Source organism: Hemitrygon akajei, chromosome 3, assembly GCF_048418815.1.
Source record: "Hemitrygon akajei chromosome 3, sHemAka1.3, whole genome shotgun sequence".
NCBI classification, from domain to species: Eukaryota; Metazoa; Chordata; class Chondrichthyes; order Myliobatiformes; family Dasyatidae; genus Hemitrygon; species Hemitrygon akajei.
Genome location: NC_133126.1, coordinates 74,426,666 through 74,498,754, shown reverse-complemented (window position 1 = coordinate 74,498,754; position 72,089 = coordinate 74,426,666). Strand labels below are relative to the sequence as shown.

Below are 72,089 nucleotides of genomic sequence, written 5' to 3'. Positions count from 1 at the left end.
TGGTCTTTTAGCATGCATTTTGTATTTCCTGTTGTAAGTTGTACCCCATATCCTGGCTACTGCTCAGAGGCTATAGGATCATTTTACTTCTAGTTTCTTAACTCTACCCACAAAGATTCTACATTTTCTAATCCTATGTTACTTGTTTCTAAGAACTTGAATTTTTACTATCACTTTTTACCATCAGAGTCACCCAACCCTTCAGCCTACCTGCCTGTCCTTTCGATACAATGTGTATAATGTTAAGCTCTCAACTATGATCTTTCAGCCACAACTCAGTGATGCCCATTATGTCTTACCTGTCAATTTCTAACTGTGTTCCAAGATCATCTGCCTTATTCCATATACAGCATGCATTCAAATATAACATCCTCAGTCCATATTCATCATCCGTTTCAATTTTGCCCCCGTGTTACTGGAAGGTAAATTCTTACCCCCTTCTGAAGATTTTGTCTTTTTTACTTATTCTGGAGTCTTTTGAAAACTCTTCTGCACTTCTTCCATTTTACTCCTTCCTCACTTAACCAAACTATTGACTGGTTGAACCTACTATTTAGTTTAAAGACACACTTCGACATCCCACTAACACTAATTTTACCCTATCAGCTGCCTATCTTTCCTCACAGTCTAACTACACACTAATTCTACATGTATACCAACTGCTCCATTCTCTGTCTGATCAGTCCAGCTCCCATTCCTCTGCTAACTTAATTTAATTCCTCCCCAACAGCGCTAGCAAACCTGCCCCCTGAAGTGCAGGTGTAATCCATCTTTTTGTACAGGGTATACTTTCTCCTGAAGAGATCCCAATGATCCAGAAATCTAAAACCTTTCTCCCCGCACCAGTTCCTCAGCCAGGCAACCATCTGCCAGATTATCCTAATGCACGGCACAGGCAGAAACCCAGAGATTACTAATCTGGAGGTTCTGCTTTTCAGTTTCCTAAATAGTTTACTAAGTTCACTCTTCAGGACCTCATGCCTTTTCCTATCTATATTATTGGAATCAATATGTACCATGATTTCTCACTGCTCACCTTCCCCCTTTAGAATGCTGTTGACGCAATCTCTGACTCTGACATCTGTGAGACAACACAGCACCCAGTTATCTCTTTCACATCCACAGAACTTCCTGTCTGCTCCTCTAACAATTGAATTTATCATCACTGCCCTCATTTTCTCCCCCTTCCCTTCTGAACATCAGAGACGGACCCTTTGATGTTTTTGCTGGCAAAAATGTAACATGATTAGAAACCAAACCCAGCCTAGGCATTACTGTTGAGTCAAACTTGGTAATTCTATCGATGATAGAGAGTAGATTGAGTTAAAGTGATTTATTTTATTTGTAGACATGACATATCTGGGCAGATGTTGTATTTCTGGGTGAAAGGTAGTGCTGTAACTGTACTAGAACAATTTGGCTTGAAGTGCAGCTAGTTTTGGAGACTCCAGAAACTCCCATAGTCTTCAGTATATTTGGTCATCTTCCTCATCGTGACATCACACAGAGTATACACGTAAAGATGAGGTCAAGTATGTTTACTCCTAGTTTTGGTTCTTTGGCCATCTGACACAGATCCAGACAGAAGTTACATCCAGGATTCTGAAAGTGTAGTCCCTGTTGGTATTCCTAGAGCATGTTTGGTGATTCCTCTTCATGAACCTGTCCTAATTTCTTTTCAATGTTACAGTTGTATTTTCCTCCACCGCTTCCACTGGAAGTTCACTTCATATAACCACCACCCTCTGTAAGAAAAACCTTTTTTATTGGATCACCTTTAAATTTCTCCCCCTCATTTAAACCTTTAGTTTAGACTTCTACACCTTAGGACAAATGTTCTGACAATCTACCAAATTCTGCTGTCATGATTTTTATAAGGTCATCCTTCAGTCTCTTGCAATCCACTGAGAATAACTGTAGACTGAACAATCTCTCCTTAAATCTACAGCTCTCTATCCTAGGCAACATCTTGATGAATCTCTTTCTAATGCTATTGTATCCTTCCTGTACACAGCACTCCAAGTGCAACCTCACCAATATTTAGTCCAACTGCAACGTGACATCATAGCTCTTATACTCAGTGCATTGGCTTATGCAGGCAAGCATGCCAAATGCCTATCCATCTATGTCACCATTTACAGGAAACTATGAACCAGTATGCCTATTTCCCTTGACATATCAACACACCAAGGGAAATTGGCACACAGGTTCATAGCATGGTTATATTCATACAGTTTCATAGCTTGATTAAATTGATGGTTTTGCTGACAAGAACGTAACCAAAGAGTTTGGCTGTGTCTCATATGGAGCCAGTGATCATTAATGGAGAATGTGTGGAGCAGGTTAAGACCTACAAGTATCTGGGAGTACAGTTGGACGAGAAGCTAGACTGGACTGCCAACACAGATGCCTTGTGCAGGAAGGCACAGAGTCGACTGTACTTCCTTAGAAGGTTGGCGTCATTCAATGTCTGCAGTGAGATGCTGAAGATGTTCTATAGGTCAGTTGTTGAGAGCGCCCTCTTCTTTGTGGTGGCGTGTTGGGGAGGAAGCATTAAGAAGAAGGACGCCTCACGTCTTAATAAGCTGATAAGGAAGGCGGGCTCTGTCGTGGGCAAAGTACTGGAGAGTTTAACATCGGTAGCTGAGCGAAGGGCGCTGAGTAGGCTACGGTCAATTATGGAAAACCCTGAACATCCTCTACATAGCACCATCCAGAGACAGAGAAGCAGTTTCAGCGACAGGTTACTGTCGATGCAATGCTCCTCAGACAGGATGAAGAGGTCAATACTCCCCAATGCCATTAGGCTTTACAATTCAACTGCCAGGACTTAAGAACTTTTTTTTAAAGCTATTATTAATGCTTTTTGAGTTAGTGATTTAGATGCATATCATATTATTACTGAGTTAAGTATTGTATGTAATTAGTTTTTGCTACAACAAGTGTATGGGACATTGGAAAAAATGTTGAATTTCCCCATGGGGATGAATAAAGTATCTATCTATCTATCTATCTATCTATCTTGGGAGGAGGGAGAAAGGAGTGCCATGACGATACACTCAGTGATTAAAGGAGCAGAGAGGAGATGATGTGAATGTCACAGATAACAAGGTAACAACTTCAGTTTCAGAAACCTGCAATTCCTAAAATATGTTAATATCTGCTGTCCCAAAATGCATTACCTCACACTTACCTGATTAAATTCCATTTGCCCAAATTTCCAACGTATTCCAAGGGAATTATCATGAACTACATGCAGTTTTCTTAACAATGAAGAGGAATTAGTAGCACACATAAAAGAAACTGGCTCTATCTCATAATCGTTTCAATGACATGGCTGTAAAGTAAAACTTTTAGAAGGAGGTGAAGTATTAAAGAATGGGATAAAGACAGTTAAGACCAAGGACCTTGGCTCATGAAATTATGCTGCAGAATTGGAAAGATGGACTGATTGGTAGGTAAATTGCCTCTAGTTCAAATGGTTGGGGAGTTGATGGATGGGAGCAAAAATAGATCACAGAAGAATCATTGGTGGGGAGGGAGTGGAAATGAGACTGAAGGGATTTCTATGAAAGTTAGCAAATCCTTTATAGGCTTAATAACCTCCTTCATTGATGAAAGGAAGATATGAGAAATTATCTTTGTTCTAAAACATCAAATTAGTAGTCAAGTTTTTGGTCATCATGTAGTTAGAATTTGAATTCTTAAGAAAGGCAAGAAATCACTTGTGGAAAATAATATAAAGCCCCTAATGTGTGGAACAGAATGTAAATGGAGAAATAAAGGAGCTTGTCGATAAAGATACAGCAATATCAAGAAGTGCATTTAAAATGCACCAAGACCTAAATAAAATCACATGGGCAAATGTAACCAAGTGCAAAGTTTTATAGTGTGTTTTCAGAACAGTTCCTAAGAAAAACATGTCCTGGAAGCAACCAGAGAGTAAGTTATACTGGATTTTTTTTTATTAAACAAAATATACTTTATTCAAAAATAAAATTATGTACAATAAACCATTCAATGACTCTCAATCCTTTACAAATGTTTCCATTATGGTTTTTACATTTCCACACTCTTTGCCACCCAGGTGGCACTCTGTTATTCCATATTTACATACCCCTGTTGAGGGGTATACAATCCGCCCCCCCCCCCCCCCACACACCTCAACTCCTGCGGGGGAAGAACCCTAAGCTGTGGTCCTTCTCCACTGGGCTCTTGCAGTGACTGCACCGAGTTTGAGTGCGTCCCTCAGCACGTACTCCTGCAGCCGAGAATGTGCCAGTCGGCAGCATTCCCCCACGGACATCTCCGTGTGCTGGTAGACCATCAAGTTTCGGGCCGACCAAAGAGCGTCTTTCACTGAGTTGATGATCTGCCAGCAGCACCGGATGTTGGTCTCCAGGATTTGGTATTGTGAAATAATGCAATAAGATTAATGTCCTCATTGCCACAGCACTTCCGTGTAGCAGCCTTTGTGTCATGGAACCTTACTCTCATTTAGGGGAGAGAGAAATGAGTCTCAGACTAATATTGCAAAATTAAATACAGGGAATTATAGATAAAATGACTGACAAATTAGGTTAAAGTAATAATCAGTTGAGTTGCATTAGCAGACAATAAAGCTGTTCATTCAAAACACTCAGAATAAATACATTCCAATGTGAAAAGTTAAATCCAGAGACAGAACAGACCATTTGTATTTAACTGAAACTGTTAAATGTGGCATCAAAATATGTTTATAATTGCCCAAAGATGTAGCAGGTTAGAAAATGGTTAAAAACAGCAATGGATTACTGCAAATTTAAGAAAATGAACAAATCATCCAGTAAATGAATCTAGAGAACTAATAATGGAAAGGAAGAGATGGCAAATGAGCAAAGCAAATGTAATCCCTGGTTCACATTTTTACTGTTATGCTGTATGTATTTCCTTTTGGCACTTCTATACAAGCAGTCTGTTCTGTTTTCATGTTTGTCTGGGTTACTGTTGAAGATAACAAAGAGGAGAAATGTATGTCACCAATTAGGATGGTCGAATTGAAGAAGAGGTTTCTCTGGTGAGAGACAATAAGGTTGGGCTTGGAGCTTTTGTTTGAGAGGAACTGAAGAGACAAGATGTTGGGGAGAACCGGTCGTAACGTACGATCCGGTGGGTGACCCGTTTGTTTGAGATGGAATGCGCGCGACATTCGGAAGGAGGTGTGGGCTTTCACGTTGACCGAGGGCCCAGCGCGAGTGACAGAGAAGTTCAAGATGAGCTCCAACTTGTGCACTTTTGTCTGTTTAGTTAGAATGGGCCCTTTTCTTTTTTGTTGTTCTTTACTAATCCTTTAGCTAAGATGCATAAATATAATTCCTTTAATCATATGCAGTGTACTGTCTGTTATTTTGCAGCATTAAGTTGTAACAGGGTAGCAAATGACACAGCATCCACACAAACTGGGCTTCTGGGTGGAATCGAGCATGCCTGAATCTCATGAGTTTGATGAGGCCGGAGGTTGTCTTCCCTAGACTTATGCAGCCGAGGAAACCAGGGTGTTTCATTGTGGGAGTATTGTCTGGGATTGATTTCGTTGGATGCTGTGTGATTGCCCTGAGCACTGATCCAGTGGGTTGTGTGTTTAAGTCTGTGTAAAACTATTGTTTGGTAAATGATTACGATACGTGGTTATGGCTGCTGCAGGTGGCGGCGGGCAAAGACTTTTTTCTAGTTCAGACTAGCACTGACATAATGGCAGTAGAACTGTCTGGTACTCTGGGTCCTACGAGGGGGGGCTGTTGGCTGGCCATACTTTCCGGGAGGAGGGGAGTGAAGGCGGGCATGCCAAATTGGAAGCCGGGCTTCCCGTGGCTGGGGGCAGAGTCTTTAAAGACAAGTTGCTCTCATTTCTACAGAACGAGGGGAAGGAGTGGTTTGATGTAGAAGGTCTAATGAGTCCTGCAGTGAGGGCTGAGCATTCAGAGATGGTCGCAGCCCTTTACCTCCCTGGCAAGTATATGGCAAAATGCCTAGTTTCAGTCCCAGCTATTGTAGGCTCAGCCTGTTCTTAGGAATGAATCCCACCCCAAAGGGGAAGAGTAGGATGAGAAAATGGGGGTGTGGTATATGCCACCTTTTGCTAACTCTCCACTAATTGAGGAAGTGATTCCCAAGCCTTCTCATGCTGAGGCGAGTGAAATCGGGTGACTATCTGTGGACAGGCAGGTTTGCAGCTGGACCATGCTGGGCTCGAAAGTAACTGGGAATGAAGCTGAGCTCAGCCACGTGGCAGAGGGGCCTGAGTTGCTGGAAGGCACAAGCGATAGACAGGGGGGAGACCCGACACGTGAATCAGAAGTATCCCAAGGAATGTCTGAAACTGAAGACGTAGATGATGAGATATGGAGGTCTCAAAGAGTCAGGAGACCCCCAGATAGGCTGGCCTATGTAGAACTGGGGGAACAGAAGATTGCGACTATCCCCCAGTGAGATATGTCACTACTATTTACAAATGGATTGGATGTTTTGATATCACAAACTTCCTTTGAAAACGGTGTTAATAATGACGCGATGACAAATTATTTCAAAGTCATGAGGACATGGCTACTTCGGTGGAAGAAGAGTGTAATCCCTGGTTCACATTTTTACTGTTATGCTGTATGCATTTCATTTTGGCAGCTCTGTAAGACCAGCCTGTTCTGTTTTCATGTTTGTTTGGATTATTGTTGAAGATGAGAGATGGGAGAAATATGTGCCATCCAATTAGGATGGTCGAATTAAGGGGAGGTTGGTCTTGGAGCTTTTGTTCGAGAGGAGATGAAGAGAGAAGACATTAGGGAGAACCATTCATAACATACAATCCGGTGGGAGACCTGTTTGTTCAAGATGGATTATGAGTGACGTTTGGAAGGTGGCCCAGAATATGAGTGACAGAAAAGTTCAAAATGAGCTCCAACTTGTGCACATTTAACTGTTTAATTGGAATGGGCCCTTTTTGTTATTCTTTACTAACCTTTTAGTTGACATTCATAAATATAATTCCTTTAATCGTATGCAGTGTACTGTCTGTTATTTCGTAGCATAAAGTTGTAACAGGGTAGAACATGACACAGCATCCACACAAACCGGGCTTTGGGGTGGGATCGAGCGTGCCTCAATTTCACAAGTTTGCCGGGGCCAGTGGTTGTCTTCTCTAGACTTACACAGCCAAGGAAACCAGGGTGTTTCACAAATATTTTGCATTAATCTTCACTCGAGAGAGTGTAAGAAACATCCCAGAAATGGCTGGAAATCCAGAATTGAAATTGAGAGGAGATTTGATAGAGGTATACAAAATATTGAGGAGGTATTGATAGGTAAATGCAAGCATGTTTTTTCCACTGAGGGAGTGTGGGACTACAACCAGAGGTCATGGGTTAAGGGTGAAAGGTGAAAAATTTAAGTGGAACATGAGGGGAAACTTCTTCACTCAGAGGGTCGTGAGAGTGTGGAATTAGCTGCCAGCACAACACTTGATTTCAATGTTTAAGAGAAGTTTGGATAGGTACATGGATAGTAGGGATATGGAGAGCCATGGTCCTGATGCAGGATGGGAGTATGCAATTTAAATGTTTTTGACATGGGCTAGATGGGTTGAATGGTCTGTTTCTGTGCTGTATTTCTCTATGACTCTAACTGAAAGGGATTGAGAGGAACTTGGGGGAATTACCATCACCAGGGGAGTGGTGCAAAGTAAATTGTATTTAGAATTGTACTTGAGACGTATGAAGCTGTAGGGTGAGAAGTCTGGAGTCAGGTAGTTAACCTCTTTCTAAATCATAGGAGACATCTATTCCTCACCTATCACCCTACCAGCCTACAGATCCAACGCATAATCCTCCGTAACTTCTGCCACCTCCTACGTGATCCCACCACCAACCATATCTTCCCCTCCCCCCCACTCTCGGCTTTCCGCAGGGGGATTGCTCCCTACGCAACTCCCTTGTCCATTCATCCCCCCCATCCCTCCCCACGGACCTCCCTCCGGTAACTCACACCTGCCCCCACACTTCTTCCCTCACCACCATCCCAGGCCCCAGACAGTCATTTCAGGTGAGGCACCACTTCACCTGCGAGTCAACTGGGGTGATATACTGTATCCGGTGCTCCCGATGTGGCCATTTATACATTGGGGAGACCCGCCGCAGACTGGGAGACCGTTTCGCCGAACACTGGCACTCAGTCCTCCAGCAGTGGTGGGATCTCCCTGTGGCCACACACTTCAATTCCACAGACCACTCCCACTCCGACATGTCTGTCCATGGCCTCCTCTACCGTCAAGATGAGGCCACACGCAGGTCGATGGAGCAATACCTTATCTCCCGCCTAGGTAGCCTCCTATCTGCTGGCATGAACATTCAAATCACAGACCTCCGTTGATACCCCTGCCCCCCCCCCCCTTACCCCATCCCTATCTATTATTTTAGTCAGGATCTCTTTCTCTCTCTTTTTGCCCCCTCACTATAATCTCTCCCCCCAGCCTTACCTTTCTTTCTCTTTTATTTCCCATAATTCTCCACCTTCCCCCTAGCCCATTTCCCTCCAGCCTATCACTTCCCAGCTCTCTTCTTCATCCCTCCCCCCACTTCTTATCGCTCCTTGACCATCCCATGTTACTTCACTCCTGATGAAGGGTTTCGGCCTGAAACATCATTATTACCTCCTCCCATAGATGCTGTCTGGCCTGCTGAGTTCTGCCAGCATTTCGTGTTTTTTAAATTTTATTTCCAGCATCTGCAGATTCACTCGTGAGACATCTATTGAATGGTTTCTTGATCGAAACATATACAATACTGAGAGGTTTTGACTGGGTGGATATAGAGAGATGTTACCAATGAGCAGTATTCATTCAGGTTTATTGGTTATATCCCTTAGCTTCACAACTGGAATATCCCCTGGACCCTGAAGGGATCTGCTCTTTGTCTATTTACCCTTTTATTTCTCACATATGGTATTTAAAAATGTATTTGGGACTATCTTCAATCCTATTTGCCAATCATGTCATAGTACTTTTCTTATATTCTCTCTCCTCCATCCCCCATAAATCTCATATGGATATGGAAGGTCTTATCAAGGAAAGGTGGGAAGCACATGTCAGGTATAAGAAGTTACTATCAAATGAATCATTTGAGGTTTATTGGGGATAGAAGAGAAAATTTAAGAAGTCGGGACGTCAGAAAGGAGCCATGAAGTTGTATTAAGAAGGATTCTATAACCTTTCATAAAGGAAGTATACTTGAAAGAAGAAGTGAGGAAGGAATAGATCTTCTCAGGACCAGAGTGATAATCTATGCAAAGAGCCAGAGGATGTGAGCAAGATTCAAAATGATTACTGGTCATCAGTATTCACAAAGGAGAAGGATAGGGAGGCTGGAAAGTTAAGGGAGGGGTGTGCCGATATGCTGGATCTTATCTGTATTAGGAAGGTGGATGCATCATAAACATTGGTACATATTATAGAACAGAGAACATAGAATAGTACAGCACATTACAGGCCCTTCAGCCCACAATGTTGTGCCGACCCTCAAACCCTGCCTCCCATATAACCCCCCACCTTAAATTCCTCCATATACCTGTCTAGTAGTCTCTTAAACTTCACTAGTGTGTCTGCCTCCACCACTGACTCAGGCAGTGCATTCCATGCACCAATCATTCTCTGAGTGAAAAACCTTCCTCTAATATCCCCCTTGAAATTCCCTCCCTTTACCTTAAAGCCATGTCCTCTTGTACTGAGCAGTGGTGCCCTGGGGAAGAGGCGCTGGCTGTCCACTCTGTCTATTCCTCTTAATATCTTGTACACCTCTATCATGTTTCCTCTCATCCTCCTTCTCTCCAAAGAGTAAAGCCCTAGCTCCCTCAATCTCTGATCATAATCCATACTCTCTAAACCAGGCAGCATCCTAGCAAATCTCCTCTGTACCCTTTCCAATGCTTCCACTTCCTTCCGATACTGAGGTGACCAGAACTGGACACAGTACTCCAAGTGTGGCCTAAATAGAGTATTATAGAGCTGCATCATTATATCGCGTTTCTTAAACTTTATCCCTGGACTTATAAAAGCTAACACCCTATAAGCTTTCTTAACTACCCTATCTACCTGTGAGGCAACTTTCAGGGATCTGTGGACATGTACCCCCAGATCCCTCTGCTCCTCCACACTACCATGTATCCTGCCATTTGCTTTGTACTCTGCCTTGAAGTTTGTCCTTCCAAAGTGTACCACCTCACACTTCTCCGGGTTGTACTCCCATCTGCCACTTCTCAGCCTACTTCTGCATCCTGTCAATGTCTCTCTGCAATCTTCGACAATCTTCTGCACTATCTACAACACCACCAATCTTTGTGTCATCTGTAAACTTGCCAACCCACCCTTCTACCCCCACATCCAGGTCGTTAATAAAAATCAGAAAAAGTAGAGGTCCCAGAACAGATCCTTGTGGGACACCACTAGTCACAATCCTCCAATCTGAATGTACTCCCTCCACCACAACCCTCTGAAGCCAATTCTGAATCCACCTTGCCAAACTTCCCTGGATCCCATGCCTTCTGACTTTCTGAATAAGCCTACCATGTGGAGCCTTGTCAAATGCCTTACTAAAATCCATGTAGATCACATACACTGCACTACCCTCCTCTATATGCCTGGTCACCTCCTCAAAGAACTCTATCAGGCTTGTTAGACACGATCTGCCCTTCACAAAGCCATGCTGACTGTCCCTGATCAGACCATGATTCTCTAAATGCCCATAGATCCTATTTCTAAGAATCTTTTCCAACAGCTTTCCCACCACAGACGTAAGGCTCACTGGTCTATAATTACCTGGACTATCCCTACTACCTTTTTTGAACAAGGGGACAACATTCGCCTCCCTCCAATCCTCTGGTACCATTCCCGTGGACAACGAGGACATAAAGATCCTAGCCAGAGGTTCAGCAATCTCTTCCCTCGCTTCGTGGAGCAGTCTGGGGAATATTCCGTCAGGCCCCGGGGACTTATCCGTCCTAATGTATTTTAACAACTCCAACACCTCCTCTCCCTTAATATCAACATGCTCCAGAACATCAACCTCACTCATATTGTCCTCACCGTCATCAAGTTCCCTCTCAGTGGTGAATACTGAAGAGAAGTATTCATTGAGGACCTCGCTCACTTCCACAGCCTCCAGGCACATCTTCCCACTTTTATCTCTAATTGGTCCTACCTTCACTCCTGTCATCCTTTTGTTCTTCACATAATTGAAGAATGCCTTGGAGTTTTCCTTTACCCTACTCGCCAAGTCCTTCTCATGCCCCCTTCTTGCTCTTCTCAGCCCCTTCTTAAGCTCCTTTCTTGCTACTCTATATTCCTCAATAGACCCATCTGATCCTTGCTTCCTAAACCTCATGTATGCTGCCTTCTTCCACCTGACTAGATTTTCCACTTCACTTGTCGCCCATGGTTCCTTCACCCTACCATTCTTTATCTTCCTCACCGGGACAAATTTATCCCTAACATCCTGCAAGATATCCCTAAACATCGACCACATGTCCATAGTACATTTCCCTGCAAAAACATCATCCCAATCCACACCCACAAATTCTAGCCTTATAGCCTCATAATTTGCCCTTCCCCAATTAAAAATTTTTCTGTCCTCTCTGATTCTATCCTTTTCCATGATAATGCTAAAGGTCAGAGAGCGGTGATCACTGTCCCCCAGATGCTCACCCACTGACAGATCTGTGACCTGACCCGGTTCGTTACCTAATACTAGATCTAGTATGGCATTCCCCCTAGTCGGCCTGTCAACATGCTGTGACAGGAATCCATCCTGGACACACTTAACAAACTCTGCCCCATCTAAACCCTTGGAACTAATCAAGTACCAATCGATATTAGGGAAGTTAAAGTCACCCATGATAACAACCCTTTTATTTTTACACCTTTTCAAAATCTGCCTCCCAATCTGCTCCTCGGTATCTCTGCTGCTACCAGGGGGCCTATAGAATACCCACAGTAGAGTAACTGCTCCCTTCCTGTTCCTGACTTCCACCCATACTGACTCAGAAGAGGATCCTGCTACATTACCCACCCTTTCTGCAGCTGTAATAGCTGACCAGTAATGCCACCCCTCCTCCCCCCCCCCCCCCCATCCCTTTTAAAGCACTGAAATCCAGGAATATTGAGAATCCATTCCTGCCCTGGTGCCAGCCAAGTCTCCGTAATGGCCACTACATCATAATTCCATGAATGTATCCAAGCTCTCAGTTCATCACCTTTGTTCCTGATGCTTCTTGCATTGAAGTACACACACTTTAGCCCTTCTACCTTACTACCTTTATACCCTTTATTCTGCTGCTCTTTCCTCAAAGCCTCTCTATATGTTAGATCTGGCTTTCCTCCATGAACTGCTTTCACTGCCCTATCGCTCTGGGTCCCATCCCCCTTGGAAATTAGTTTAAACCCTCCCAAACTATGCTAGCAAACCTACCAGCAAGGATATTGCTCTCCCTCGAGTTCAGGTCCAACCCATCCAATCTGTACAGGTCCCACCTTCCCCAGAAGAGATCCCAATGGCCTGAGGGGGTCCATCCCAGGATGCTAAGAAAATCGTTGGAGCTCTGACAAAGATTTTCATACCTTCCTTTTTCACAGATGAGGTACAGAAAGAATGGAGGACTGCTCCTGTGTCTCCCTGCCCAGAAAAGGACAGCATGAATAAGCCTGAAAAGTGTAGGCCTGTGAGTGATATGACAGTGGTAGGGAACTTGTTGAAAAAGATTCAAAGGGGTAGAGTGATGTTCACTTGGAAACACAGTTTTGTGCTGATCTCTCACAAATGTGATTAAGTTGTTTTAGGAGATTAACAAGGCGATAGATAAAGACAGGGTAGTAGAAGCTATCTCTATCATCTTCAGCAAATCTTTTCACAAGATCTCACATGGTAAGGTGGGACAATTGTTATTTGTAATATACTGTACATATATATAAATGATGAGGAGGTGAAAACAGTAAATATAATGAGTAACTTTGCAGAAGACATGAAAATTGGTAGAGTCATAAAGAGCAAAGAAGGTTGTTTAGTTACACAGCTGGATAAGAATCAGCAGAAAGGTTGGATGAAGTGATAGCAGCTGAAATGTAATCATAAACAGAGAGAGGAAATGGACTTTGGGGGGTCAAATAGCAAAGATTTTGGAGTGCTGATGTACAGAGAAATGTTGAGAAATCCATCACTCTCTGAAAATGGTGACATGTGGTAAGTGGGTAGTGTAATTATAAAAGCATTTAATAGGTTTTCCTTCATATGCTGAGGCACAATGAGTATAAATTGTGTCATCATGTTGCAGTTGTACAAAACATTGGTCAGACTGTATTTAGGATATTGGGTACAGATTTGGTTGTCACACTTCAGGAGGAATGTGATAGCAATAGAGAGTGTTAAAGAGATTGTTGGGATTGAAGAACATGTTGGGATGCTGTCTGGGATGGAGGGCTGTCGTTACAAGGAGTATTTGAATAGGCCAAGCTTTTTCTACAAAACCATAAGACATAGGAGCAGAATTAGGCCAGTCGACCCACCACGTCTGCTCCACAATTCAATTATGACTAATTCATTTTCCCTCACAACCCCATTTCCCATAATTTTTAATATTCTAATTAATCAAGAACCTATCAAACTCTGCTTTAAATAACCTAATGACTTAACCTCCACAGCCATCTGTAGCAATGAATTCCACAAGTTATATTTGAAAAGGATATCGTTATTGTACTCTTTGGTCCTGGACCCTCCACTGGAAACACCCCATCCATGTCCACACTATCAATATTCAGTAGATTTCAGTAGTGCTAATGATCCCTGAGAACTGTTTCAACATTGTACAAAACATGTTTAAAATCTATGCTAGAATGGAATCATGCACTGATTGTTTCCTGTAAGGAAACTTACAGCTGCTGCTCATTGCCATCTTTGAATGGGAATTGGAATTGGTTTTGAGTCACATGCACTAAGGTACACGGAAATGCTTGTCTTGCATACCGCTTATATAGGTCAGATCATTACACGGTGCATTGAGGTAAAATAATGCAGAATAAAGTGTACAGCTACAAAGAAAATGCAGTGCAGTTAAGCAATAAGGTGCAAAATCATAACAAGGTAGATAATGAGATCAAAAGTGCTACTTATTGTACTGGGAGACTACTTAATAGTCTTATGAAAGCAGGGTAGAAACTGTCCTTAAGTCTGCACTAGACGCTTTCAGTTAGTGTTGAAAGAACTCAAACAGCTACAGAAAAAGCTGTATATAGGGGAGGGGACCCAATACTTTCCTCTGCATCTGGTCTGTGCCAAATCACTGAGGGATGTGAGCTCATCAAGGGGCCAGAGACTGCAGCACATACTTCAGAAATGCGATACATAAAGGGGCTTCGGTCAGTGAAGGGAGGATGGTTGAATCATTTACCCTAATGCTGACCGAAGGCTGGGACGCTGTGTGTAAATCACCAGTATCATAATGCGTACCTTTTAGTTGGCATCTCATTACTGATCCCTCTGTGAGGGCCTCCAGGTTTTCTGTGGATAATCAATTAACAATCAGTGTCTACCTGCAGCCAAGGAAAATGTTCGGTGCATGACTTGTATCTCTACAAGGCACTCACCAGACACTCCACAAGTGTCAAGAGAATGGAACGTAAAAGAATCCTGGCAAGCTCCTGATGAACACACATTTCACCCAGATGTGATTGCTGGTTATATATGATTTTCTCAGAATAAATACAAGCAAGTAGAACTGATTCCTAAACAAAAAGGTCATAAAGATGGATCAGATGCATAGTTCTGTGTATAGCACAAGCCCACACACATCCATGAGAAAATTATAACCCATTAATCTCACTTTTGTAATGATTTTGTTTGAAGGGATATATTGCTCAGCACATTGAGAGAGTTCACCCTGTATTCAACAAGTATCTGGCCTGGGGCTTCAGTTCGGAGGCTCACCCAGATCAGGCCATCTGACACCTTCAACGGTACTGAACTGCTGACAGTCCGCATCTTACACAGCCCTACAACAGTGCCTGAACCCAAGACCCTGTGGCCCAGTAGCAAGGCTGATGCCTAAGTGCAAACAAAACTAAATTCAAAGGTCACTGCAAAACCCTTGGAGGTAATTCCATGTTAAAGGTGGTAATTAGTGCAAAACATTGCTGCTCTCTGAACTCTTGAGTTCAGATACTAGTGACGGTTATCCATGATCAATAATTCACTAGATGAGGCTAAGTTGTGCCAGTAATAAATACCGCTTTCAGTAATGTGTGAATTTTGCGGAAAGTCATTCTGCAACATTCACAAGACAGCAACGTACAAATAGTTGCTTCTGTGTCTTCTGGGAATCTTTTGGGATTGAGTGTGACTTGCTTCTGAGGTGGTTCCTGCAACAAATGTAGGAGCATGGATTTTCCACAAATGGGGCAGTTTGGGAGGTTATACATTCCTTCCACCATTTATACCAGTTTGATCCTGACACACGAATTGTACATTCTCAATACCATTCTGAAAGCTTCTTTTTCAAGTGGAATAATCGCGGGCATGGAATTCCTGAGAAGCAGTGGGCATGCTGTATTTTTTCATGGTGGTTTTGACAGAAATCTTGAAACCTTTCCTCTGAACACCTGGTAATCTCTTGCTGTGACAGAAGTTGGAAAGCCTTTAGGTTGTTGTGCTTATTTTTTTTGCGGCAGGTGATTTTTATTAAACAGTGATGAAATGATGTAATTGGATCAAAAGATGGCGTTGTGAAGATGCAGTGATTAAGTTACTGAGTTACCAGAGGTTGTACTGACAGCCCGGAGACCTGAGTTCAAATTCCACGATGGCAGCTGTAAAATTAATTTAATAATCTGGAATTTAAATATAAACAGCTGGTCTTTGTAAGAGAGCAATGAAGTGACTGCAGAATTGTAAATACCCACCAGCCAGCCTCACCTATTCTAGTCTGCAAGTGTCTGCTGACCAACAGTGACACAACTGTTACTTCAAGTAGCTAAGCAAATCACTCTCTTCAGGACACTGAATCATGGGAAATAACTGTCAGTCTTACCAGCAGTGCCCACATCCTGAGAAATGGATATGTGAAAAAGCAACTCTAAAAATGATATCCCCATGTTTTTTTTCCAGTCTATTTCCTCTTGCTTATACCATTTTTATTTTGCAGATTGGAACATCCAGCTAAATCCAAATGGTTGCTGCAGGAGACATGATTTGTACGTTCTTATCCATTTGGAAGGTAAAGGGGATGCAAATATATTTCCATCTTATTTCTCCAGGCAGCAAGAAGAAGAGATGAGTTTGTATTGCTCAAAGTCTGGGGTCATTTAGAAAATACTTAACAATTGTGTTTTTTTTTCTTGTGTCAGAACTTTTGGCTGCCTATTCTGCTATGGAATGCATACATTGTAATGTGCAAAATCATTACCATAAGGCTCCTTGTGGCTGCCAAGAGATTTGTAAGTGTGGAACTGCTGTGCTGGCTTACCCTCATTTTGTCCATTAGCATTTATATACTTTGAAACATTGCTGCTGCTGTTGTCATTGCAAGGTAGTTTCAATTATTGTTCAGGGTGAGTACATGCACCTTGCTTTTGTCAATTCATTTTATATATCTTATACAGATAATTCATCTGCATCTCATTGCTTCTCATAATCTGAAACGTTTCGTTTTCTGTAGTTTTAGATCTGTTGGCAGTTGACTGTAATCTTGAACAAGCATATTTTCTGAATTTTTCTGAGAATATTAGTATTTGCTCCATGTTCTTTACTACTCTGTCTTCAGTTTAGTGCTGTAATTTGAAGACCTCATGCTCTGTCAAGGTAGTGCAGTGGTTTGACCTGCTGCCTGTCAGCTCCAGAAAGCCAGGTTGAAGTATGACCTCAACGTGCTGTCTGTGTGCAATTTGCACCGGTTTGCTCAGGGGGCTCCAGTTTCCTCCCATGTCCCGAATCTATGCTGTTGTGGTAACCAGCTGCTCTAAATTGCCCCTTTGTGATAAATGGTAAAAAGAATCAGAAGGAATGAGGGGTACAGGATGCAAGGTGTCAGAAGAATAAGACAACGGAGAATGGGACTTGTTGGGTTGCTTTGCTAAGAGATGGCATGTACTAAATCAACTAATAGGTTATTAAGATAAGTTCTGTGTTGTTATGAGCATGTTCAAAGGTAATTTGCACAGCATTCATAAATTTGTTCAGCCAGAAGATGATCCAACCCAGCTTTCACTTGAGATTTTTGTGGAAGTTAATCTTATATAATACAATAGATAGATAATTAGATCCCAAAGGAAATTACAGTGTCGCTGTAGCATTACAAATTCACAGATATACAAAGATACAAATATTAAAAGAATAACAAATAAGTTACCTTAAATAGTCTAACAGGAGGGGGTCATCACTTCCCTGGCTATAGGTTGACTCATTTTAGAGCCTAATAACCGAGGGAAAGAATGGCCTCGTATAGCGCTCTTTGGAGGAGTGCAGTTGTCTTAGTCTATGACTAAAAGTGCTCCTCCGTTCAGCCAAAGTGGCATGCAGAGGGGGAGAGACATTGTCCAGAATTGCCAGAATTTTCTTCAGGGTCCTGTGTTCTACCACAGTCTCCAGTGTGTTGGCTGTTTGCTCTTTTCCAGAGCCAGCCTTTCTAAACAGTTTATTATATGGAGACTGACTTGCACAATATTTCATGAAATGGCAGAGTGCAGAGAACATCTCACCTGTAGTATTGAAGATCTGTCTTCCAGAACTATAAGTATGATATAAGATATAGGAGCAGAATAAGGCCATTCAACCCATTGATTCTAATCCTTTCACGTTGTGACATCTGCTCCAATATAGTTTCAAATCTGTCATCGATCTGACGATGCGTAAAATTACCCGGTTATGTCCTGTTTACAACACACTAGACAAATCAAATCAGTCTCCTCATAATCAATCACATTAGGATGAAAGGTGCCATTGACACTACTTTCTGTGGCACTGATCAATAAACTGCTCAGCACTACCCAGCTTCGGCTTCATTAGGATGGTGTCGTTCCAAACTTCATCACAGCCTTGGTCCAAACATGAACTACAACATTGTTTTACAGAGATGAGCTAAGAGTGACTGCCCATGACACCAGGGCAGGATTTGGCTATGATTGACATTAAGGACTCCCATAGAATTGAAGTATCAATGGGAAAGCATTCCAGCTGTTGGAATTGTGGCTTACAAAGGAGTTGAAAGTGAATGCTGGAGATCAGTATTCTGGGTTGCATGTCATCACTGCAGCAGTTTCAAAGAGAAATGTCCTTGGCCCAAAAATCTTCATTACTCACCAGAAGTGAGGATTTTACTGATTATTGTACTACGTTCAATTCCATATGCAACTCCCTAACAAATGAAACAGTCCTTACCAGTCTGCAGCAAGATCTTGACATTATTAAGAGGAGCTGATTGAGGGGGAAGAGGAAAGGAGGAATAAAAAATAGTTAATTTTTCAGCAACATCCCCAAAGTGCAGAAGGAACTCAGCAAGCCAGGCAGCATCTATGGAAAAGAGTAAACAGTCAACATTTCGGGCCAAGACCATTCATCAGGTTATGGTCTCAGCCCAAAACGTCGGCTATTTACTCTTTTCCAGAGATGCTTCCTGGCCTGTTGAGTTCCTCCAGTATTTTGTGTGTTTTGCTTTCATTTCCAGCATCAGCACATTTTCTCAAGTTGAAATAATTTTTGATAGAAACTGAATCACCTACAATCCATTCTTAGGATGCTCATGTCACAGCACAGCCAACCTTCCTTATCCTTAGTTTCAGAAGATGACGTTGACTTGCCTGCTTCATGGAACATTGCAGTTTGAAGAGTGAAGGTTTCCCCACAGTTCCTTTGGGTAGAAGGTTTCTAGATTTTGGCCCAGCAATCTATGGAAAAGAGTAAACAGTTGATGTTTTGGGCCGAGACCCGGGGGGAGGGAAAGAGGCTGGCTGGAAGGTGATTGGAGAAGCCGGGTGGATGAGAAAAGTCATGGGCATGAGAAGAAAGAATCTGATAGGAGAGGAGAGAGGACAATAGGACAAAGGAGGGGAGCTGGGGGAGGGAATTGGCAGGTGAAAAGAAGTAAAAGGATAGAGTGGGAAATAGAGGAAGTGGGGGGGGGAGGGATTTTGTTCACCAGAAGGAGAAATCAATGTTCATAACATCAGGTTTGAGGGTTGCTCACAACATCAGATTGCTCCTTCACCCTGAGAGTGCCCTCATCTTGACACAAAAGGAGGCCTGGATCGACATGTAGGAACTGGAATGGGAACCTGATGTGGAAATGGTGTCGTTAGAGTAGATGCAATTAAAATGAAGAAAATGGAGATAGGCATTTGAAAGCTTACAAAGCTGAATTGGAAGGTTGTATAACTATGGTAACTACAGGAGAGAGAGGAAGATAGGTGTGACTTAATGTGGGAAAGAATGAAAAGGGCATAGTCAACGTTACAAAATTATTTCCAAATTAGAAAGTTAATTGAAGGGGCTAGAAGGAGTGTCCAAGAAGGGTAAATTCTGATGTGAAGTCCTTGACATAAGAGGATGGTGCTTGGTTAAGTAAGTGGAAACAAAGGACAAGGTGGTGAATATACTTTATGACTAGTCTGGAATTTGTAAAAGATGTAGAATTGACATATTTTCCTTAATCTGTTCAGTGGGCTTGCTTGCATCACTTACTGATGTAATTCACATTTTTACCAAGACTTCTAGATAAAATTTGCTTTAAAAGAAATGGAAACATTTAAACAAAAGGCCATGGCGAGCTTAGCTTAACAGAGCCTCGATGTTGCCCAGACATGTGTAACAAATCTTGTAAAGGATCCATAATTTTATAAATAAAAACATCAATTACAAAAGGAAGATTGTTATACTGAGCCTTCATTGAATTCACTGGTTAGATAGAATATTGTGCCAATTCTATTCACTACATTTCTGGAACAATGTCAAGGCCTTGGAAGAGGTACAGAAAAGATTTCCCAGTACGTAGTGAAGATGAGGGAGTTAAGCTACATGGTCAGACTAGAAAAGATGGATTTTTAAGGGGATATTCAGGAGAAATTTAATAAACATGTTTGGAATTGTTAAATGTTTTGATAGACTGCTTTCCCTGACATCAAGATTAATATCCAGAGGCCACAGGTTTAAAGGAAAACATGAAAAGAAGCAGAATGAATTAAGAATCTTTTTTATTGTGAGCTGTCATGACCTGGAATGCATGGTGAAAGAAGATTCAATTAAATCTTTCCAAGATGGATAAATATTTGGAAAAAAACATGTGAGATGAAGGAGAAAGGAATAAAGGAATGTGGAACTAATCAGATGACAATACCAATTGGTCAACACAGCCATGATAGGCTGAATAGTTTCCTTCGTGCTCTGTTGTTCTATGCTACTGTGAGGTTCAGTTTCTAAGTATGGGAAAAGACCAAGTATCCAAAACTGGGAACCTAGTTTGCTACAAATTCTGAGCAATGTAAAGACTGTAACACCACCTTATTTTAAAAGCTGATGTGTTTAGCTTTTGTGTTTAGGCAACAAGATTTGTTCCTGTTGTGTAGCACTTGATACTTTCAGTCACTTTTATTACATAATCATCAAAATAAGTGGGCAAATTATGTCAGCCTGAATTTAGGCATGTGGACAATGAGGAAGGCTGTCCTGGCTTGCAGAGGGATCTGGACCAGCTGGATAAATGGACTGAAAAATGGCAGATGGAATTAATGCGAGTTTCTGCACTTCGGTAGGATGAATCAGGATACAATGAATGCTAGGGCACAGAGGAGTATAATAGAAGAAAGGAATCTGGGAATACAGGTTCCTAATTCATTGAAAGTGGTGTCACGGGTAGATAGGGTCGTTACGGAAGCTATTGGCTCATTGGCCTTCATAAATCAAAGTATTGAGTACAGGAGTTGAGATGTTACATTGAAATTGTATAAGACATTGGTGAGGCCTAATTTTGAGTATTGTGTGCAGTTGTAGTCACCTACCTATGGGGAAGATGTAAATAAGGCTGAAAGAATACAGAGAATATTTACAAGGATGTTGCTGGGTCAGAAGGACTTGAGTTATAAAGAAATAATGAATAGATAAGAACTTTATTCCTTGGATCGTAGAAGACTGAGAGATTTAATAGAGTTAGTGCAGAGGAGGTTCACCAGGTTGATTCCAGGGATGAAGGGGTTAACCTATGAGGAGAAATTGAGTTGCCTGGGACTATACTCTCTGGAATTCAGAAGAATGAGAGGGGATCTTAAAGAAACATACTAAATTTTGAAAAGGATAGATAAGATAGAAGTAGGAATGTTGTTTCCATTGGTAGGTGAGAATAGAACTAGGGGACATTGCCTCAAGATTCAGGAGAAAAGATTTAGGACGGAGATGAGGAGAAACTGTTTTTTCCCAGAGAGTGGTGAATCCTTGAAATTCTCTGTCCAGGGAAGCAATTGAGGCTTCTTCACTAAATATATTTAAGATACAGTTAGATAGATTTTTACATATAGGGGAATTAAGGGTAGAAACATAGAAACATAGAAAATAGGTGCAGGAGTAGGCCATTCAGCCCTTCGAGCCTGCACCGCCATTCAGTATGATCATGGCTGATCATCCAACTCAAAAACCTGTACCTGCTTTCTCTCCATACCCCCTGATCCCTTTAGCCACAAGGGCCATATCTAACTTCCTCTTAAATATAGCTAATGAACCGGCCTCAACTGTTTCCTGTGGCAGAGAATTCCACAGATTCACCACTCTCTGTGTGAAGAAGTTTTTCCTCATCTTCCCCTTTATCCTTAAACTGTGACCCCGCGTTCTGGACTTCCCCAACATCGGAAACAATCTTCCTGCATCTAGCCTGTCCAATCCCTTTAGAATTTTATACGTTTCAATAAGATCCCCCTTCAATCTTCTAAATTCCAGTGAGTATAAGCCTAGTCAATCCAGTCTTTCTTCATATGAAAGTCCTGCCATCCCAGGAATCAATCTGGTGAACCTTCTCTGTACTCCCTCTATGGCAAGAATGTCTTTCCTCAGATTAGGGGACCAAAACTGCATACAATATTCTAGGTGCGGTCTCACCAAGGCCTTGTACAACCGCAGTAGAACCTCCCTGTACTCAAATCCTTTTGCCATGAATGCCAACATACCATTTGCCTTTTTCACCACCTGCTGTACCTGCATGTCCACCTTCAATGACTGGTGTACAATGACACCCAGGTCTCGTTGCATCTCCCCTTTTCCTAATCGGCCACCATTCAGATAATAATCTGTTTTCCTGTTCTTGCAACCAAAGTGGAGAAAAAGACAGGTAGATGGAGCTGAGTTTACGGACAGATCAGCCATGATCTTATTGAATGGTGGGGCAGGCTAGATGGGCCGGATGGCCTACTCCTGCTCCTATTTCTTATGTTCTTATATATATATAGATAGGGTAAATGCAAGCAGGCTTTTCCCACTGAGGTTGTGTGGGGAAACAACTAAAACAACATGTAAGAGAACTTTGGATAGGTGCATGGGTGGTAGGGGTATAGAGAGCTATGATCACAGTACAGGGCATTGGGAGTAAGCAATTTAAATGGTTCAGCTTGGACTAGATGGACTGAAGGGCCTGATTCTCTGCTGTATTTTTCTACAACTCTATGACTCTTGGTTGTTTCTCCCAAAGCACTGGAAGATAGAGTCATAGAACATCACTGAACAGAAACAGGCCCTTTGGCCCATCTAGTTCATACCAACCAGATCTTTTGCCTAGTCTTATCTATCTGCACCTAGACCATATTCCTCCAAGTCCCTTTTCTCTTGTACCTATCTAAACTTCTTTTAAATTCTACAATTGAACTCTCATCTACCAATTCCAGTGGAAGTTTATTCCACACACCACCCTCTGAGTGAGAAGTTTCCCTTCAGATTCCCCTCGAATATTGAATTGACTTTATTTCTTACATCCTTCACATACACAAGGAGTAAAAATCTTTGTTATGTCTCTATCCTAATGTGCCATGTCCAATCATAGTAATTTTAATAATTTATAATAAATAGAACAGTCAATGTAATATAGAGTTGATCAGTCTGATGGCCTGGTAGAAGAAGCTGCCCTGGAGCCTGCTGGTTCTGGCGTTTATGCTGCAGTACCACTTACAGGATGGGAGCAGCTGGAATAGATTGTGGTTGGGATGATTTGGGTCCCCAGTGAAACTACAGGCCCTTTTTACACACCTGTCCTTGTAAGTGTCCTGAATCATAGGAAGTTCACAACTACAGATGGGCTGGGCTGTCCGCACCACTCTCTGCAGAGTCCTGCGATTAAGGGAGGTACAGTTCCCATACCAGGCAGTGATGCAGCCAGTCAGGATGCTCTCAATTGTGCCGCTGTAGATAGTTCTTGGGATTTGGGGGTCCATACCAAACTTCCTCAACCATCTGAGGTGAAAGAGGCACTGTTGTGCCTTTTCCACCACACAGCTGGTGTGTACAGACCATGTGAGGTTCTCGGTGATGTGTATGCCGAGGAACTTAAAGCTGTTTACCCTCTTAACCCCAGAACCATTGATGTGACCTTTCACTCTGAATCTATGACTTCTAGTTGTAGTCTCATCCAACTTAAGGGGAAAATTCTTGCACGCATTTACCCTATACATGCAAAAAGGCATCAATTATACCAGTGCCAAAGAACAATAATGCGGGCTGCCTTAAAGACTACCACCCGGTAGCACTCACATCGACAGTGATGAAATGCTTTGAGAGGTTGGTCATGACTAGACTGAACTCCTGCCTCAGCAAGGACCTGGACCCATTGCAATTTGCCTATCACCACAATAGATCAATGGCAGACACAATCTCAATGGCTCTCCACACGGCTTTAGACCATCTGGACAACACAAACACCTACGTCAGGATGCTGTTCATCAACTATAGTTCAGCATTAAATACCATAGCTCAGCATTAAATACCATCATCCCCACAATCCTGATTGAGAAGATGCAGAACCTGGGCTTCTGTACCTCCCTCTGCAATTGGATCCTTAACTTCCAAACCAGAGGACCACAGTCTGTGTGGAGTGGTGATAACATACCCTCCTGGCTGACGATCAACATGGATACACCTCAGGGGTGTGTGCTTCGCCCACTGCTCTACTCTCTGTATACACATGTCTGTGTGGCTAGGCATAGCTCAAATACCAACGAGAAATTTGCTGACGATACAACCATTGTTGGTAGAATCTCAGGTGGTGACGAGAGGGCATACAGGAGTGAGATATGCCAACTAGTGGAGTGGTACCGCAGCAACAACCTGGCACTCAACATCAGTAAGACGAAAGAGCTGATTATGGACTTCAGGTCGGGTAAGATGAAGGAACACATACCAATCCTCACAAAGGGATCAGAAGTGGAGATAGTGAGCAGCTTCAAGTTCCTGGATGTCAAGATCTCTGAGAATCTAACTTGGTGCCAACATATCGATGTAGTTATAAAGAAGGCAAGACAGTGGCTATACCTTACTAGGAGTTTGAAGAGATTTAGCATGTCAATAAATACACTCAAAAACTTCTATAGTTGTACCATGGAGAGCATTCTGACAGGCTGCATCACTGTCTGGTATGCTGGGGGTGGTGGGGGGGGAGGGGCTACTGCACAGTACTGAAAGAAGCTGCAGAAGGTTGTAAATCTAGTCGGCTCCATCTTGGGCACTAGCCTATAAAGTACCCAGGACATCTTCAGGGAGCAGTGTATCAGAAAGGCAGCTTCCATTATTAAGGACCTCCAGAACCCAGGGCATGCCCTTTTCTCACTGTTACCATCAGGTAGGAGGTACAGAAGCCTGAAGCCACACACTCGGTGATTCAGGAACAGCTTCTTCCCCTCTGCTACCCAATTCCTAAATGGACATTGAAGCTTTGGACACTAGCTCATTTTTTTAATATACAGTACTTCTGTTTTTGCTGATTTTTAAAATCTATTCCATGTACGTAATTGATTTACTTGTTTATTTATTGTTTTATTTTATTTATTATTATTTTTCTCTGTCTCTGCTAGATTATATATTGCATTGAACTGCTGCTGTTAACAAATTTCATGTCACATGCCAGTGATAATAAACCTGATTCTAATTCTGATACTGATATCTCTTTAAGATCTCCCTTCATTCTCCTGCACTCCACAGAATGAAGTCCTAATTTGTTTACTCTTTCTTTTTAACCCAAGTCTTCAAATCCTGGCATTATCTTTGTAATTTTTTTCTGCACTCTTTCAATCTTATTAATATCTTTCCGATAGGTAGATTACCAAAATGCCCAAAATACTCTAAATTCAGCCTCATCAAAGTCTTGTAGAACTTCAACATAACATCCCATCTCCTGTAGCCAGTGCACTAATTTATGAAGGCCAATGTGCCAAAAGCTCTCTTTAGTACCCTATCTACCTGTGACACTACTTTCAAGAAATTATAGATCTGTATTACCAGGTCCCTTTGGGCCACTGGAGAGCCCTGCCATCCACTGTGTAAATCTTACCCTGGTTTTTCCTCCTTATTATTGTCCTGATTAGCCCCTGACTGCATAGTTTTGTTCTGAATCTCAATGATCATATGGACATAAAACATTTGTAGGGCTCAAAAACACTAATCTTGTTTAGGCTTTATAATCATCCCAGCTGGGGCTTTGCATATTTTATGCCTTATATCAACTCAGAAGAAGGTAAAATGAAAATAATATTGACTTGTGTTCTGACCCAGAATATATGCTTTCTGAAGTAGATCCCTTATGCCAATGGGAAATATTCCATTTCCCATAACAAGTGTACTTAAGATTGCTCAGAATCATATTCTATTGTAAAGCCAATAACAGCATTGTTCTGCGCTCTACATTCACTCCCAAAAAGTACATGTACAGGATTTGCTATCCAAGTTTTTTCAGCCTTTGAGGAGAAAGCCAATCATATTATTATTCACTAGGTGAAAAGTAACATACCCACTTACTGCTCCATTAAATGCTCTTCTTATATATGTTTGAAGTATTCATAACTGATTAATTCTAGCCAATAGATTAAGGCCACTTTTAATTAATTCAAAATAAAAAGCGCAAACCTTGGTAAGAAGGTTTCAATTTGGATATGGTGTGTATGGATTTTAGGAAGTTTTCCTGTGATAGGATCACTCAGAAAATCAGGTGGCATGGTATCCTGGGAAACTTGGCTGCATGGATTCAGAATTGGCTTGCCCAGAGAAGGTAGAGGGTGGCAGCAGATGGAGCGTGTTCTGCCTGGAGACTGGTGACCTATGGTGTTCTGCAGACATCTGGGATTTGCTCTTTGTGATTTTTATAAATAACTTAGATGAGGAAGTAGAAGGGTGGGTTAGTAAGTGTGCAGATAACATGAAGGTTTGTGATGTTTTGGAAGGTGTACAACATTGTCATAAGTTACAACAGGACTTTGATAGGATGCAGAGATGGGCTGAGAGGTGGCAGATGCAGTTCAATCCAGAAAAGTGAAGTGTTTCACTTTGGAAGGTTGAATTTAAGAGCAGAGTATGGAATGAATGGCAGGATTGTTAGCAGTATGAAGGAACAGAGGGATCTTGGGGTGTATGTCAATCAATCCCTCAAAGTGATAGTTAAAAAATATATATTATACGTTGGCCTTCATTAGTCATGGGACTGAATTCAAGAGCCACATGACAATGTTGTAGATCAACAATTCCAGTTAGATCACATTTAGAGTACTGCGTTCAATAGAGTAGGTTAAAATTACACCAAATTAGTAATGGCCTCCTTCAAATCTGAAGCTTCTGCCACAGAATGCAGCTAACTGGAAATTGTATTGTGTGCTGAGGCAAATAAAGTAGATTTCACTACCTTTCATGCCCTCGCCTAACATCGCCACCAGCAACACAGGTGAAAGATTTCACTGTTTAACTCTACTGTATATCTCTGAGAATTCAAAAGTACCTAGGGTTCAAATTAGTGACTGTACTAATGTGAAATAAAAGTCTTATTAGCTAAATATCTCAGTTATTCAAATATTTACATCTCCCTGTCTGTCAGTTTATTCCAATGCAATTTTTACAGTAATCATTATGTTTTGTTATTTATAATCAGCCAGATCAGAGGACTTAGTTTGGAAAACCTTGTTCAAGTGGAAAGTAGAACTCTGTAATTAGACAGTATTTGTTGTGGAGTTAATTATGTGTGCTCATGTTTTGCAACATAAACTTTCCACTAAAATAAAATTTTAAATGAAACCACCCCTCTTGACATGACTAAATCTGAATAAAGAACCTAATTCCTGGAAGTACTACATTGGAATGCACTGTACTGGGCTTCATAACTTCAATTTTGAAATGTTTTGTCATATTAAATTATAAAATTAAATCGTTAAAATGGAAGCAGCTATCATCCCTCCTCAAAGAGCAAAGAGTAAACATTGACATATTACTGTGCAGTGTAGATCAAATTTTCCATAGAACCATAGAACATTACAGCACAGAAACAGGCCTTTTGACCCTTCTTGGCTGGAACGAACCATTTTTCTGCCTAGTCCCACTGACCTACACCTGGGCCATATCCCTCCAAACCCTGCTCAGCCATATATTTCATTGCAAGCTGGTCTACTAGTCTTGCAGGTTTTCTCTTGAACAATGGCCACAGACCTAGATGTGACACTAGGAAATTTTGCCGAAGTTTGCCAAAACTTTCACCAGTCTGAATTTGTACCTTCAGGGAAGGAGCAAAGGGAGTATAGGAATTTGTGTTCCTTCCTTCACCACACACAAGCTTTCTATTCTAAAAGTCAGGTGTTCTTAATATGATTGTGTACTACCAATAATGATATTGTTCATCATTTTTAACCGACCTTCTAAACTCTATTTCCCAATGCATGCTTTGCTCCCTCCCAGTGACCTAATAATGTACAAATCAGGTCATTGTAACCATTTACTATATTTGTCCTTCTCACTGTAAAACCTCCCATTCTAATATACAGTAGAATCTGGTTATTGGGGAATTGGTTTATTGGGGTAGTTGCTTATTTGGGACAACTCTTTTAAAAAAACAAAAACTAATCAAGAAAATAGCCAGGAATCCCTTCACTTATTTGGGACACTATGCCACCTAATTGGGACAGGAGACTTCTGACAAAACATCAGTCACATGTATTTGTGTGGCCGTTAGACACTACACTTTACTGACAGTGAATAGTTTTTAAATAGTAAACACAAGAGATTCTGCAGATGCTGGAAATCCAAAGCAACACACACAAAATGCTGAAAGAACTCAGCAGGTCAGGCAACATCTGTGGAAATGAATAAACAGTCAACATTTCAGACCAAGAATCTTCTTCAGGATTGGAAAGAAAGAGAGGAGACACCAGAATAAACAAGTGGGGGGAGGTGAAGGAGGACTAGCTTGAGGATAATAGTGAAGCCAAATGGGTGGGAAAGGTAAAGGGCTGGAGAATCTTCTAAATAGTGTCAGTTGTGTGTGTCTGCGTTCAAAAAGCAGTGATTCAAGACAGTCTTACTATGGTTTCAAGCTTGGAGATGCAAAAACAGTTGGGAGTGAAAATAAAACAATTTCACTACTTACGAACTATGAAAAATTTGAAGATATCAACAATCATCTTGAATGTTATACTGTAATGTAAATGAAGATTTGGAAGACGATATCATCAAAAGCATTGTAGTTCTTTATCTGCGCTAGGTGTCTGTGCTGATTTTGTTTATTTACAGTCAGATTTGCTGCACTGAATGAATTCCTCCATTAATAACTATTAGGAACTAATACCACTTTATAGTACTGCAATAGTATTGATAGTGTTTTAATTTGTTCTGTTTCATTTAAATACATAATTTGTTACATAGTTAGTATTTTTTATATCATTTTAACTAATTCCATGAAACTTCAGCTAATTGGAACAGCCACTTAATTGAGTGAAATTGCATTACTCCTGATGTGTCCCAATTAACTGGAATCCAGTACATGATTTTATTGTCCTTGAAAACAAGTTGAATTTGCCCTATTTGAGTTCACTCTCACCCCTAGTGATTTAAATATGCTGTATAGATTATATATTACTTACTGTGCAGTTTCCTTAAAATAGTGCTCAAAGGATCTGCCTGTACATTCCTTCCACCTCTTCTGAATTTAAAGACCAATTGTGCATATCAGTTATGTAGCAACCATCTGTCTCACCTTAGAACTATTTGCTTTCATGAATCGAAGCAGCAGCACTCACAAACAGGAGTTCTTCTGCAAAAAAGCTGCATGCAGGTCACAATGTCATGTGGTCAGAAAGCATGTTCCTGGAATGTTTATCCCTAGGGTCATACACCAAGAAAAATAAACCACTGTCCAAGTTCTGGGAAAGAGTTTCATAGGGATTCTGTTATGTACAAGAAACCCAATGCCCACAAGCTTTTGAAGCAGTGGAGCAATATTTATGTGCGCGTCTGGTCTCACAATCTCTTCAATGTAGGAGTTGTTCTTATAAATCAAGCCCTTGGTGAGACAGGTTCATTTACTGCTGATATGCTGCTGTTGCTTTTACGTTAAATATTCAGGTACAGGTTTAAACCAGTCCTTGGTTGAACAGGATCTTCTGTGTGGTGAGCAGCAATTTACATGTCAAAATCTGACATTTGGCAAAGTTCATAATCTGCCTACTACCTGCATCTATTCAGCAGCCTTTTGAGAGCTCGGTGTGCTCAGGAACCACTAAGTACAATGTGTTCATCTTGGATTTCTTTTACAAGATTAAACCTGAGTCGTAAGCTGATGTTTACAATGCTGTTTCCTTCCTTAGAATGGGGCAGTACATCCATGAGGAAAACTGATGCCAGTCAGGAGCCTTAGGCAGGTAATGGCAACGTCTGTGTGTCTTTAAGGTGAGCTGCCTTGCTTGCTTAGTAGCCAAGGAGTGGCTGGTACTTAACACTCAACCCTTTGTGATTCATGTGAAATAGTGAGAGGGTTTGCAGGGTCATCTAGCAGCTTACTTGCAGCATGCAAATTCCTTCCACAGTTGTGACTCCTATTGCAACGGACATTATAGCGCACTACAGACCCTTTGGCCCACAATGTTATGCTGACCACTTAACCTGCTCTAAGATCCATCTAACCCTTCCCTCCCACATAGCCCTCCATTTTCCTATCATCCATGTGCCTAAGATTCTCTTAAATGTCACCTAATGCATCTGCCTCTACCATCACCCCTGGCATCGCACCCCACAGCCCCACAACTCTCTGCATAAAAAAACATACCTCTGACATCTTTCCTCCAGTCACCTGAAAATCATGTTCCTTTTGTATTAGCCATTTCTGCCCTGGCCCTGGAGAAAAACTCTGGCTCTCCACTATGCATCTTATCATCTTGTACACATCTATCAAATCACCTCACATTCTCCTTTGCTCCAGAGAGAAAAGCTATAGCTGACTCAAGCATTCCACATAAGGCCTGCTCTCCAATCCAGGCTGCATCCTGATAAATCTCCTCTGCACCCTCTACAATGAGGTGACCAGAACTAAACACAATATTTCAAGTGTGGTCTCATCAGAGTTTTATAAAGCTACAATATTACCCCAAGGCTTTTGAACTCAATCCTCTGACTAATGAAGGCCAATACACCTTATGCCTCTTTAACGACCATATCAACGTACATGGCAACTTTAAGGGATCTATGAATGTGGACCTCAAGCTCCTTCTGTTCCTCCACACCGCTAAGAATCCTGCTCTTAACCATGTATTCTGCCTTTAAATTTGACCTTCCAATGTGAATCACTTCACACTTTTCTAGGTTAAATTCCATCTGCCGCTTTTCAGTCCAGGTCTGCACCCTGTCAATGTCCTGTAGTAACACTCAACAACCTTCTACACTATCCACAACATCAGAACCCTTTGTGTCATTTGCAAATTTCCTAACCCAGTAAGGATTTGTAGTCCTGCTTGATGTGTTGATAGTCTGACTTTGTAGGAGGGTTTTATGGGATCCTATTATCCATCTGATGCGTATGAGGCTACCCACATCAACTGGGCATGAAGTACTTGCTCAGTATCAGCCACAGCTCCCATCAACACTTACCAGTATTGCCTGGGGCAGGGTGTGAACCCTATATGTTCTGACTCACAGATGCAACTGCTGATATTAAAACTTGCTCTGGCACGCAAACTAAGTGTGTTGGATAGAGTAAAGGAAAACATGTATATTGGTTGTGATGATCTTGAATATATCTATGTTAAAGTCCTAAACTTAAGCCAAGATTTAAAGTTTTGTAGGTGTCTCGTGATGCCCTTACTTTAACAAGATTATATTATATCACCTATAATGCAAAGATGAATTTACTTACCCACTTTAATCTCTTTCCTGAATGGATTTAGCTGTCAATAATCACTATTTTGAACAGTGGGACCCCCTCCCAACCAAAGAGATACTTCCAACTAATGAAACAGATTAAACGCATTACTTTAAGTGGAACTCATTTATTTTGAGGAATCATTCTGTTACGAATGTGCCACAGCTCTGAGGGGCCGAAGGGTGCGGGGTAGCCCCCCTCCTTTGTGAGAATCGCAAGATCACTATTACGTCAGTTCAGGAAACCCAGAAAATGAGAGAAAGACATGCAGAATCCACAAAGAGTTGGAATGTGTCCTGGCCTCCGAAAGGCGGACCCATTGATACCGGCTATTGTCTCTTGGAGATGGACTTGTGTATTGCATCCTGTACTATGCATCGAAGCCCCAGACAATGAACCGAGGGGGAGGTTGGTGGAGGGATTGCATCATCCCAACCTGATTGACACCTGAGACCCTGTGAGTCAGGATAAAAAGAGGGTCTGTGGGAACAGCCCCTCAGATGCACCAGAAGAAACGCTAACAATCCCATAATAGCAAAGACCAGTGGAAGGCCACGTGCATCCTTTTCCGTTTGCCCCAGAATCGGTGGGCCCTGTACCACAGCAGAATGGTTTTTAGCTAACAACGGGGAAATCAACTCCCAACGACTCTCGAAGGATTGACATCATAAAAGGAATGGGTAAGTTTTAACCCGTCTTTCTCTCCAACCCAAAAGCTGCAGCTTGAATGAACTGAGTGACTTTTATATTTCCATCAAACAATACATTATCCCCTAGACAACGATAGAGCTATTTCTTATTGATTACTATTAGACCCACGCTTTTAGATTTAGTATTGACGACGTATATTATCTGTATGTTTGCCTTGATATTATTTTGTGTATCTTTATCAATAAATACTGTTAAAAATAGTACCATCAGACTTCAACGGACCTCTCTATCTTTGCTGGTAAGTGACCCAGTTACGGGGTACGTAACAATTGGGGTTCTCGTCTCAGGATTTGACACCAAATTGGGAGGCCAGTGAATCGGGCTTGTAAGTCCAAACTTGGATCTGGTTACGCGGGTAGATAGATAGATAGATAGATAGATAGATACTTTATTCATCCCCATGGGGAAATTCAACTTTTTTTTCCAATGTCCCATACACTTGTTGTAGCAAAACTAATTACATACAATACTTAACTCAGTAAAAAATATGATATGCATCTAAATCACTATCTCAAAAAGCATTAATAATAGCTTTTAAAAAGTTCTTAAGTCCTGGCGGTTGAATTGTAAAGCCTAATGGCATTGGGGAGTATTGACCTCTTCATCCTGTCTGAGGAGCATTGCATCGATAGTAACTTGTCGCTGAAACTGCTTCTCTGTCTCTGGATGGTGCTATGTAGAGGATGTTCAGAGTTTTCCATAATTGACCATAGCCTACTCAGCGCCCTTCGCTCAGCTACCGATGTTAAACTCTCCAGTACTTTGCCCACGACAGAGCCCGCCTTCCTTACCAGCTTATTAAGACGTGAGGCGTCCCTCTTCTTAATGCTTCCTCCCCAACACGCCACCACAAAGAAGAGGGCGCTCTCCACAACTGACCTATAGAACATCTTCAGCATCTCACTACAGACATTGAATGACGCCAACCTTCTAAGGAAGTACAGTCGACTCTGTGCCTTCCTGCACAAGGCATCTGTGTTGGCAGTCCAGTCTAGCTTCTCATCTAACTGTACTCCCAGATACTTGTAGGTCTTAACCTGCTCCACACATTCTCCATTAATGATCACTGGCTCCATATGAGGCCTAGATCTCCTAAAGTCCACCACCATCTCCTTGGTCTTGGTGATATTGAGCCAGACAGGAAACCAGCAAAGATGGACGTGGGTGAATTTATAGAAAACCCGACTCTGGAGGCGCTAGAGGCGGCCACCAAATTAGACTTGATAAATTTGGCGAAGGGGTTAAACCTCGCAGAGGTGAGGTTGTCAATGAAAAAGCGGGAGGTGCGAAGGGCAATAACTCAGTATTATATTGGGAAGAATGTGTTTGCAGCTGAGGTATTGGAAAATATCCCTGAAAAGGTACCAGCTAGTGGGACGGCTCAGTTAGAGTTGGAGAAATTAAGGTTGGAACATGCAATTAAGTTAAAGCAGCTGGAAGCAGCTGAGAAGGAGAATCCGAGAGAGAGAGAGAGAGAGAGAGAAAGAGAGGGAAAGAGCTGAGAAGGAGAAAGAAAGAGCCGAGAGAGAGAAAGAGAGGGAAAGGGCCGAGAGAGAAAGGGAGCATGCGCTCCAGCTAAAGGAGTTAGAGGTGAAACGGGAGCAGGAAAGAGCTGAGAAACAAAGAGAGCACGAAATTCAGTTAAAACAGCTGAGAAGGAGAAAGACAGAGCTGAGAAGGAGAGGGAGGCAGAGAAACAGAGGAAACATGACTTGGAGATGGAGAAGTTAAGGCAAGAGCAACGAGTTCAGGGGTCAGACCGAGAGGAGCGGTTTAATGTTAGTCGGGAGTTGAGGTTAGTACCTCCGTTCGAGGAGACGGATGTTGATAGTTATTTCTTGCTTTTTGAAAAGGTGGCAGTGAATCAGAAGTGGCCCAGAGATCAGTGGGTGGCGTGTGTTAAAAGGGAAGGCACAGCGGGCATATACGGCATTGTCCATAAAGGAGGAAGAGGAGGAGAGTTATGACAAAGTAAAGGTGGCCATTCTCCAGAGTTATGGGTTAGTACCTGAAGCGTATAGACAAAAGTTCAGAAATCTAAAGAAAGGGTGGAATCAGACGTATACCGAGTTTGCCTATGAGAAGGGTGTGCTCTTAGACTGTTGGTGCACAGCAGAGATAGTGGAAGAGGATTATTGGCATCTCAGGGAGTTAATTCTGATTGAGGAATTTAAAGGTTGTGTTTCGGAGGATATCCGGATGTATTTGAATGAGAAGCCGAATAAGTCCATCTCAGAATTTGCTAGGTTCGCAGATGAATATGCCCTAACCCACAAGACAAAGTTTTCCTCAAATAAAAGTTCCCAGAGAGACCGTGGGAACGTTCGAGAAAGCCCGCTGGCTGAGGCAGAGGTCCCGCCGGGAGCTAATGATAAGATTGAGGGGGAAAGACCAGACGGCCAGAGATTTCCGGGCTTGACCTGTTTTAATTGTGGAAAGGGGGGACATATTGCATCTAGATGCTTTGCTCCAAAGAAAGAGACAGGAAAAGGGAAAGCAGCAGTCCCTATCGGATGTGCCGTGGTAATCAGTAAATCGACAAGAGAGCCCCAGGTAGACAGAGTACGAGAAGGGTCTGAGACTTGTATGTCAAACGGAACCGTGTCTGTGAGGGAGGGAGGCACCCCAGTTCCAGTACTGATCTGGAGAGACATGGGGGCTGAACTATCATTGATCAGCAGTAAGGTACTAGATTTTGGTCGCAAGACGGGGATGGTAGCTGTGAAAGGAATAGGCAAAGGGACGGAAATGGTGCCCTTGCATAGGGTCATTATGAATTGTGAGCTAGTCTCTGGACCAGTTGAAATGGGGATGCGATCAGAATTCCCGAGAACTGACGCGGACGTCCTTCTGGGTAACGATTTAGCTGGTGGTAAGGTTTGGTCAGCAATGACGCTGACGAGCCGGCCGGTGAGCGTTGCAGCCCTGCCCCTAGAGTCCAAGATCTAGCCCGCATGCGTGGTTACTCGCAGCATGTTGAGAAAGGCAGCTGAGAACGAGAGCAGTTTAAATCTGGCCAGTATCGATTTGGCTGAGACGTTTTTACCGACCCTGTACCACGAGGGTTTAGAGGGTGGTAAAACAAAGAGTAGTAAAGTGAAAGAGAGTAAGGGAGAGGCGGTAGTCCTGCCCTTAGCGAGGAGAAAAGTTCTAGAGGCAGGAGATAAAGATGAGAAACAGGTAGAGCTGTTAAAAGGTCCAGAGTTGGACATGGATGATCTGTCTGGTTTGGCAGAACTGTTTGAAGAAGTTGAAAATTCTAAAGGTGTTCCCGATAATGAAATGAGGGCAGTCCTAGATGAAAAGGGTGCCCTTACCTTGAAGAAGTCTGCTGGGTTGGCAGATGAGGTTGTTTCAGCCCGCGGGGTTGAGTTTACTCCGGAAGGGAGTTGCCCAGAGAGTAGCTGGGAGAATCAGGGGAATTTAGAGTTTGGACCGGGTACGGGTATTGAAAACCTGGAAGAGGCAAATGTCCCGTTGGAGTGTGTCCAAGATGTGGATGCACGTGGTACTGAACCTGGTAATGGAGCTCAGAAAAAGTCTGAGGTATTTGATTCAGTTGACAAGGAAGGCAGTCCTTGTGGGTCAGATAGACTTGGTTCAGCGAAGAAAGGGTTAACCTCGGTAATAGTGGGAAGTGAGAGTTCCCAGGTGTTTGTGCTCGAAGGTATGTTAAAAGTTAATACGGAGATCAAACATGGGGAGATGAATATTATCATTGAAGAAAACGGAAAATATGTAGTTCCCAAATCGAATGAAGAAAATTTAAAACCTGCGGATCACTTACAGGTTGAGTTGGAAGATGACTGGGCCCCCCAGGCTATTGTTATTCCACAGTGTAGTGTGAAACGGCAGAATTTGAAATGCTGCTTGAACAAAGAGTTCGAACTGAAAACTAATAGCCTGAAGGGTCCTGAAGAGAAAGCTAGCAACTTGCGTAAAATTAAAGAATTGGGTGGAAATTCAGAAGATGGTCTAAGTTTGGGACACAGTGTTGATAAAATAACTCCTATGAAAGAAGCGGGCGAAAGCCTATTTCGCCAGGATACCCAAGCTCCCCACGTGGGAACTAACCGGAAAAGAGACAAGGGTTAATGGGGACGCCATTTTTAAATAGCAGAAACTGGTTTTAAGGGATTTCGACAAAGCCTGTGAATAATAAAAGACAACCCCCATGGAAGCCTGCCTGTTAAGTTTGAAAGCAACATAACGATTAGTATTTGCATGAACTTTTGTAGTATACACGTAAGCTTAAGATCACAACTCTTTAGTTTTGTTTGCTGAAGAAAAAAATAGGTGGTTACTAAATTGGAGTCTGATGCTACAAGACTTTAGTAGGGTACAAGATGTTAAGATATTAAAGGAAGTGACAATTGTAATCGGTAACCATCTAGATGCTGAGTTGAATGTATAACTGTATTACTCTGTAGTGAAAAGGAAAAGCTTTTGTATTGTGTTAGATTCTAAAATCCTGTAAGACTCTGTACTACTTCGTTTTCACCGCTGGTGAAAACGCTTTGAAGAAAGGGGGTGTTACGAATGTGCCACAGCTCTGAGGGGCTGAAGGGTGCAGGGTAGCCCCCCTCCTTTGTGAGAATCGCAAGATCACTATTACGTCAGTTCAGGAGACCCAGGAAATGAGAGAAAGACATGCAGAATCCACAAAGAGTTGGAATGTGTCCTGGCCTCCGAAAGGCGGACCCATTGATACCGGCTATTGTCTCTTGGAGATGGACTTGTGTATTGCATCCTGTACTATGCATCGAAGCCCCAGGTAATGAACTGAGGGGGAGGTTGGTGGAAGGATTGCATCATCCCACACTGATTGACACCTGAGACCCTGTGAGTCAGGATAAAAAGAGGGTCTGTGGGAACAGCCCCTCAGATGCACCAGAAGAAATGCTAACGATCCCGTAATAGCAAAGACCAGTGGAAGGCCACGTGCGTCCTTTTCCGTTTGCCCCGGAATCGGTGGGCCCTGTACCACAGCAGAACGGTTTTTAGCTAACAACGGGGAAATCAACTCCCAACGACTCTCGAAGGATTGACATCATAAAAGGAATGGGCAAGTTTTAACCCGTCTTTCTCTCCAACCGAAAAGCTGCAGCTTGAATGAACTGAGTGACTTTTATATTTCCATCGGACAATACATTATCCCCTAGACAACGATAGAGCTATTTCTTATTGATTACTATTAGACCCGCGCTTTTAGATTTAGTATTGACGACGTATATTATCTGTATGTTTGCCTTGATATTATTTTGTGTATCTTTATCAATAAATACTGTTAAAAATAGTACCATCAGACTTCAACGGACCTCTCTATCTTTGCTGGTAAGTGACCCAGTTACGGGGTACGTAACAATTCTAACAAGGATTATAATTCTACAAATAATTTCCAACCACAAGCACAATTCTGATGAATTTTGGAACTGGAATTCCAATTTCCAGTTCCAAAACCATATCAATGTGTTGCAGATGACTATGTCATTTGGCACAAAAATGAAAGCTTTGGGAGGAGATCCTTCTCCGGTAAATACTGAGGAGTAGGCTCTATGTCTTCATCTCTGTAACTCCTCTTCAACCTTACTGCTGTCTAATATTTTGTATGTTTTTTTTGCTAGTCATCTAGTGGTAACCTTACTTGCATGTGACAATTTAATATTACAGGGCCTTTAAAAAGTATTCAGCCCCTATCCCTTTGTTCACATACTGTAAATGAGTATTACAACCAGGAATTTTGATCAATTTAACTGAGAATTTTTATTTGTACATCACATGCTCCTTTTTCACAATAGAGTAGAACCCAAAAACTAGAGGAAATTCTAAAGCATGAGAAACTAACAATTCTAAAACTGAAATGTCAGCAGTTCAAAAGTATTCAGACCCCTTTGCTCAGCACTTATTGGAACCACCTCTCAGAGCATAAAAGTTGCTTCTGCTGTGCTAAAACGCTGAGTTTAGCCTCCTGACTGAACATGCAGAATGACTATCCATCACATAGTGTTTAATTAATATTTAATATTAAATTACATTAATATTATGTATCTAAAATCCCCACAAAGGACAACAAAATAAATAAGCTGTTGGTCTTGTTGGCCAGGATACCAGGAAAACACACTTCAACAAATTGCGGCATTTAATAGTCAGCAAAAAGCTAAGCAGAGATCTTCGATAATCTGGTGCTCTCTCCCCAGTACCATTGATGCTTCAGCCTACATCTCTTGCTTGTATTGAGGGGAAAAAGAGTGAAAAAAATGGACTGACTTACAATTCAGAATTTTAAAAATGAAAATCTCACGTCGCATCACTCATTGTGGTGCACAATGCTGAGTGTGGCGATTCTTGGCTTTCAAAGGGCTTTTTGGAATTTATATCTGACGATGATTGGTTCCAGACTGTTAAACTGAGGACTTCATGATTTATAGTCACAGGAGGCACAATACTTCTAACCATTTTACAGTGACTAACTGTATTTGAAAAGTGTGGATGTTAAATTTGGCTGTGGCTTTTTATTGGTATTAACTGAAGGAGCTGCAGCTGGGGATCAGTCTGGAAAGTTGAATAACAGCAGTCCATATCTCCAACATAATGATTAATGATTGGCATTCAATCAAAAAGATTTTTTGTTATTAATTATTGAGTGGGATTGGTTATATTGGGTGCAGATACTAATCACTGCGTCTTTTTTGGAAACAATCTGGAGACATTTAATCAGAATCTGTATTATTAGAAATGCATTTTGGGAATGCTGTGAATAGATATGTTCGAAGGACTAAAGACATTGTCTTGCTACATAAGTAAAAGTCAATACTTTGCAAATTGCATTTCTCAAAATTAATGAAATTGAAATCTGAATAAAGTTTTATGTTTCAAAATCATAGCCCAGAAATTTGAGTGGAAAATTCCTGCAAATTTCCACAGGTTATGAGGCCTCTCCCAATAGCCCATTCCATGATTTTATGCTTAAGAATATGGTACCCTGATCCAGGAGGTTCAACGAGTTTGAAACTATTGAGTATTAAATAAGTTTCCATGTTAAGGTGGAGCTATTCGATGGTGATCAATAATGAACGCAGAAATTGGATACGTGACGAGGGTGTGGCATTGAAGTCATGGCCTCCATCAGCACCCTTGATAAATTGAATATAGGGGGGCAGAAATTACTGGCTTCAGTGTTTGATGTGGAGATTGGTAGCTTGATTGGGATTTGGGCTTAGGAAGTCAGATTGGAAGGTTAGGAGAAGGATTGGTGATTTGAGTGCTTAATCTGAGAGATTGGGAGTTTAGTTGAATCAGGGTGGGTTCAGAGTGAGGTCACTAGGTATGGAGGGATGGGGGTGGGAAAGGATAAATCAGCAGACAGGAATGCAGAGTGCACAGGGAATAACACTATTTTATGAATGACTGGCAGAAAAATTAGGTCAGGTTCACAGGGGTGAATCATGCCCAGATATTCCAGGTCAAATTTCTGGATTGGCGTAATTCAAGCCAGAAATGGAGCAATAATAATTGGAATATGAGACTGGGTTGCTTTGCTTTATGCAACTCAGAACCCACAGAGCCAAATAAAGAAGAAGATTAGTCCTGTCTCTGTGCCACTGTTCTATCTGGCTCATAAGTATATTGCATAATCTCTCACTGTTTCAGTAATCCCTGGATTTAAGGACAGACTGCCTAGCAACTTCATCACTCTTGACTGAGAAATGTGGACAAAGACCCAGAGTGACTCAGCCATGGTCTTCATTCCTCAGAGTCTGAAGCACTTTCTCAGTCCCTAAGGAATCACCATGAGTAGTTCACCATGTGTGGAATCAAGGAAGCAGGCCCTCGTGCTAATGTTTCACACAAGTGCATTTAAAACATTTTGCCTTGACTCTTCCGCATGATTTACAACCAATAAACCTAAACATTTCCAGCAGAATCAGTCAAAATGATGCTAAAGAGCCCATGTTTCTTATTGTGAAATGTGCCCATATATCTGAGATTCTATGACCTTCGACCCCAGTTCAAAACTCCTTTTTCACCTACAAAACCAACCAGGTTCCCATATTCCACCTCCACCCCTAGGATGAATGAGTCTCCAGATTTGATTCTACCATAGGCACTTTCTTCTCAGAATCCTCAGTAGATAAGGTAAGGGTGATCACACAAACCCAGGGTTAATCAGCTGTGTTGCACAGAAATATGATTGGTGTGAGGAACTGTCTGTAGTTGACAAGTGATCCTGGTGTGTTTGGCAGAAATGACTTTAAATTCAATTTTATTTAATTTAAATTTGCTCCATTTCAGAAGAGCAGGGCACACTGCTGTGACATCAGTGAACTTCTGGTCACAGTTATTATTCACCAGAAGCAGAGGATTAACTAGTTCAGATGTGAAACAAGGAACATTGAACAAACTGGCGTGGATGCTCCCATTTTCATTTACAGTATCATGTATTGTGAAAACCATCCCAGTACCCTGTGATTCTATTCTAGTTACCCCCAGCCCCTTTGTCTATTACTCATCACTGCATTGTAAACACTTTAAACCACTTTCTATCATGTTGTTTAAATTGTAAATACATGCTGGCATTTCTGTATTTATGCATATTTTATTCCATAACTGTATCTGAACATTTAACTGTATTTGTATATAGTTATTTATTTTTTATAATTGCTGAATGTTATTGATTCTTGTTGCCTGTTGAGCCCTGACCAACACACCATGGTAAATTCTTTATACACGCAAATATATACAGCGAATACACTTATTCCTGGATCTGTGATCCTCTAGCAGAAACCAAAAATAAACCTTTCCTGAAAACTTCAATCAGTGAGCAGCAACTGCAGCACTCCCAACAACAGAAGGCCACAGATCCCCAATAAAAGTAACTTAAATTCCACAGTTCCTGTACCCTACCATAACTTCCCTGTCTCATTGGAACATACCTATGCAGAATTCTACACAAATATCCCCTGAACATTTGCCACATTTCTTTCGTACCTTTCCCTGAGAACATCAGTTTCCAATTTAAGCTTCCAATTTCCTGCTTGATGGCCTCATAATTTCCCTTACTCCAATTAAACACTTTTCTAACTTGTCTGTTCCTATCTCTCTCCAATGCTATTGTAAGGGAGATAGAATTATGATCACTATCTCCAAAATGATCTCCCACTGAGAGATCTGACACCTGACCAGGTTCATATCCCAATACCAAATCAAGTACAGACTCTCCTCTTGTAGGCTTATCTACATATTGTGTCAAGAAACCTTCCTGAACACACCTAACAAACTCCACCCCATCTAAACCCCTTGTTCTAGGGAGATGCCAATTGATATTTGGGAAATTAAAATCTCCCATCATGACAACTCTCTTATTATTACGCCTTTCCAGGATCTGTTTCCCTACCTGCTCCTCGACATCCCTGTTACTATTGGGCGGCGTATAAAAATCACCCAGTAAAGTTATTGACTCCTTCCTGTTTCTAACCTCCACCCACAGAGACTCAGTAGACAATCCCTCCATGACGTCCATCTTTTCTGCAGCCGTGACACTATTTCTGAACAACAGTGCTACGCCCCCACCTCTTTTGCCTCCCTCCCTGTCCTTTCTGAACCATCTAAAACCCGGCACTTGAAGTAACCATTCCTTCCCCAGAGCCATCCAAGTCTCTGTAATGGCCACCACATCATAGCTCCAAGTACTGATCCACGTTCTAAGCTCATCTGCTTTATTCACAATACTCCTTGCGTTAAAATAGACACATCTCACACCATCCGTCTGAGCGCATCCCTTCTCTATCACCTGCCTATCCTCCCTCACACACTGTCTCCAAGCTTTCTCTATTTGTAAACCAATCACCTCTTCCTCAGTCTCTTCAGTTCGGTTCTCACCCCCCAACAATTCTAGTTTAAACTCTCCCCAATACCCTTAGCAAACCTACCTGCCAAGATATTTGTCCCCCTAGGATTCAAGTGCAACCCGTCCTTTTTGTACAGTTCACACCTGCCCCAAAAGAGGTCCCAATGATCCAGAAATCTGATTCCCTGCCCCATGCTCCAATCCCTCAGCCACGCATTTATCCTCCACCTCATTCTATTCCTATTCTTACTGTCGCATGGCACATGCAGTAATCCCGAGATTATTACCTTTGCAGTCCTGCTTCTCAACTTCCTTCCTAAATCCTTGTAGTCTTTTTTCAGGATCTCTTCCCTTTTCCTACCTATGTCATTGGTACCAATATGTACCACGACCTCCGGCTGTTCTCCCTCCCACCGCAGGATATCTTGGACGTGATCTGAAACATCCCGGACTCTGGCACCTGGGAGGCAAGCTACCATCCGAGTTTCTTTCCTGCGTCCACAGAATCACCTGTCTGACTCCCTAACTATAGAGTCCCCTATCACTGCTGCCATCCTCTTCCTTTCCCTACCCTTCTGAGCCACAGGGCCAGACTCTGTGCAGAGGCATGGCCACTGCCACTTCCCCCAGGTAGGCTGTTTCCCCCCCCCCCAACAGTACTCAAACAGGAGTACTTATTGTCAAGGGGTACAGCCACAGGGGTACTCTCTAGTACCTGACTCTTCCCCTTCTTTCTCCTAACTGTTACCCACTTGTCTGTCTCCCGTGGCCCCAGTGTGACCACCTGCCTATAACTCCTTTCTATCACCTCCTCGCTCTCCCTGACCAGACGAAGGTCATCGAGCTGCATCTCCAGTTCCCTAATGTAGTCCCTCAGGAGCTGCAGCTCGACATACCGGGTGCAGATATGGCCGTCCGGGAGGCTGGGAGACTCCAGGACCTCCCACATCCGACACCAAGCACAGAAAACCGGCCTCACACACATACTACTTCCTTTCCGCAATTAACACAGGTAGACCCACCTTGCCTCGTTACCGCCTAAGCCCATTAAGCCAAAGCCCTACCACTCTGCTACCTCTCACTCCGCTACCCGCTCCGAATGCTACCCGCTGGATATTGCGGTCTTCTTTGTAAACTTCTCCTGCTCTACTGGCTGACGTCACGTGCCTGCACAGTCTTGCCTCTCTTTTACCCCGAGTAGTAAAATTGTCTTTGCTCCGGAAATCCTTAGTCGTTCACTCGCAGCTTTCTTGCTCCGAATATCCTATGTCCTCTAAACTCCTGTGCCCCTGTAAAAAAATCACAACTCTTCAATAAAAGTCAAGATTACAAATTGTGATTAAGTATGGTATCCACAAGAAAATAGAAGCAAGCATGGACTACTCAACCTCTTGAACTTTGCCTTCTATTCAATGTGTTTATGGTTAATCTATGCCGGCCTCAGCTTCTCCTCTGTGCCAGTTCCCATAACTCTCAATGCCTTGACCTTTTGAATATTTATCTATCTCTGTCTTTAAATATATCTAATGATCAGGCCTCTGCCACCCTTGGAGGAAAAATTTCTACACACTTCAGTTTTAAATGAGTACTTTTTATTTTGTAGTTCAGTCTCCTTGCTCTTGACTGTCCCTCTTGTAAATACATCCAAGTGCGGAAAATCCAGGTAATAGGTTTCCTTGGAAAACTTGGTCTACCTTGAACCATTTGAGAATAAGCCAGGAAATATGTGGCCTCTAACTCTTACTACAAAGCGAAAAAAAGGAGAGAGATCAAGTCCCAGATGAACTGCAGCCATTCCATCCACCATGCTTCACATTGAGAATTGTTATCCTAAACAATCCTTAAGCAAAGACACAGCATCTATCCACTTCCTTCACATAAAATCTTTCAAAGGATCCACAACCTTGACACACATCTCCCAAATTTACCTCAACTGGAAAACTAATAGTCAACTGAAGACAGGCTCATTTAACCTGCTTGTGTTATTTGAGCACCATTATTAGGATTGACCAGATTGAATGAATCGTCCCACATTTCATGTACATTAAACTGAAGAGAATTCATTTCAAAGACCAGCGTTTCTTCAGTTTATTAATGGGATGGTGTTACTGTTTTGCATTGCTAAAAGAAGTTTAATTGCTCCGAGACTGCAAAGGCATGAGTATCCAGTTTTGCCAACTCTGCCACTCAAAATAAGGTTTAAGCCAACTGTTCCTTTAAGAGCTGTCTGAATTACTTCAGAATTGCTAATGTGAACATCTGCGAGTAATTAAGCTGAACTATCACCATTGGAGGTGAGAAATTGAATCCTATTTAGGCAGTGGTAGGAGCCAGCCCTACAATTAATATTTAGTATCCAGGCTGATGGCATGATAGTTGAAATGTTGTTGTGGTTAAGTATGAAGCCTTGTTCTCAGTCACCAATGTTGGTAGCCAAGCTGGAGCAGCTTTGTTATAAAATGTGCCACAGTGTTGGAGTTCAGGTTAGGTTTTCAGCGAAATGTGAGTGAGCTATTGTCAATTGTCTTAATTTGACTCACTTTCCCCCAGCAGTCTAACTCAACAGCTTCACGTTCAGTGGAAACTTGGGATAAGAAGCCATGCTGAGTAAATCTGTTATTGCAAAGCTCTGAGGAAGGTTTCAGAAGGATGTTTTACAATGTACCAGACAAAATGGTTGAACAATTCTAGTGATAGTTATGCATTAACCATTGGTGTAGAAAGTGATACGAAAAAGTAAAAATGTAACTGTAAACAACTAATTTTCAGCTTTTCCTGCACTATTTAGAGTCCATGAAATTCCAGGAATACTCTGGATCTGAACTGTTGGTTTCTTGGTTAACCTCAGCTGAACTTTGAGCCTAATAGCTAAATTTTGGAATTGTGGTGTAGTCAGGAGAAAACTGCCAGGTTTTCACTACAGGAAAGATGCAAATAAGTTTGAAAAAGTACAGAGAAAGTTTACAAGGATATTGCTGAGATACTTACAGAGATGGTAGGGGTATGCAGGGGTTTGATCCCAGTGCAGATGAATAGGAGCAGACAGTTTAAATAGTTTGGCACAGATTAGATGGGCCAAATGGCTTGTTTCAGTGTTGTATTTTTCCATGACTCTAAAACTATTCCATCAGTCCAGGTGAAAATGCAAATAGGAGGAGGCTGGCAGAGGACTTAGTTGTCGTGTCTTCCAAAGTACTGCTGACACACTCGCCTTGCAGCTGAAGAGCCTCTCTGGTGATGCTCAAAAGTTCCAAGTAAATTTATTATCAAAGTACATAGACTCACCATATCCAACTCTGAGACTCATTTTCTTACAAACATACTCAATAAATCTATAATAGAATCAATGAAACACCACACCAACTTAGGTGTTCAGACAGTGTGCAAGTGATAACAAGCTGTACAAATACAAAAGGAAAAAATAAATAAATGTGTAATAAATATGGAGAACATGAAATGAAGAGTCCTCGACAGTGAGTCTATAGGTTGTGGAAACAGTTCAGAAATGGGCCAAGTGATGTTGAGTGACGTTATCCCCTTCGGTTCAAGAGCCTGACAGTTGAGGGAATATGACTGTTCCTGAGGCTAGTGCTGGAACTCATGAAATGTTGTCACTGCAGCTGGCCAGAATCTTAACAAAAGACCTTCTTCAACAACAAGTTCCTTAACAGTAATTTAGCTAAATCAAAAGGGTTCTAAACTTACACCCAAGAAGCGCAATAAAATGAAATATAACTCTGCAGTGTTACTAAAACACAATTAATAGTGGAGCCTATGTTTGCAGATTGTTTGCCATGTGCTTGTGCCAAAGCTGTCAGGTTGATGGGTCCAGGTGTTCAACGATAGCATTAAAATTGCTCCTATTCTAATTGTTAACCTCAATGCTGTAAGTGGTGTTTGATGCCATCGTTGATTCTTGCCCAAAGTGCTTTGATTGTATCACATAATATATCAACACAAGTAAAAGCTTTAGTATGTTACAAGGCAATTATTCATTTGAACTTCAGACAACGCCATAGACTACTTGAGTGTAACTTGAGCATTTCATGAACATCACTGAACCTGGGCATTGAATTATTGCCTTTTGCTGGCTCTAATGACTTTGCTTCTTATAAATGTGCCTCTTAGTTTTTAATGTGCGCCTTCCATTTTGGAGATCCCCTCCCTATATAAATCATGGCAAAACATTTCCTTGACCAACTAACTCTCCTCCTCTAAGAATGTTTATAGTAAAACATGACCCTGCAACATTGAGAGGATACCAACTGCAGTGGAGTTCATCTGCAATAGAAATTAAAATACTGATCAGGATACAGGCACTGAAAATTCATTGTCACTCTTAAATCATTGTTTAGTATTCACAAAGAATGTCCGACATATTCTGATTTTTTTTACTACTGGTGGTTCATTGCTAAGATAATGGTTTGCTCAATAAAAGGAAACAAAGCCATCTGCTAACACAGTGAGTATCTGCAGCATTGTAGCATTTGAAATGCTAGCTTTTATCATGTTCACACTATAAAATGAGCTTGTCAGTTCACACAGGCAGAACACTGAGCGTTAAACCCAAAAGCATTTGAGCTTCACTATGAGTCAGGCAGCATCTGTGCACCAGAAAACCAAGTTCATGCTTTAAATGGCCTTCAATCTGAACCATATGTGAATCAGACAATTGGTCATGTAATGACATCGGGTTTTGGAGAAATACAGAATCAAAGCAGGCTCTTCAGCCCATCAAATCCACAACAACTGTCAACCAGCCAATTGCAACATTATTTCCCTTTTATTCTAACACAATTTTATCAACTCTGCTCTGATTGTATCACTCAGTTATATGTTAGAGGCAATTTACAATGACCTGTTATCGTTGTGACGTAGAGAAAACTGAAGCACCTGGTTGAAACCCACATGATCACAGCAGAAATATTCATACTCCACTCAGACAGCTCCCGAGGTCAGGACTGAACCTGGGTGTCCAGCATAGGCAAGGTACCAGCTCTACTCGCTGTGCCACAGGTCCTGGTTCACATCATGTAGCATTTATCCGTTGCATAAATGCCACAGAATACGGGTTTCCATTTAACCAAGTCCATGAAGTGTCATAATAGTGCTTAAGTAGAGAATGATTTTAAGTTGATCATAAAGAATGAGTGTAGAATGTGAGAATGGCTTTGTTGTGGCTTCAAACTGAGTGGAGAATGCTTGTTATGACTATTCACTGGTTACAATTCAGAATCTTTGTGGGAGGATGAAGGAGATTTGTGAGTACTTGTATTGCATTTAATGAATGGGAATGTGTGATTTATCTCTTCTACTGCACACCTACTTGGATTATATCAAAAATTAACGGCTCTGTGAAATTCATCAACTGAGCATCAAAAACAAACCGACATATCTTGATAGGATGTACTTAAATAAGAGTTTAAAAATTAGCGTAAATGAAATCAGATGTTTATTAATAAGCTGCACTTCCATTGTGCTTAATTACAGAGTGTCTGACGTTATTAGGCTTCATGGCATGCTGTGGTGTTTGTAAAGATGTAATCAAATCGCACGGCCATTTTTTTTACCCTTATATTCATTTAAGTAGCAACCTCACGATTGGGACTGATCCCAGCAGTGGTGTGTTCATCCCTACAACAGACACAGAATCAGGAAACATCCAGATGGCTTGCAGGCAAGAAGATGGAACAGCATCTTTGAAAGTTATGACTTGGGCATCTTGGCCACAGTTTTGTGATGGTTTGTATCTGCAAAGGGTGGTTATTTGTGCATAAGCACAAAAGGCAACCTTAATTGCTGACATGGCCATTGGTAACAATATATCAGTAAAATAAGCCAACGTCTCCCTGTTAATGTGCGTAGACTTTGAGGTTAAAAACTCCAAAGTGAAGTTATTAAATGTGTGTTTAATTGCAGACAATAATATTTATCATCGTATGCTTAATAAAAGCAGGATAATCCAGCTGTATGCAGTAAGAGAGCTCATTTAGTGCATTACTACTGTTCATGAAATCTGTTATTGTAATTGTTATTGCCCTGTCATTATTCTGCCTTGTAATGGATACCACTTAGGAAGACACTGCAATAGGTGCTCGTCAAGATTTATGTCACTCAAATCAGCTTCAAATTTTCTCCATTATATAATATTCTCAGTCTAGTTCCTATCTTTGTCAAATTGTGTCAGTAGTTTACAGAGTAGTAATCTTTAAACGTAATTGACTGTACATAATCAGATTTCAATGATTTGAAACTTATTAAAGTTGGGCTATTGGAATTTGGTGTGTGTTTACATACTTATGGGGGTGGAGTTGGGGATGACAAGATGTGTCAAAGTTTGTGAGAGGAATGATTATGGATAGAGAACACAGAGAGGGCTGAAAATGGAAGGACAACAGCCCACCACATTTGGCTTTGCAATAGTGACTGTGCTGAAATGTGGAGAGTGTTTATGAAAGAATAGGGATTCATAAAAATGTTCTAATTCTGAACACAAAGAACTTGATAACTGTGGTGACTGTGGTCAAACTCTCGTTCCTTCGGAAAGAACATAGCTCGGAAGAATGCAGTGATCTACTGTTTGCCACAAACCAAAAATTGAAAAAATGGATTCTAGACCGGATAAATAGAAATATTTCATAGCAAATGCATTCCAGGACAGGAAACTATGAGGATGATGGATGCAGCTCAAGTCACACGATCTCCTTCATGTCGTTACAGGCACACTCCAAATTCATAACAGTGAATTGATCACTATCAAAGTTGCACACAGTGAAATCTGAAACGTTGCAGTGCAGACAATACAAGTCCAGACCTTGATTTACCTTAACTCCAAAAAAAAATCTTCAGGTTGTTTTCCCACACTTCTAAACAGCGAAGCTGTGTCTTTTGACATCTGGCTCCACACTTCCACTTCTTCCTGTAACACGCCCCATTCTTCCAGCGTACAGTGAACACAGCAAACAGAAAGCAAAAAAAAAAGTAGATACTGAAAATCCAGAAGGAAAAATGACAACCCTAAGGGCTACTCAGGAGGTCAGGGAGATTGAGTATTTCAGTATTTTCTGTTCTTGCAACAACATTCCAAAAAGTATTTCACATTATTGCTGGGAGAGGCCAGTGAACAAATTTAAATAAATAGCTTCAAGTTTCTTACTTAATCCATCTCCTTCTTTCTTAAGCTTTCAGAACAAGTTCAGACAATCATAAGATGGCAGACAGGGGTGGGTGATTGCAGGTGGGTATGGTACCAGCCAGGCTGTGTATATTATTACAGGCTCCTACAACACAAACTGTCAGACAATGTCTGACCCCACTAAAGAGCACCAGGCCACTGCCTCCCATACCATCACCAACCTTATCAGCTCTGGGGATCTCCCATCCACTGCCACCAACCTCATAGTTCCCACACCCTGCACTTCCCGTTTCTACCTCCTACCCAAGATCCACAAACCTGCCTGTCCAGGTAGACCTATTGCCTCAGCTTGCTCCTGCCCCACCAAACTCATTTCTGCATACCTGGACACTGTTTTATCCCCCCTTGTTCAATCTCTTCCCACCTGTGTTCGTGACACTTCTCACGCTTTGAATTTTTTCAATGATTTTAAGTTCCCTGGCCCCCACCACGTTATCTTCACCATGGACATCCAGCCCCTATATACCTCCATCCCCCACCAGGAAGGTCTCAAAGCCCTTCACTTCTTTTTGGATTCCAGACCTAACCAATTCCCCTCTACCACCACTCTCCTCTGTCTAGCGGAATTAGTTCTTACTCTCAATAATTTCTCCTTTGGCTCCTCCCACTTCCTCCAAACCAAGGGTGTAGCCATGGGTACCCACATGGGTCCCAGTTATGCTCGCCTTTTTGTTGGCTTTGTGGAACAGTCCATGTTCCAAGTCTATACGGGTATCCATCCCCCTCTTTTCCTTTGCTACATCGACGACTGCATTGGCGCTGCCTCCTGCACGCATGCTGAGCTCGTTGACTTCATTAACTTTGCCTCCAACTTTCACCCTGCCCTCAAATTTACCTGGTCCATTTCCAACACCTCCCTCCCCTTTCTTGATCTTTCTGTCTCCATCTCTGGAGACGGCTTATCTACTGATATCTACTATAAGCCTACAGACTCTCACAGCTACCTGGACTATTCCTCTTCCCACCCTGTCTCTTGCAAAAATGCTATCCCCTTCTCACAATTTCTCCGTCTCCACCACATCAGCTCTCAGGATGAGGCTTTTCATTCCAGGATGAAGGAGATGTCTTCCTTTTTTAAACAAAGGGGCTTCCCGTCGTCCACCATCAACTCTGCTCTCAAACGCATCTCTCCCATTTCCCGCACATCTGCCCTCAACCCATCCGCCTGCCACCCCATTCGGGATAGGGTTCCCCTTGTCCTCACCTACCACCCCACCAGCCTCCAGGTCCAACGTATAATTCTCCGTAACTTCCGCCACCTCCAACGGGATCCCACTACCAAGCACACCTTTCCTTGCCCCACTCATTCTGCTTTCCACAGGGATCACTCCCTATGCGACTCGCTTGTCCACTCGACCCCCACCCCATCCCTTCCCACCGATCTCCCTCCTGGCACTTATCCTTGTAAGTGGAACAAGTGCTATACCTGCCCTTACACCTCCTCCCTCACCACCATTCAGGGCCCCAGACAGTCCTTCCAGGTGAGGCGACACTTCACTTGTGAGTCGGCTGGTGTGGTATACTGCGTCCGGTGCTCCTGGTGTGGTCTTTTGTATATTGGTGAGACCCGACGCAGACTGAAGGACCATTTCGCTGAACACCTATGCTCGGTCTGCCAGAGAAAGCAGGATCTCCCAGTGGCCACACATTTTAATTCCACGTCCCATTCCCATTCTGATATGTCTATCCATGGCCTCCTCTTCTGTCAAGATGAATGCACACTCAGGTTGGAGGAACAACACCTTATATACCAGCTGGGTAGCCTCCAACCTGATGGCATGAACATTGACTTCTCTAACTTCCGTTAATGCCCCTCCTCCCCTTCTTACCCCATCCCTGACATATTTAGTTGTTTGGTTTTTTTTCTGTCTCTCTGCCCATCACCCTACCTGTTCTCCATCTCCCTCTGGTGCTCCTCCCTTCCCCCTTTCTTTCTTCCAAAGCCTCCCGTCCCATGATCCTTTCCCTTCTCCAGCTCTGTATCACTTTCGCCAATCACCTTTCCAGCTCTTAGCTTCATCCCACCCCCTCCAGTCTTCTCCTATCATTTCGCATTTCCTCCTCCCCCCACTACTTTCAAATCTCTTACTATCTTTCTCTTCAGTTAGTCCTGACGAAGGGTGTCGGCCCGAAACGTCGACAGTGCTTCTCCTTATAGATGCTGCCTGGCCTGCTGTGTTCCACCAGCATTTTCTGTGTGTTGTTTGAATTTCCAGCATCTGCAGATTTCCTCATGTTTGCACAGACAATGCTGGCATGCAGTTTCACAGACAGTGCAAGTTTCCAGTGGTATCAGACTTCACAATTACACCCACATCACATTGCAGACATTGAAAATGAACCCCAAGATCTACTGCAAAACGTATCTGTTGTGAGACAGTACTTGGAGGATGTGATTCCAATTTCTTCTACAGTGCACCATATGTTAAATCAGCCCAGGGTATACCAGATGGCAAAGGCTCCATTTTCATCATACAGTTCGCAACTCCAGTCTGTATCTCACTCGGGAGGCCCTTGGAATACATGTAGACTGATGGAGTGGACGATTGACCTGTGACCCAGATCACATTGAGGAGATTTTGAGTTTAATATGTTGTCTGCTGTAGAACTCCACAATCGTTGAGCCAAAATGGTGACAGACAGAAATACAGTTCTGATATAGACAGATGTAAAAACAAAGGTGGTGAATACAATATTGAGTCCTGCAAGCTGCCGCTTAGAATCTAAGGCAAAGTATCCACTTGTTGATGTCTGGGCATTTGAAGTTCAGTTAAAAAAGCTAGTTTCTAGAGATCTGAGACGCAAAGGGATCTGGTGTCCAGGTGTGCATTCACAAAAGACAGGGAGGCAAGCCACTTTAGCATAAAGTGCAATGAAATAGAGAAGATGCAGGCAGAATCTATGGACAGAAAATCAGAGTTAATGTTTAGCTTGATGGCCAGTCCCCAGAGAAAATTAGGGGAAAATGCGCAAGAAAGGACATGTGAAAGATACTTCTAACATCATGAGAATTAACTAATGATATACTGTAGGTTCAGGTCATGCTTTTTTATATATGTACTTTTGACTGTCAGAACACACTGCTGACAATGGTTGGATTGTTTGTGGTAGAGAGCAGCACTGGTAAACCCATCCGTTAAATTATCAGGAATTGTTTCCATATATCAGTGAAGTGATGAGAGGAACATAAATAAAAGATATTCTTAAAAAGAACAGGAAGCGATTTCCTGAGAAAAGTTCTACCTTTGGAGGTGTCGCTAGAACGTAAAAAATTCTTTGCACCAGATTATCAGGGACGTAAATCAAATAATCAGATTGTCCTGCTGAATAAAAATAATCTTTTAGCCAGTCGTCCATCTGGAATAACTCCTATTTCTGCCACTTCTTAAATGTTTTCAGTTTATTCCGTCTTCCACCACTTTACCCAGATACGAAAAATCTGCAGATGCTGGAAATCCAAAGTAACACATACAAAATGCTGGAGGAACTCAGCAGGCCAACATGTCTACCTTACCCAGAAGCCCAGTTCACGTGTTGACCAGCCTCTCAGCTGAACAAGTGAGACTAAATTTGAAAGAAGTATTGATCAGAAAGGTGCGGAAAAGAAAACAGCATCAGATAAAACAGGAGGTAAAACCATTCGAACCAGGGGTTTGAGATGCAAAGTGATCTGGTGTCCAAGTGCTTACTCACGTAAGATCAGTACACAAGCACAACCAATGGGGAAACCAATATAATGATTATTGTGAATATTGAATATCTGCACTCGTTATATAAGCATTGGTGGGACCATATCTGGAGCATTACGTACAATATCATCTTCTAATTTAAGGACAGGTGTAATTGTAATAGAAACAATTCAGAGAAGATTTGCTGGACTAATACCCAGGATGGACAGATTGTTTTATGAGATAAGGTTTTGCAGATCCAAGCTGTGCCCACTGGAGTTTAGAAGAGTAAGAGATGACTTTGATTGAAGGATATATTGTCCTGAAGATGCAGATGTAAAATGGATATTCCTCTTGAGAGAGAATCTAAAGCTAGGTGTATCTACTTTAAAATAAGGCAAACACCATTTAAAACAGAGATGAGGCAAAATTTCTTCTCTCAGAAGTTTATAAGTCTTTGGAAACTCCTTCCTCTAAAGGTGGTTGAAGTAGTCTTGGAACATTCTTATGGTGAACCTATTATTGATAAGTAAAGGAGTGAAAAGTTACCACAGGTGGATAGAAATGTGGAGTTGAGATTGCCATCAAATAAGCCATTGGTTTATTAAGTGGTTGAAGTGGGTTGGGGCTCCAAAAGGTCTGCTTCTGCTTCTCATTCATACGTTCTGAGGTAACCAAGGTAACCTTGAAAGGGAAATGATAAATTGCAATATTCATCCATTAAAAGATCAGATTTTAATCATTTATAGCTTAGAAAGTGTTTTCAGAATTTGCCTATGTTTTTTTCCATACAGTCTCTGCAGGACCCTCATTACTTTTGACAAATCTGACAGGATAAAATAAGGGCTTGTGGCTTAATTTCAAAACATGCAATTATGGTTAAATATAATCGTGACTTTATTAAGATGCCAAAAGATAATCTTTTCCACAGTAACTTTTATTTTTAGGAGTTTGGCATTATATTAACCAGTTGTTATAAATCGTATTGGAGAGGCTGAAAATATCATTTTATGCATTGCACCTTTTACCTTCAGGGTCATTATTATTTCTCACTTTTGCCCGTGCTAATGTACTGAATCAAAAGGCTCTCTGCATATCCTACCTTCTTTTGCAATCAGAGCCAATGTTTCAGATACCTTCCAGAACATAACTCAAGGTGAGAAAACTGGAGCCAACAAGATAATTTTGGCCAGACCTAAAATTTTCATTGGCTCTGGGACCAAGCAGACGCCTGTAGAATTGGCCTTATTCCTTGCAATTTACTCTCTGGAGCCAGATTCCAGGTTGCAGATTTATGATCCCCTGTTCCGTAATAATTAAGCAAATTGTTTGGCAACTCTGCTACTGATTGTGGATGTAAAACCAACTGTTCAGATATCAGTCGCAATATCAATTGAAAATGTTTCCTAAATGTCTTATGTCCAAAGGAACAGTTGAATTAAATGGTAGTTCTTGCTAAAATGGCTGTAAAATTTGTAAAACTGGATTGATTGGTTAGTGTCAGATCTTGTCATTTTTGCAGATATTGAGTTATCTATGATTATGGTTTTCTTTTTTGCTTAACAATTTGTTCTGGGGAAATTTTGACTGCTATTCCTGCCTTAGCAGTTGTACTATCCCCACTGATTCAGACCGGCATGTCCTTCACCCGGATTGAACTGCATAATTTCAGCCAACAATTTCCTACAGTACTGGATGGCGCTATAATGTTGTAAGTGATATGTTCTAGATGAGACTTTAAAATGAAATGCTCTTTACCCTCTCTGGGTAGATGCAAATGATGCCCCAATTATGAGTGTACGACAACTAATGACACTAAAGCACTTTAATTATAAATGCAAGAAAGTCTGCAGATGCTGAAAATCCAAAGCAACACACATGAAATAAGTCCATAAGATATTAGGAGCAGAATTAGGCCATTTGGAAAGAGGCTATCTGGAAAGTGATAGGTGAAGGTGGGAAAGGTCAAGGCTAGAGAAGAAGGAATTTGATATGAGAGGAGAGTGAATGGTAGGAGAAAGGTGAAAGTAAGAGGCAGGTGAGCTGAGGCAAAAGGTAAGAGTGGGGAAATGTGTTTACTGGAAGGAGAAATCAATATTCATGCCATTAGCTTGAAGGGTACCCTGAGGTGGTCTCATTTTGGCACAAAAGGAGGCCATGGACTGACGCATTGGAACAGGAATGGGAATGGGAAATAAAACATTCTGCCACCAGGAATTCCCGCTTGTGGCAGATGGTGCAGAGGTGCTGGGCAAAGCAGTCCCCAGCTTACAACGGGTATGAACAAGGTAGAGGTGGCTGCATTTAGAGCACCAGACACATAGACGACCCTAGCAGATTGGCAGGTGAAGTGTTGGCTCACCTGGATGGACTGCCTGGGGCCTTGAATGGACACGAGGGAGGTGGTATATGGGCAGGTGAGGCACTTAAGCTACTTGCAGGGTTAAGTGCCAAGAGGGAGATCAGTGGGGAGGGATGAATGGACAAGGGAATCGCGGAGGAAGCAGGGGGGGAGAGGGAGCTGAAGATATATTAATGGTAGGATCCCTACTAACAAGTACGCACTTTAATTGTTTCATTAGCATTTATGGACCCTTGCTGAGTGCAAGCTGACTCCTGATTTATCTACGGTTTCACCAACAATGCAAAACTAATTAAGTGATTATAGTATATTTAAGACACCCAAATACATATTATGAGCTATAAATTTTACCATTTTTATTAGCATTCTAAGTGTTGTAATCTGTTCATATGCTTTGTGTCCACAGCCTGATCTGGGAATAGATTTTCTTCATGAATATATTTAAAGTGCATCATAATATAGTGTGAACACAGGACATTTTGTTCCTTAGGAAGATGCATTAGATTAATGAACAGTGCTAAAGAAGGTGATGTATATACAGAAGTAGAGTAGATTACACATCAGTTTTGTTGGTCTCTGTAGATTAGTGGGTGAGAATGTTTGGATCAAGTAGGAGGCCCAGCTCAGTAATACGTCCATTGACTGTGGTAGATTACAGGTTCTGTTTCAGTGAGTCATACTGCTGAAATATTTCAGTGCAAGTGGGAACTGCCAGGAAATATTTCATTCTGAGGTCCTTTCAAACTGGATGAATCTGTGACTCTGACAATGCATGAAAAATAAAATGTTTTTTTTAAATTGAGATATTCGCAACATTGACAAGGGAATATGTGTTGGCATGCTTCATTGCACATGGGGAGCTAGGAGTCAACCTCCTCCTCCTGTGGTTCAGTTCCTGTGATTAAGGATGACTTGCTTTGGTATTCTCTCAGGGAACTGATGAGAGACTCACAGTCTGAGGCTGGAGATACTTAATGGGACGATGGGTGTTAATATTATGCACTGAACTCTCCTTCCATTATTGCATGTGATCACTACATTTTCACATCGTAACGCCTTAAGATGCTCAGTGCCTTTGCAAATACACCACCATTCTGCATTGTCATGGGACGCTCAATATGTCCTTTATTCTCAAGGAGGCAATTAAAACTTAGAGTCATAAAGCCCTACAGCACAGAAACAGACCCTTCACCCATCTTGTCTATGCCAGCCTAGTCCCATCTACCTGCAACTGGACCTTAGCCTTCCATACCCCTTATCCATTCACCTATCTAAACTTCTCTTATATGTTACAATTTAACTCACATTTAACACTTCCTAAGGTAGCTCATTCCACACTAGCACCACCTTCTGAGTGAAACAATTTCCCCTCAATTTCCCCTTAAATGGTTGACTTTTCACCCTAAACCTATGACCTCCAGGTCCAGTCTTTTATTTATTTATTTGTATATTTATTGATTGATTGATTGATTGATTGATTGATTGAGACAGCATGGAATAGGCCCTTCTGGCCCTTTGAGATGTGCCGCCGGGCATTCCCTGATTTAACCCTAGCCTAATCATGGGACTACTTCCAATTAACTTACCAACTGGTATGTCTTTGGACTGTGTGAAGAAACTGGAGCAGCTGAAGAGAACCCAGCCTACAAGCATTCCCCCTATCTATACCCCTCATCATTTTGTATACCTCTATCAAATCTCTCCTCATCCTCCCGCACTCTAGGAAATAAAGTCATGAAGTATTCAACATTTCCATATAACTTTTGTCGAGTCCCAGCAACGTCCTTGTAAATTTTCACTCAGCACTTTTTCAATCTTGTTGATACTTTTTCTGTAGGCAGGTGACCAGCACTGCACACAGTACTTCAAATTTGGCATCACCAACATCTTATGCAACTTCAACATTCATGCTCCAATTGATGAAGGCCAATGAGCCAAAGACTCTCTTTATGACCCTACCTACATGTGACACCACTTTCAGAGAAGTATGGATCTGGATTCCCAAGTTCTTTTGTTCTACCACACTCCTCAGTGCCCATCATTCACTGTGTCTTCTTCTGGATTGTCTTCCCAAAGTCAACAATTCACTCTTGCCTACATTACATTCCATCTACCATTTTCAGCCCATTTTACCAGCTGGTCCAGATCATGATGCAAGCTTCGATAGCCTTCTTCACTGCCCGCTGCACCCCGATTTTGATGTCACCTACAGAGGTGCTGATTGAGTTTATCACATTAACACATTGTATAGATGATAAGCAACAACAAACCCAGCTGTGATCCCCACAGCACACCACTAGTCATCGGCCTCCAGTCAGAGAGACAACCAACTACTACCACTCTCTGTCTTCTCCCACTAAGCTGAATCCAATTTACTACTTCATCCTAAATGCCAAGCACCCAAAAATTCTGCACCTTGTCAAAGGCCTTGCTACAGTCCATGTTGAAAATATTCACAATCTTAGGGTCATAGAACACCACAGCCCTTCAGCCCATCTAGTTTATCTGAACTATTAATCTGCCTAGCCCTGTCGACCTGCACCTGAACTTCAGACCTTGATACCCAACCTATCCACGTACCTATCCAAATTTCTTGAACACGCATCCACCATTTGTGCTGGCAGCTTATTTCACATTCTCACCACTCTCTGAGTGAAGTTCTCCCTCATGATGCCATAAGCATTTCACCTTTCATCCTTAACTAATGATTTCTAGTTCTAGGCTCACCCAACCTCAATGGAAAAAGCCTGCTTGCTTTTACCCATCTATACACCTCATAATCTTGTATACCTCTATCAAGTGCAGCGCATCTGTAGTTGTGAACTTCCCATGATTCAGAACATTTACAAGGACAGGTTTGTAAAAAGGGCCCGTAGGATCATTGGAGACCCAAGTCACCCCAGCCACAATCTATTCCAGCTGCTACCATCCAGGAAATGGTTTTGTAGCATAAAAGCCAGGACCAACAGGTTCCGTGACAGCTTCTTCCACCAGGTCATCAGACTGATTAACTCACGCTGATTTGAGTGTATTTCTATATTACATTAACTGTTCAATTTATTATAAATTACTATGATTGCACATGGTACACTTAGATGGAGACATTACATAAAGATTTTTACTCCTCATGGATGTAAGAAATAAAGTCAATTCAATTCAATTCAATCTTGATGTCATCTACTAATTTGCTGTTCCAGTTTACCATATTATCATCCAGATTATTGATACATAGATGACAAACAACGGTGGACCCAGGACCAATCCCTGAGGCATATCAATAGTAACAGGCCTCCCATCAGAGAGGCAACCATCTACTACCACTCTCTGGCATCTCCCATGAAGCTAATGTCTAATCCAATTTACTACCTCATCTTGAATGCCAGTGACTGAACCTTCTTGACCAGCCTCCCATGAGGGACTTTGTCAAAGGCCTTGTTGAAGTCCATGTAGACAACATCCACTGCCTTGCCTTCATCAGCTTTCTTTGTAGCTTCCTTGAAACATCCTGTAATATATGTCAGACATGACCTGCCACACACAAAGCCATGTTGATTATCCCTAATCAAGTCCTGTCTGACCAAATATTTATATATCCTGTTCCTTAGAATACCTTGTAATAATTTACCCACAACTGATGTCAGGCTCACCACACTGTAATATCCTGGCTTATTCTTAGAATCTTCCTTACACAGTGGAACAGCATTAGCTGCCCTCCAGACCTCTGGCACCTTATACGTGGCTAAGGATGTTTTAAATATCTCTGAGAGGGGACTTCAACAATACCTCCCACAAGGTCAGAGGGGACACCTCATGAGGCCCTGGGGTTTTATCCATTCTAATTTGCCTCAAGACAGCAACCACCTCCTTTTCCATAATCCGGAGAAAGCCCATGACCACTTTTTGCCTCTGTTCTATATATTCTGTGTCTGTCTTCTGGGTAAATATAGATTTAAGATCTCTCCATCTCTTTTGACTCCATGCACTAATGACCACGTTGATTTTCTAGTAGACAAATTTTGGCCCTTGCTGTTCTTTTGCTCTTCACCTTTGTGACTCCTTTGATCCTAACTGCCCATACCTGATAGGCAAATATTTTCTGTTTGCTTTACCAGGGCCTCAATATCCCATTATATCAGGATTGCATTATCCAAAACTGGCCTTTCTCCATTTTTTAACCTTAATAGGGCCGGCCCTATTCTTTTCCACAATTACATTGAAACTGATGGAATTATGATCACTAGATCTAAGGTGTTTCCCTTCACACACTTCTGTCAGCTGCCCTGCTCTGTTCCCTAAGAGGAGATTCAGTTTTGCCCTTTCTCTGGTTGAGACCTTTACATATTGACTGAGGAAACTTTCCTGAGCACATTTGGCAGTGTCTATCCCATCTAGTCATTTTACTCAGTCAAAGTTTAAATCACCTACTGTCAGAACCATCTAAGACATCATTAAAATGTTTAATCGTCATCTTGGTAACTTCTTTCCATGGCATAGCTTGGAAAAGAATAATTATTCTAGAGTCTTATCCGGCAAGTTCTAACATGGCCCACCTACTACAAATGATTGGGCATGACCTGAGCCTCACTGTTGGGCATCACTCTCATTGATCCTCCTGTCTTGCCAATCAACTTGTAGAACAATACTGAGCCAATTTTGGTAGCACTTCCATTGGTTTGAGCTGTCCAATGTTGATCATTCTTGACTACAAAGCATTTAGGACTATTGTATTCTGTCAGGTTTGAGATCTTGCTGTTTGAATACTCCTGCCTTTAGCTGACAAAAGGTTCTTCTGCCCACTTGAATTCTGGTGAATTTCAACATCAGTGCTGCCTTCAGTGAGAGCCATTACCAGTGATGAGAAGAGTGATCCACATTTCCCAGAGGCTTGTTAGGGATCCTGATTGTGGGGGAGGTAAGTATTGGGCAACAGGGACAGTATGTAGATCTTCCATAATTTTTACATTTTCCTATTTGTAATTTCTTATTTATAATTTTAACAATACCTATACTTTCTTTAAAGTGGTTTAAATCACAGGCACTATTTTGTGTTGATTGATAGCTACATATCTGACCGAACAAAAATTATATGCAGAGTGCCTCAAGGGTCCATACTAGAGCATCTTCTGTTTAACATACCTGTTCCGTCTAGCTCGAATCATGGTAAGCAACAAAATATCTTACCTTAGTTATGGGGATGCCACTCAAATTTATTTAACAGTGTCATCAAGTGACTATGGTCCCATACAATCACTAAAAAACCATATTGAACAAATCACTGATTGGATGAGCCAAAATTTCCTCCAGTTAAAGAAAGAGAAAACTGAAATAATTGTTTTTGGTGCCAAAAAGTCAGTGCTCACTTAGAATCCCTGTTGTTACAGACCACAAACCAAGCCAGAAACCTTGGTGTTGTGAAGGTCCCTGACTGAAATTTAAACCGCCACATTAAGGCAATTACAAGGTCATCTTAAAAATACAGCAAGAGTTAAAGGGCTTATGTCTCAGCAAGGTCTAGAAAAACTCATCCCTGCATTTATTTTTAGTAGGCTTGACTACTGTAATGGCGTTTTCACAGCTCCCTGTAAAGAATCCCTCAGACAGACACAGCTCATTCAGAATGCTGCTGCTAGAGTCCTCACTAAGACCAAGAAAGTAGCACACATCACTCCAGTTCTCAGATCTCTGCACTGGCTTCCTGTCCATCAGAAGATTTACTTTAAAATATTACTACTGGTTTATAAAGCACTGAATGACTAGGGCCTAACTACATCTCTGATCTCTTGCTGCATTATGAATCTTCCTGAGCTCTCTGGCCATCTGGGGCGGGTCTGCTTACCGTCCCCAAGTTACAACTAAATATGGTGAAGCAGCTTTTAGTTACTATGCTCCACGTATCTGGAATAACCTTCCATAGGATCTGAAGTCTGCCCCAGCTTTAGGTTCTTTTAAATCGATGCTTAAAACTTTTCTTTTCGCTGTAGCTTTTAATTAGAATCTCCATCATTATAATTTTTATTTCTTTACTTTTATGTGTGATTTCATTCTCTTTATAATGTCTGCAATTTGATGTTTGATTTTTATATCTTGTTTTATGTAAAGCACTTTGAACTGCCCTGTGTTTGAATGCTATCCAAATAAACTTGCCTTGCCTTATGATATAGAAGGTGGCCGTTTCATACATTAAATCTATATCAGGCCCCAAAGCATTTCCATCAGTTCTATATCCTACTTGAGGCCCTCCGTTGGTTGGCCTCAACCATGGATATTGCATCCTAGCTGTCTATGTGATACGCAAGCTAGTACACAAGCCAGCACAGTACGATATGGAGAGCAAGCTGGTTCCCACGAAGCAGCCTCCTCCTCTCAATGCAGATGATGAATCCAAAGGAACTGGAGAAACCGATACAATCTGGCAAAGGTGTTGCCAGTCAGCATTGAACTCAATGTTGGACAGCCTCATTGTTGGACTCCCGCTACAAATTTTTTCCTTGGGGTTTATGCCCGAAGACTTCCCCATAAGTGGGTATAATCTCATGGCAGCGGAGGCTTGAGATCAGAGTTTTCCTTCTCCAAACGAGCTGCCAACCATGGCTGAGGAGTCCCATCTGCCCAAAGTTACTGGTTTCAAGGCGCCAGTAACTCACCTTTTCCGCTTCTCCTGACTGTAAAAATGGTTCTGCTGGGCTTAGTAGCTCAACCACACATGAAGGCCAGGAGCTGGACTCAGCTGTCAGAGGCTATTTGAGACACTAACTATTGGGAGCACTCAAGTAGTGTGAGCTTATTCCTGCTTACAGTATTTCCTACTAATCTCTCTGTAACCTCTTCTCTGTCACTTTTGTAACCCCCATTCCCCTGGAACCCAAGGCAATTTAAAGTAACCAAAGAGCCCAGGAAATGAGAGGAAAATGAAACAAATGGAAGAAACCACATAGTAGTAGAGAAAAAATACTAAGTCCCTACAGACAGCTCCAAGGAGAAGGACTGAATCCAGGTTCCTGGAGCTGTGCAACAGCAACTTGTTCACTGGGAGGCCCATTCCTTCAGATTCAGCTGTGATCTGGAGCTCAGTCGTCAGTGATGCACATTTGTAAATGTTATCTGTGCATTGTTATTTGATGACAGGGACTGGGGTGATTTAACTTCTGGAGTGGAAGTGATGAGAAGATGAAGTTTCACACTTGTTGACAGACTGTCTCTGCTCTGGCTAGCAGGTTGTGGGAGGTGAGGTGCAGTGATTTGGCAAGAGAGATTGAGAAAGGCATTTGGAGTGATTAAACAGGCTTTTCTCTGGTCTCCTGTGGGATTTCACTTTGTAGAAATGCTCTTCTACATTTATAACGGAACAGTCATTAGGTAAGCAACCAGCAGGGAGTTTTAGCTAGTCAATAACACAAATTCCCTATTTTGTGATGAAATACCTCAACTTGTGATTGAGAGATCATAATTAACTTGATATATCACCTGACACTGGGATATAAGATATTCTGCAGATGATGGAAATCTTGAGCGACTCACATCAAGTGCTGAAGGAACTCAAGGCTACAGCTATGGAGAGAAATAAACAGTCGACATTTTGACCCAAGAGCCTTCATCAGGATTGTAAACAAAGGAGTCATAAACCAGAATAAAAAGCTGGGGGGAGGGAGACCTTTACAAGCTGGAAATTGATAGGCAAAACCTGTTGGTGGGGGGGCGGGGCAGATATGTGGGTGGGGGAGGTGGGAATGAAAAGCAATAGTATGAGAAACTAGGAGGTAATAGATGGAAAAGGTAAAGAGTTGATGTAGAAGGAATCTGATGGGAGAAATCAAAAGACATTGGAATAAAGGGAAGGATGTGAGGAACTGAAGAGCAGGTCAGAAAGGTGGGGGGGGTAATAAAAGGGGTTAGAGGGCCACCTGAATGAGGGAAAATAAAGATGAGGGCGTGGAGTGGGAAAGAGAGGGGAGTTAGAGAATTTGATGCCTCTCCTGGTGCTTATTGCTGAAGCTGTGCCAAGTGTCACACCTGCCCTGACACATCCTCCCTCACCGCCCTGAGCGGCCTTTTCAGGTAAGGCAGTGTTTCATCTGTGAGTCTGCTGGCGTTATTTATTACATCCAGAGTTCCTGCTGCAGCTTGATGCACCGTCGCACCATCCACCACAAATTAGTGATCAAATGGCTAACTAAACTAATCTCCTCTGCCTAAACAATGTCTATATCCTTCCATTTCCCTCACATTCATTTGTCTATCTAAATGTCTCTTAGATGTCTCTAATGTATCTGCTTCCAACACCACCCCAGGCAGCACACACCAGGCACCCACCACTCTGTGTAACAAACCTTACCCCTCACATCTCCTTTAAAATTACCCCTCTCATCTTAAATACATGAACTTTGCTATTAGACATTTCATAGAAACATAGAAAACCTACAGCACAATACAGGCCCTTCGGCCCACCAAGTTGTGCCGAACATGTCCCTACCTTAGAAATTACTAGGCTTACTTATAGCCCTCTATTTTTCTAAGCTCCATGTACCTATCCAAAAGTCTCTTAAAAGACCCTATCATATTCACCTACACCACCATTGCCGGCAGCCCATTCCACACACTCACCACTCTCTGAGTAAAAAACTTACCCCTGACATCTCCTCTGCACCTACTCTCCAGCACCTTAAACCTGTGTCCTCTTGTGGCAACCATTTCAGCCTGAGAAAAAGCCTCTGACTATCCACATGATCAGTGTCTCTCATCATCTTATACACCTCTATCAGGTCACCTCTCATCCTCCGTCGCTCCAAGGAGAAAAGGCCAAGTTCACTCAACCTATTCTCATAAGGTATGCTCACCAATCCAGGCAACATCCTTGTAAATCTCCTCTGCACCCTTTCTATGGCTTCTACACCCTTCCTGTAGTGAGGCAACCAGAGCTGAGCACAGTACTCCGTGGGGTCTGACCAGGGTCCTAGATAGCTGCAACATTACCTCTTGGCTCCTAAATTCAATTCCACGAGTGATGATGGCCAATACACAGTACGCCTTCTTAACCACAGAGTCAACCTGCACAGCTGTTTTGAGAGTCCTATGGACTCTGACCCCAAGATCCCTCTGATCCTCCACACTCCCGAGAGTCTTACCATTAATACTATAGTCTGTCATCATATTTGTGCATAGGAAAAAGAGAGTCTCTGTCTATTCTGTCTATACCTCTCATAATCTTATAAACCTCTATCAAATCTCCCCTCATCCTCCACCACTCCAAAGAAAACAACCCAAATTTGTCCAACCTCTCACTAGAGCACATACCCTCTAGTATGGCAACATCCTGATAAACTTCTTCTGCACCCTCTCCAAAGCCACAACATCTTTCCTATATTGGGACAACCAGAACTCTATGCAATACTCCAGATCTGGCCTAACTAGAATTTTATAAAGCTGTAACATAACTTCTTGACATTTGAACTCAATGCTTCGGCTAATAAAGCCAAACATGCCATATGCCTTGCTAACAACCCTATCAACCTGTGTAGCCACTTTCAGGGAGTTATGAACATGGAATCCCAGATCCTTCTGCTTATCAACACTGTTAAAGTTCTTGCCTTTAACAGTGTACCGTCTCTTTATATTTGACCTACCAAGGCGCAACACTTCACGTTTGACCAGGTTAAACCCGATCCGCCATTTCTCCGTCCATATCTGCAACAGATCTAAATCCTGTTGTATTCTTATTAAAATGAAACTATTGAACTATTCTTTGTCAGTCTTCTATACTATGCACAACACCACCAATCTTTGTATCATCTGCAAACTTACTAACCCACACATCTACCTTTTTTTATCCAGGTGGTTTACATATGTCACAAACAGCAGCGGTCACAGTACAGATCCCTACAGATCACCACTAATCTCTTCTTACATACAAGGTAAAACTCCCTTAGTCTGAACAATTCAAATAGCAGTGCCCCATTTTATCTGAGACTTGTTTTCTCCCACCTAATCTGAGTGAACAGGGCATCAGTCCTTTCCCCTCTCCTGATTAGTATCTGTGTTAGTTATTTGATTCAATTTCTAATGTTTCAAAATCGTAATTTATAAACTATCAAGTGGTCAAACACATTCTCATTTGTTAAGATGTGATTGCATTTCTAAGTTCAGTAAAGTTTCCGTGGAATCACAGGTTCAAAATGGGGTATATTCCAGGATCAATAAACACTTTTGGAAACTTGCCAACACTTATAGACAGCCAAAACCCAAAGAGAATCATACACAGATCCCCTTCTTCTTTGTCATTCTATTCTCACAAGCTTATACCTGTACATTTCACAGAGCTTTGCTTATGTGGTGAAGTACATATACCTGTCTGGACACGCTCCCCCCCCCCCCCCCCCCCCGGCTGACTGCTCCTGTGGCTCCTCCCACAGACCCCGGTATAAAGGCGATTGGGGCCTAAGCCCTGCCTCTCAGTCTCCAGGATGTAGTATGGTGGTCAATTGCTGCTTGTTCTTTCTTCCAGTCAATAAAAGCCGATATCTCGCCTCACGTCTCAGAGAGTTATTGATGATGCATCAGCTTATCAAGATGTTTAACATTTGATCAATGTCTACGTTGGTGGATCATGAACTGCAATGCATGTAGTCACCCAGCTGTGTTCAGGTAGATTCAATCAGCCATGCTTCAAGTAGGTGTAGCTACAGCTGGTGTTGGATCCATTGGTTCCGATTGCATCTGGAAGGTCATCTTGTAGCAGCCGTGGAATAGTAACATAATATGAGGAGAGGTAAACAGCATTCTCCATAATCCCTCTCAGTTCATGGGGTTGATTGCTTTTCTAAGCTTGAGAAGGGCAAGTTCGTTCTGCAGTTAGGTGGTTGGGTTGGATAAGTAGCCATTGCTAATTTACTTTGGCTCACTTACAGGTTTGTCTTTGGGATGATAATGAACATGCATAAGGGTTAGATGTCTTTTGTCCCATATCTCAGCTGCGGATTTTGATGGTGATTCACAATTTAATGAGGGCTAATTTCCATGTGGTTTTCATTTAAGTATTCAGAAGAAAGTAGAAAACATTAAGGAGAGGTAAACCTCCCTCAGCAACAATCTGGTTGCTTGCAGATTATTGAACAATGGATAGTAATTCAGATTGCCTCAACATGTAATGAGATTCCTGTGAATCAAGACCATGAAACCAGTATTATTCATCCATAATGAACAACTAATTAGAAGTCAAGAAACACACTTTGTACAAGGACATGGAATGCTGATAATGCCTGGCTTGCAATCTAAAAATCACAAGTTCCTATCCCGTCCTGAGACGTTGTGAAATTAGATTCCATAAACTTGAATAAAATAGCCAGGAAAGCAGTCACTTTGCCCAACAGACCTGAGTGATTCACTACTTGGACCAAAGAAAATAGAATTACTGGTGCAGCTTATCCAACCCAAGAACAGAAAATGTCAGGAGACCTATGAAACAGGCTAAAGGCACATATTTAGTGTATGATTTTTAAAAATTTTGATTTTATGATGTGTATCCCAAAAAGTTAACTACTGCTAATCATGATAAATTCCAGTCGCTCAGTATGAGGAGTTAATACATTGCAATGATCGCACCTCCAAACGATCTGACTTACAGATTGTAAGCTTGTAGTTATTTATATTTGTAATTTAAAGACTAATCATTAAACACACTACAGCTGCTGTTTATATGTTGTGGTGAACTACATATACCTGTCTGGACACGCCCCCCTGCTGACTGCTCCTGTGGCTCCTCCCACAGACCCCTGTATAAAGGCGATTGAGGTCTGAGCCCGGCCTCTCTGTCTCCAGGATGTAGTATGGTGGTCAACCACTGCTTGTTCCTTCTTCCAGTCAATAAAAGCCGATACCTCGCTTTTACGTCTCAGAGTGAGTTATTGATGGTGCATCATATGTTTTTCAGTAAACAATGATTGTAACCATTTATCTAAGCACGCAATTCATGAAGGACAGAATGAGTATTGAGCTGCTGAAACCCATTGATTTCACTTTTGTGTCCTGCCCTGAGAATAGGTCTTAAAGTGAGCACAAGATGATGATGCATCTCCTCAGCTGCAGAGTAACACAATCTGCCGAACTGTTTGCGTTCTGGCACGAGTGACGTGGGTGTCAGAGCTGGCCTTTGGGGAGGAGTGCTGGCTGCAGCAGTAAAATATCTATATTACTGCAGACAAAAAAAAGGACAATTCCCATGCTGACCGTGGTTGTTCCAGCTAAGTCAGGGTCAAAGAGCAATGAGGAGAGCAAAATATACATATTCTTGAATACCCTATTGCCACCTTCATCCAGTTCCCCCACCTAAGGTCTGCACACCAGCACAGTCAAAAATAACCTCTACACCAACAATAGCACTCCTTGGGTAACATCTTCCAGATAGCTGATCCCTTCAATTATTTCACATTTTCAATGCCTTCTGCTTGTTCTTTTTGTCTTGATCGTGGTTCAGAGACGTCTGGAGTCTGTGATGTGCAGTTTGGAGATTAATCGAGTGACCTGGCCCTGCTGTCTCCGGAGTGGACTGCGATCACGGGCTGCCTCATGCATAAGACTAGAGACATGATTGACTCCATTTCGAAGCATCGAGGAAGATGGAAGCATCAAGGTGAATGTGGAGGAGGTCCACGCTCACTCTCCAAGGATCGATGGCGGTGGTTAGAAGGTCGCAGGTCAGCGGTACAGCAGTCAGAAGGCTGCAGGTTGGTGACATAGTGGCCATTCTTTGCAGAAGGACTGAGTACGAGTGCCTGGTCTCCTCAGTTCCAGTGGAAGGATGTTTTCGAAATTCTGAGATTTATGTGATTTTTGGATTATGATTTATATTGCTTTCCTTCAGGATTCTGTTGCTGATTGGTGGGAGGGGGTTCTGGGTGGGCAATGCGTTGGCTTTGTGTGAGGGAGGGGTTGGAGGTTTGGGATCTGATGTTCTTGTTGGATTTTGTGTGTGGGAGAGGGGGTTATGGGTTTAGTGTGGTCGGTGCTGTTCTTTTTTGGGGGTAAGGATTGGGGGTTTGGGGTTTTTGAAGGTCTGGTTGTTCTCTTCTGGGTGGGTGATCTGTTGATTTTTGTGCGAGGGAGGGATAGGGGCATTTTGGGCTTGGTGTTCCAGCTGCCATTTTCCATGTGGGCAATCTGTAGGTTTTTTTTGTGCATGGGAGGGTTTGTGAGTTTTTCCTTTTCATGTGGGGAGAGGGTTGATGGTTTTTCTGTATTTCGTGACTATCTGGAGAAGACAAATATCAGAGTTGTATTGTGCATGCATACTTTGGCAATAAAGTGAACCTTTGAACCGTTGATCGATTAGGAAGAAACTCAAACTTTAAAGCTTTAAGTCACCCAGAAGTTCTGAATAATCCATGAAAAGTATTCTTGCCAAATTTCCACTTAATCATAAATTAAGATTATAATTGACACCATTGAGCAAACAGTTGTCTGTTTTCAACTATATTTACTTCAAAAAATGTATACAAACTCCTGCTCTTTTATACAAGCCCAACATCGAAGTGAAAAGTTAATTCTTTATAATAGTTGTGATGATTTTGAACTAGTTTGGTTCATTAGCATCAGCCTTCTGATTTTGTTTATTTGGAATTATTTATGGTTTTGATTTTTTTATCACCCATTAATCTGTCTAGAAATGACATCTGAGAACATGTTTGAGTGTCAGTCTGGACTTAGCAAGAACGTAATACAGGATTATCGGGCAGAATTTGAGTCAAGCTCAGTACAGTTGAGAGCAAATGCTTCAGTGGTTCATGTGCCTTTTTATTGTTAGAAGTATTAAACTGATATGTGCTCTCTACCCTCTCAGATGCAAGGTTATTCAAAACTATTAATGAGTTACTGTCCCACAGTTAGATTCACAATGGAATTGAATAGAAGTGTGTAATCTTATCAATAATCCTCAAGAACCACCTTATAACTAGATCATGATGTAAATTAATCTTTCAGATTTGCTGTGGATTTCTGGTGTGCATATTATACGTATCTTGCATCACAGAAAATGCTGGAGGAACTCAGCAGGCCAGGCAGCATCAAATGGGAAAAAGTAAACACTTGACGTTTTAGGCTGAGACCCTTCATCAGGACCGGAAAGGAAGGGTGAAGGAATCAGAATAAGAAGGTGGGAGGAGGGCAAAATGGCAGGTGTTAGGCGAAACCAGAAGAGGGGGAGGGGACAAAGCAAAGAGCTGGGAAGTTAATTGGCGAAAATGATAAAGGGCTGGCGATGGGGGAAATCTGATAGGAGAAGACAGAAGATTATGGAAGAAAGGGAAGGGCGAGGACACCAGAGGGAGGTGATGGGCAGGTAAGAAGAGAAGGGGGTGAAAGGGAAACAAGAACGGGGAATAGTGAAGGAGAGGAGGTGCAGCAACTACTGGAAGTTTGAGAAATCAATGTTCATGTCATCTGCTGGAGGCAACCAAGACAGAATATCAGGTGTTGCTCCTCCATCTTGAGTGTGGCCTCATCATAGCAATAGAGGAGGCTATGGACTGGGAATGGGAATGAGAAGTAAATTTGAAATGGGTGGCTACCAGAAAACTCACCTTTTGTGACAGACGGAGCTAAGTTGCTCGACGAAGCGGTCTCCATATCTATGTCTAGCCTTGACAAAGTGGTCTGCCAATCTACATTAAGCTTCCTCAACTTTTACCTTGTACATCTTCCTCTCCTCCCCTCACCACATGTCTTATTCTGATCCCTATCCCTTCCTTTCCAGTCCCGATGCAGGATCTTAGCCGGAAACATCCACTGTTTAATCATTTCCACAGATGCTGCCTGCTGAGCTCCTCCAGGTTTTTTGTGTGCATTTCCAGCATCTGCAGATTTCCTCCTGCTTGTAACTTCTAACACTTCAAGTCTCTGCTGCTGCTGAGAAGAGTGATCTGGTGCAAATATGTACATTGCATCCATGTTCCAAACTGCCACAGGATCTTAATTAACCAGTCATGTTGTGTCTGAAATGGTGTAAGGCAAATGTTTCCTTACAAAAGTTAATGGTCTGGATTGTGTTGAATTTGCTGGCAGTTCTGTCTGGAACTGCTCATTGTTTAAATGGTTGTGGGTCTCAGAGTTTCAAAGATGCTCTTTAAGACATGGATAAGCAAGAATTGCTGACAGATTTGGGATGTCAAAGACGTCAATTTGCTTCTGCTGCTGAACTCCAGCTGGATTATTGCCATTGCATTCTATACTTAGTTAGACATGATATAGGAAAAGATTAGGAGCTAAAAGAGATGGTCTTTTACTTTGTATTAAATTCATATTTTCAATTTTTTTGCTGTGGTATTTTAAATCATGTTAATTTTCCTTATTGAAATATTTAGTTTAAGAATTAGTAATCTTTAAATGTCTCTACCTGCCAGGGATTTTTAATCTATATGATACTAAAACTCTCATGCTCTATTTGTCTGTCTGTTTGTGACCACTAATTAACACAAACGCATTACAGCGGCACTATTTTTGGCTAAATCGACTTAAAATGTGCTAACTTACAGAATGCAGGCAAAGTTCAGGGTTATATATTCATACAAAATTGCTCACTTGCCAAAATCAACAGCCCGCTTTCACCCGAGAGCCAATGTCAGCCATGATGGAAACCACGACACGACACCACGACGCATGCGCATGGCCAGCCTCAGAAGCGACTCATGATACTCACAGCAGCAACACCAACCAGGGAAAAGGGCAGGGCAGCTCTATTTCGAGCTGTCACATTCTGCTAATAACCATCAGCATGTGCAGGATTGGGACAGATCTAACTGCGACCCATCAATAAGAGATAATTAAATCTTATTGTAATGACGTACTTCCAAACACCTATAAAAACCTTTGCTGCAGTCAAATGACAGCAGTGACTATATCACGTCCATTTAGGAGAGCGCCAACCACATCATCAAGAATAATCAGCATCCTGGAGGCTTTGGGGTTACTGCTTCGTATCTTCTATCCAGCATTAGGGTAAAAAAAATTTGGTCAGCCTACTTATGCCACGTGGAAAGAGAAGGGGGACATTATGGTCAAGAGATGACACCAAACATTGTAGGGAAGTGGCAAGGGAAGGGAGAGAACAAGAATCGGATGAGGCCAGGGCCACACAACTCCAGGATCAAAGAGTCAGGACAAAAAAAATGAGAGAAGAAGAGACAGAGGAGGGGAGCCATGAACGTCTCCAGAATGACAACAACTAGCATAGAAGGAGGAGAGAGGAAGAGACAAAGGAGCTGAGAAATGGATGTCTCCAGGATCAGAGACGAAGAACAAACAGCAGAAGAGATGAAGAGACAGGGGATGAAAGGGCTGCACGTCTCCAGAATGACAACGAGAAGCACAAGGGTGGCAGATCAACCAGAAATCATGCCATCCAAAGTGTCCTTCGCTAAATGTGGAGGAGCTATATTTGCTTTGCTACACGTCATTCTTCTTTAATAAACTGAGGTTTTCTTCTTCAATTTCGCAAGATGGCAGGCCCTGATGGCATCGCTGGTAGGGTGCCATCAGCAGATACTATCTCACTGACTACCTGGAAAATTTGAACACCTGTGTCAGGTTGTTGTTCATTGATTACAGCTTGAGCACAATCATGCTCTCAGAAACTTAACAAGCTGCAAAACTTGTGCCTCTGTACACCCCCCCCCCCATCCTTTGCAACTGGATCCTTGACCTCCTCAGTGGACGACTAGAATGCAGATCAAAAACCTCATCTCTTCCTCACTGGCCATTGACATAGGCGCACCTCAGAGCTGAGGGCTTAACCCCTGCATCATTCTCTCATTAGTTCAACACATTGCACAAATTCAATTGTTATCGGTGCAATAGTGGATGCTGAGAACGAGGCATAGAGGAGTGAGATAGGTCAGCTGGTTCAGCGGTGCCATATCAACAAAC

General features: G+C 42.0%; 1 long non-coding RNA gene across 2 annotated transcripts; it reads left to right on the top strand.

The window, feature by feature from the left end:
* The first annotated feature begins 29,585 nt into the window (after positions 1-29,585).
* LOC140723395 (uncharacterized) lies at positions 29,586-67,920 on the top strand. 2 transcript variants are annotated; one of them, XR_012097887.1, is made up of 3 exons: positions 29,586-29,654; positions 29,852-29,905; positions 67,648-67,920. It is a non-coding gene; the product is annotated as an uncharacterized lncRNA (long non-coding RNA). The 2 variants fall into 2 exon arrangements; XR_012097882.1 differs by having other exon boundaries at positions 29,613-29,767.
* The last annotated feature ends 4,169 nt before the right edge of the window (positions 67,921-72,089 follow it).